The sequence below is a fragment of the Equus asinus genome, chromosome 17 (genome assembly GCF_041296235.1).
Source record: "Equus asinus isolate D_3611 breed Donkey chromosome 17, EquAss-T2T_v2, whole genome shotgun sequence".
Lineage (NCBI taxonomy): Eukaryota > Metazoa > Chordata > Mammalia > Perissodactyla > Equidae > Equus > Equus asinus.
The window spans coordinates 51,325,784-51,393,697 of NC_091806.1; the positions used below are offsets into that span (position 1 = coordinate 51,325,784).

Here is a 67,914-nt window from a genome sequence, read left to right on the forward strand (position 1 = left end):
TATTAGCAATTGCCATGACTTTGGATCTCGCTTGGTATGAGGTGAGAGCCAGTGCAGTGTTCTGAGCAGAGAGGGGGACATGACCTGTCTTCCAACAGGATTGCTCTGGCTGCCACACTGAGAGTGCCAAGGGGAGTGGCTCTGTTAAGCCAGCAGGAGGTGAGGTTGTGGTGGGGGTGGTGAGATTCCACCTGCCCTGGAAGGTGGGGCCAAATGGACTTGGTAGAGGGAGCAGGGGGCAGGGGTAAGCTAACCCTTTTGGCCTGAGCAGCTGGGTGGGTGGAGTCACCATCACCTGTGATGGGGGAGACTTCGCCGAGGAGAAGTGATGGACTGAATGTTTGTGGACCCCAAATTCACATGTTGAAGTCCTAGTGACTGCTGTGACGGTATTAGGAGGTAACTAAGTCACGAGGGTGGAGCCCTTGTGATAACTTCTTATAAAAGAGACCCCACAGAGCTCCCTAGCCCCTTCCACCTTGTGAGGACACAGGGACGGCCTGCAACCAGGAAGAGGGTCTCGCCAGAACCTGTGCACACTGGTGCCCTGATCTTGGGCTTCCATCCTCCACAACTGTGAGAAATAAACCTCTGTTGTTATGAGCCACCCAGTCTGTGGTGCTTTATCTCAGCCCAACTGACTAAGACAGGAGGTCTGGGGTCGGAGCCTGAGGTCTCTTCTCGAAGAGTTAGGTTGCAGATCCCACCAGCCTCCTGCACCGAGCAGGCACTTGAGGGGTGAAGTCTGGCCATTGGACATAACATGAGTCACTGGCACGTACACTTACAGCCAAGCATCCACTGGACCCTGCAGAGAGAGATGAGGTCAAGAAGAGCCCTGAGCTCACGCCCCCAAACATCTCTGGACTGGGGAGGGCAGGAGGAGCCGGCCAAGGAGACTGAGAAGCAGCTGTCTGCCCGCGAGGGAGGAGGGCAGGCCCTGCACTGGGTCAGGAGAGCTCATCCCAAGCCTGACAGCCATGATAGCCTTGTGGCTGGTCCTGGGGGCCTCCCGCAGACCTGCACATGCCACACCCCCTCGCCTGCCTTCTTCCCTGCTGTTTTCTCCTTGCCACTGACCCTGCTGTGGCCTGTAGCCTCCCACTAGCACGTCAGCAGGGACTTTTGCCTTTCCAGGCTGGGCACTACCGACCAGAAGGTGATGAGGGCACAGCCTGAGCTCTGCGTTCTGGGGCTAGAAGAGCTGGGGTTTCAGCAGCCCTGGTCCTGAGGAGGGGGGCCTAGCCCACGCCTGGGGGGCTCCAGCCCTTCCCTGACGCTGAGGCAGCCTGGTACCTGTACCCATGGCCCTGAGGTGGATCTCCAGCTCCTTTTGGCCACGGGGAAGGGGGCTCTGGTGGGCAGTCTGCAGCGACTACACGCCCTGCCCAGCAGCCTTTGGCGGCGTGAGGGGAGAAGGTGTGCAGGTGGGGTGGTATGCTGCCACTGCACGCTCACCATCAGCAGCCTTGGGTGGGAGGGCGCCTTGGGGCGGGGCTTGAGGGAGGGAGGGGTTCTGATGGGGGTCCGCGGCCACTGAACGCCTCCCAATCCTTGCAGCCTTCCATGGGAACTTGTGCGGGTGGGGGCCGCTGGCGGAACGCAGGAGCATAAGGGGGCCGATGGGGGCTCGCGCGAGGGTCTCCGGGGGAGAGATGGGGACGGGGGCACGGGACGGGACGGGACAGGGGGGTGGGGGGCTCGCGGGGGTACGGGCGGGCCGGCGCCCGGCTCCAGGCTGTCATTTGTCGTTATATTTAGCGTCGGCGCTGGCCAGCCCGCCGTTGGGGGCAGGGCTGCGGGCGCTATAAGCGGCCCGGGGCGCCCACCCTCGAAGCGGAGTCTGCGCGAGGCGGAGACGGCGCTGGAACCCATGGACACGTCGTACCCCCGCGAGGACCCCCGGGCCCCCCGTAAGGCGGACGGCGCCGCGCACACGGCCCTTGCGCTGGGGGCGCCGCGCTCCCCGCCTCGGGACCACCTGATCTGGTCGGTGTTCAGCACCCTCTACCTGAACCTGTGCTGCCTCGGCTTCCTGGCGCTGGCCTACTCCATCAAGGTGGGCGGGCGGGGTGCTTTCTGGGGGGCTTTGTCGAGGGGGCCTAGAGCGTTTGAGGGGGCTGCTTGTAAGCTGGGGGCAGGGGAAGGGTCTCTATGGGGTTTGGTGGTCACTGGGGGGCTGCTTTATCAAGTAGAGGGAGGAGGAGGTCTCCAAGGGGAGCTGCTTATCAAGGGGCTACTCCCTGGGGACGGCGGGCTCTGCGCTCTGCAGCTCATGAGGGCGTCCCAGGCGGGGTGCTGCTCACAAAAACGAAGGGGCTGTCCTCAAGGGAATCTAGTCCATCCAGAAGAGTAGAGTCGATGGGGGGTTACCCAAGGGGGCCTCTTTCATCAAATGGGGGCTTTTCACATGCTGGGGGTCTTGTGAACAAAGCCCCCTACCTTCAGCTTCTGGGGGGGTCTCAGCACCCCAAAGGACTCCCCACTTGGAGGGTCCTTGCAGGCTGAGGCTGGCCTGGGATGGCCACTGGGTCCATAGCTGGAGTGGGAGGAGACAGGGGCCCCTTCCAGCTCCCCTTAGGCTGAGGTCCCCTAGGACACAAGGGCCCTTGGAGGGCCAAGCCCCAGTGTCTGGTTGGGGGCTGTGAAGGGAGTGAGTCAAGCCCAGGGCAATGTCCCCTCAGGCCACATCCCTCCATCCAGAGTTTGGGTCCAGCATGGTGTGGACCCAGTGGTTTCCTGGGGTGCGGGAGGCAGGCCCCTCGCCCCAAGCACAGATAGAGACCTGGCCCTGCCACTGGTTTGCAGGCCCGAGACCAGAAAGTGGCTGGAGACTTGGAGGCAGCCCGGCGTTTCGGCTCCAAGGCCAAGTGCTACAACATCCTGGCCGCGATGTGGGCGCTGGTGCCGCCGCTGCTGCTCCTGGCACTGGTGGTGACTGGCGCCTTGCACCTGTCCCGGCTGGCCAAGGACTCTGCTGCCTTCTTCAGCACCAAGTTCGACGACTCAGACTATGACTGACGGGCTGGGCCCTGCCCCACGTTCTGACCCAGGGCCACCGCCCCCCAGGGTGCCGCCCCGGGAGCTCCACCCTGACCCCACCACAGGGCCTGCTGCCCACTGCCCTGGCCTGGGCACCCTGAAGATCCCCTTTGGATCCCAGGGGCTCCGCTCTAACCTTAATGGCCCTGGTCCCCTCACTCCCTGCCCCGCCCAGGCCCCCCGCCCCACTCAGTCCCAGCCTCGGCTCCTGATTAAAAGTGCCTGGTTCCAGAAAGTGCCTCCTGGGCCTTGTTCCTGCTGGGGTGGGGGAGGGCGTCTGCCTGAGGGGGGCTACCCTAGGGACCACCGCAGCCAAATCTGCTTGGACTGGCCCCCACATCGATGGTGGGACATCCCCTTCCGTCCCCTTGGCTGTGTGCCGACTCTCCCCTTTGCTCAGGCTCTGGGTGGCCTGTGGCTTCTGGGGCGGAGGCGCCTGAGTATTTTAGAGTCAAGTTTGGGGACTTGGGCTGTTGCTCTCTGCTGCCTGCTGGGCCTTGTGGTTTGGTGGCCTGTCCTCCAGAACGGGTGTGGTGTGTCTCCCTGATCCCGTGTGTGCACCATCCCAAAGGCTGTGTGCACCCGTGTTTGTGCATGTGTGTGCACACAAGTGGGAGCCCCTGGCCACTGAGATTTCTCGCCTCGTCCTGTGTGCTCCTGTCTGGGTCGGGTGTGTGCTGACCTCCTCTTTTGGGTCGCTCTGTCTGTCCCGGTGACTCCTGCATTCCTTTAATTCTGAGAAGTCTCAGTTCTGCAGTGGGTTCCCTCCCCCCTGGATCAGGGGCTGGACACAGACACACGAGCACACATGCACGGTCACATCGTCATCCATGCACACATATGCCATACACACATGCACATGATCACCAAGCCACACAGACACACAACTGTGAAGAGAGGGGAAACTGGGGACTGAGGACATTTTCTGAGTGTCCTTGGTGCTGGGTGTGTGTCTTTGTATTATTCACTTCCCTTGTGCAGCCCCCTACCAGAACAAGCAGAGCATGGCAAAGTTGGGGGGGTAGGTTGCTAAACAGATGCACACAGCCTGTGTGGCTGGGGTGAGGCCCTGGGACTTGCTGTGGCCAGGTCAATGATAGGGTAGCTAACTGCAGGGCCTTAACCACAGGGCAGCTCAGGATTTGGAGCACTCCACCCAGGGTCCCTTTCCAGCCCACTGTGCCTGGGCTGAGGATGGGGGCCTCTGTCTAGCTGCTGTACTTGAAGCCTCCAGAGTACTCCCTCCTGTGACAGCCAACCACCAGCCCAGCTGTCCCTAGGGTGCCAGCAGAGATGGTGTCCTGGCCATATGCCAGCCGGGTGCTGGGCCCAACTGGACAAAGGACAAGGGCAGTGTGCCAGTGCCTGGACCAGGATGGAGACAGCATGCTGACCCTGAATGCTAGGCTGGGCCCAAGAAGGGATGAAGCCGTGCTGGGCGCACATTCTGGGAGCGGGGTGAGCCTGTGTGTGGCTGGGTCCATTTCCGCAGGCATGGGATGGTCTGCCAATCCCCACATTTGGTGAGGGGAGCGGAGATTGTCTGTCCCATGCCCCGGTGCTGAGGACCAAGCGTGTGGTCACGTCAGGTGTGGGGGCAAGTCACGGGCAGCCCTCACTGCCCAGGCTGTCTCCTGGGCATGCACTGCGACCTTGCCCCGCCCCTCAGAGGGCCACCCTGCTATGCATCCAGGTGGCTGCTCACGGGTGGCATGGCCAGGCAGCAAGAACCAGGCTATATCAGTCCTGTGGGCGCAGGGCCACCTGCCACCCATCTTGAGGCCTGCATCCACGTCTGGTCCAGGGCTGCAAGAGTAAGTGTCTGCTCCACAGGGACAGGTCCCAGCTGCCGTGCTTGGCTTTCGCAGACCAGCCTGGGCCTTTCCTCCACAGCCATGAGTTGAGGGAGAGCCTGTGGGCGCCTGGGCGAGCCCCACCAGGATGCTGGCTACATTCCCCGAGGCCACAGGCCCTCAGGGAGCCTGCAGTGACAGGCATGCTGGTTGGCAACGTGGCCACATTCCCTCGTAGGCCAAGCTGTCCCCCATGCTGCTTGCTGCAGCAACACAGCCCTGGGATCCCCACTGCCTGCACCCACCTCCTTCCTCTCTCCCGCTTTGTCCATCACAGTTCCTCTGCCTGTCATCTGCTTCTCGCAAAACAGGGAGAACGATGTGCGGTTGGCGGGAGTAGAGGGCGGGAAGTGGAATGTTTGCCTGCTCCACGGGAGGGAAGAAGGAGCACACCAGCTCCTGAGAGCAGACGGAGCTTTTCCCAGCAGCAAACTTTAATTCCTCAGGCTGACTTGGCGCAGCTGGCACAGCCCTCACCAAGATCTCGGCAGCAGATGCCATGTCACCTCACTCTCGGGCCACCCCCAGGACCCAAGTTTGACATGCCAACTGAAGGGCCAGCTGAGGCCCCAGGAGGAGACCTGGGCAGGGCCTCCAGCCATAGGCAGCCTGCCCAAGACACACGGGCCCAGGCCCGTGGCCTTTAACCCATGCACACTTCGCTGCGTCCTTCTGGTTGGTCAGAGGGAAGATGCAGGGTCTTGCTCCACACCCTACTCCCCTCCCTTCCCGCTGAGGAAAGGCATGTGATGGAGCCATCCAAACTGACAGAAGTGGCCCAGAGGCCAGAGGATCCAAGGACTGAGGATGCTGAGTCCCCACAATAGCCCAAGAGCACCTGGACCCAGCCATGCCTGATGCTCAACAGTGCAACACAGAAGTCCCTTTGTGGTGAAGTTGCAACTGAGTCCTGAATAATTCCACAGGGACGGAGTCCCCTTCCCCACTCCCTGGTCCCGCTATCCTCCACATCAAGGCCTCCACATCGGGCCCTGCACCTGCCTCTGCCTTCTCAGCAGAGCTGTGGGCTTCTCCCCACCCTGTCCTGTAGCGTCCTGGGGAAGGGGCACCGAGGGATGGCAGGCACCGATGTGGCTGGTGTGGGAGGTCGTGGGGAAGCCACCCAACCAGGGGGTTTAAAGGACTGGGAGGGGCTCAGGCTAGAGGAAGACAGTCATGAACTTTGGGCTGGAGAATCTAGACTTTCCCTGGAGCCCGTGCGCCTGGCTGCCGGGTGGAGGGTGGGTGGCAGGGGGGCGGCAGGCCAGGAGGGCATTGAAGAGGGGCACCCGCAGAGGGAGTGGCCAGAGGAGAGGACCCCAGAACACCCCTGAAGCCGACAGCCCTGGTCATTCTGGGGCAGCACCAGGACAGCTTTGAGTGAGCGACTTGGTGGGGCTGGAGGGCCCAAGGGTGTCCCAGAGAAGGTCCTGCGGGCTCTGGGGCTGGAGTCTAATGTCTTCAAAACACTCTCCGAGCAAACTCTTGGAGCAGAACCTGCTGCTCCTGCTTCCTACGAGAGTGACCTCTGTATCCGGCCAGCTGACCAGGGAAAGGAGACCTGGTTTCCTACAGGGAGAGGGAACATCCTAGGGGAGGGCACACGCCCAGGGACCACCCTGGGGGCCACATGTCCCAGACCCCTGGGCGAGTCTGGGGGTAGTTGCCTACCTGGGGGCAAGGGGAGCCGAGCCAGTGATGGCCACAGCTCAACCTCCAGCGGGGAGGCCCCAGGCGCTGTGGGGGCCATGACCTCAACTGTCACAGAGTCCCCGGAGAAGGAGAAGTCAAGCTTGTTCCCCTGGTAGGAGACGCCAGAGACGGACACTCCAGAGATGCCCGCTGGACACAGTGGGTTGAAAGTCACCCCGGCCCTGGTGATCCTGGGGGCGGGGAAGTTCTGTGAGGAGGGCGGGTGGGGGCAGGTGACTACCCTCTGCCAGCCACTGCACTCACCTGAACCCCGTAAACCCAAAGAGTGCCGCCTGCAGGAAGCCCCCCATGCCCGTCAGGAAGTTCACCGCGCCCGACCCGTCTGCATTCTCCGTCCAGACCTGCGGGGCAGGCAGTCAGTGCCGAGACCCCCGGACACTGGCCCTCCGGAGCCGTCATCGCTGCTTCCAGAAGCACCCAAAGTCAGGTGGGAATCGCCAGGGTGGTGACCCTGCTGTGCCCTGAGGCTGGGCTCTGCCTCCTCCCACCCAGGGGCCCAGGAGGAGGCAGGCATGGTCAGCTTTCCGGTGGCCAGGCTGACCTTGAAGGGCTCGGTGATGTTGGCAAAGCTCCTCTCCAGGAGGTCACGGGCCCGCCTGGCATCCTTCAGCTCCAGCCAGCCCACGGCAAACATGCTCTGGGGTCAGAGGTCAGAGGACATGCTGAGGGGAGGCCCACTGTGTGTGGAGGGAAGACTGACTGAGGCCAGTGCGGCAGAGGGCAGGGCTGGGGCCACATGAGGACCACCACCCACACCCCACAGTCTCCTTACCCAGGTCATGGCAGGGCCCTGGGGGGACGTCACAGCCTCATAAATCTCCAGGTTCGTCCTGCGAACACAAGGGCTCAGGGGGAAGGGGACGGGGTACCCCAGCAGCACGACGTCCGCCTGCTTCACCTCCTCTCCTGGGGGGGCAGGCACTGCTGGTGGGGGAGGAATGGGGAGGGTGGGGAGAGGGGGCAACACAGGTCCTGAGGGCGGGGAGACAGGGCCATGAAGGAGCTCGAGTCCACTCACCCAGCTGATACCCATCAAACTCAGGGTGGAAGTTCTGCTCTGGGTCAAAGGGCACCTTGATCTTATCAGCTACCACCAGCCACCGGTTGGGGACTGGCTTACCCAGGTCCTGGGCCAGGGCAGCAGCAAAACGCAGGCTAGGAGAGCAGGTAGGGAGAGAGGGCTGCAGCCCAGTGCTCCTGACTGGCCTCCTGCATGGTGGAGGTGGGGCGGGTCCTTGGGTCTGACCTGTTCTGGACCAGGACGTTGGTGTACACAGAGTTGTTGACTCCTGAGTGGTATTCGTCGGGAGGCATGACTCCTAGCCAAGTGAGTGCAAGATGGTGCTCAGTCTGGGTCTCAGGGACCTGCCCCTGATGCCAGCAGCCAGGATGAGGCTGGCAACACCTGGGGCAGGAATCACAGGTTGAATCTGGCAGCATCCACCTGCTCCCTTCTTGTTACCATCAGCCTTCCCCTCATCATCCACTCCCCATGACCATCTGTCCTCCCCCCATCATCCACCCCCCATGACCATTCATCCTCCCCCCATTATCCACACCCCCCATGACCATCGGCCCTCCCCCCATGATCTACACTCTGGATGACCATCTGCTCCCCCACATTTGCCCTCACCCGTGCACACCTTCTCTCCTCCCATGCCCATCCTCCCTCATCCCATGGCCACTGCTCCCCCATAAACATCCTCCCTCTGCCCATGACCACTCTCTCCTCTATGAGCATCTGCCCCTATGCCCATCTCTCTTACCTTCATGACCATCTTCCCTCCCCCCAGTTCCTTGCCCCCTTTTGACCACCTACCCCCCATGCCCTCACCCCTCAGGTGGTAATTCTCCTCCTCTGGGCTCCACTCCACACGGCTACACCAAAACTCAGCCACAGCACTGATCACGTCCCAGCCACCAGCCTCTTGGAAGAGCTGCAGGTCCTGGGGGAGGAAGAGGGTGGGACAGAGGCCACAGCCCCTGTGACGCTAGTTCCCACTGGGTCACTGCATTTCTTGCCAATGCCCACACTTCCGAGTGCCCAGAAATGAAGGCCTGGCTCCAAGATGCTTCACAGGACTGGCCCCAGGCAGGAAGTCACAGCGGGGTAGGGGAGCATGGCCACACCGGGGTGGATGGTCACACCTGGCAGGCACACTGACACCTCACCTGGGTGATGTGGTAATACAGTTGGAAGGCCAACACTACTGCCCCATTGACGTGGACCTCCTGGGCCCCGTAAATGTCCTCAGGGCAGACCTCCAGGCCAGAGCCCGCGCTCTCCCAGGCAAACTTGGCTCCCTGAGGGGTTGGGGGGTTGAAGTGGACTCAACTCTGTTCTTGGGGGGGTCAGGGGTAGCCCACCCACTTCCCCATGTTCTCAGCCTTCAGCTGGGGAGGGCAGACACAGGAGGGGGAGCCATCTGTTCTGGGGGCCCTTGTCATGGCCTGCTGGCTCTGACAGCCCACTGCATGTCCCCATCATGGGCCAGGTGGCTTCTGCCCAGTTTCCACTGTGTGCTGACTCCTGGGGCAGGGCAGTGAGGGGACCCCATCTGGGTCCCAGGCAGACTGTTGCTCCCACCTCTAGGTTGCAGACAAGGGGATGCTGCTGAGCTCCCTTAAGAACCCACGACGTTCCAGCCCCACCCAGAGAGGGGGCCTGGGGTGAGGGGTGCAGGCCCAGGAGGGGTGTGGGGATATCAGGCCCTTCGGGGGCCCTGTCGGTTGGGTGCCCAGGTCCCCCTCACCTCGTAGCCTAGGTTCCAGGCGTTGTCCAGGGCCCCACCCAGCGTCCGGATGCGGTACTCCAGGAGGGCCCTGGCGGCCTCTGGGTGGAACAGGAGGATATTCGGGAACATCCACAGATCCTGAGACACAGCCGAAGGGTCCCTGTTCTGGGGTCTTTCATGTCCTCCTCTCTCCCTGCCTGCCCACCTTCTGCCCTGCGGGCATCAGAGCCAGCACCACTTCAGGCTGCCTCCTCCCAGCTTCCTGCTCTGCTGCCCACCCAGGTCTGTCTCAGGCTCCCCCACCTGCCCAGCCAGATGCCTCATCCTCAGTCCAGAGCTTCACCTCCCCAGCAGGCTCAGGACCCCCAGGGGCTCAGGCCAGAATCTGGGCAGAGGCAGCCTGGTGGGAGCCTGCTCCGCTGCTCTCTAGCTGCCTGACTTGGAGTGAAGGACGCAGCCCCTCTGGCCTCACCTGTGCAGTGGGCCACAGGACGGGCTTTGAGAGTCATCTGGTGACTCGGGAGCAGCACCCTGGCCCCCGCCACGCCCAGCGGTCACTGCGTCCCAGTTTTTTCTGCCCCCACTTCTATCCGAGGCCTCACCCTCCTCCACCCATAGGCCATTCAGCAACCTCAGGGGTCTTTCCAAAACACACGTCTGTCCATGTCACTCCCCAGTTAAAGTCTCTGTGGCTCCCTCAGCACCCCCTAAACTGTACTTGCCCTGGCCAGGTGCCATGTGCTCTCTCAGCTCTGGGCCTTTGTACCTTCTGGAACCCACACCTGAATCACTATTTGCCACCAAACTTGTACATATCCATCAGCTGAGACGCCTTCCCTTCTGCCATGGCCCCAGTGCTTCTTCAACCACAGCCCCCATTGCAGGGAGGGCAGAGGCAGCAGCCGTGCCTGTGCCCTTAGTTACAGGGGCCTCCACACCTACATGCCGCCCAGCCTGTGCCACTGTTGGGGTGGACGGTTGCACACCTGGTCCCAGAAGACGTGGCCCCAGTAGCATTCCTCACGGCTCCCGTTGGAGAGGCCCCCAGGGCTGAGACCGTGGCAGACGTATCCTGGGGCCCCGGGCTGGGGCAGGGTGCTGAGCAGGTAGTAGAGGGCCCCACGCAGGGCCTGGCGCAGGGGCAGGGGCCCGACCACATCTAGGCCACAGCCTGCCCAGAGCTGGGCCCAGGCCTGGGCATGAACGGTGTACAGAGCACCCCTGCCCTGCAGCTGCTGGGCCTCGGTGAGGCAGGCCTGGGCCTCAGCCTGGCTGCCGCCCACCACAGTCAGGAACTCCCAGGTCCTGTCCATCTCGCCTTCCCCCAGTGTCAGCGCCGGGGGCACTGGTGTCCACAGCATGTGCACCTCCTGCAGCAGCCCCCCAGGCTGCTCAGGGGTGAGCGTGTGGCCATACATGTACCTGCAAGAGGGCAGCCGTGTCTGAGCAACGAGCTCCCTCCTTGGGTCACCCAGCCTGCTCCGGGACCCTCCTCACCGGGCTCCCTGGAAGTCAAGACCCAGGTGCAGGTCCAGGTCCGGGCTTTCTGGGGACATGGCTGCCCGCAGCACTACCGTGATGGGCCAGCTCCCCGCAGCCACACGGGTGACGGACACGCTGAAGGCCAGGACGTGAGGCAGCGTGCGGTGGGCATAGATGCGCTGGGAGGCCCGGAAGCTGGGGCCCTCCAGGGTGTGCAGGAAGGAGCCTGGCGTGGGGGGGCAGAGGGGAAGACAGGTCATCCACATCCCGCATCCCCCTCTTAGGGTTGAGGACCGTTACAAAGCTGCTGGCCTTTCTGGGCTGAGAGAGGAGCTGCCTCTCCCCTCAGTGCCCCCAGTGCCCTGTCTCAGGTACGGCTACACAGGAAGCCCCAGGCTCCTGCCCCTCCAGGGCCCGCCTGGCTGGAGGCCTTGCAAGGCCACCTCTCGGGGCCTCCTTTCTTTTGCCAGTCGGGCATCCTGAGTTAGGAGGTGCAGGGATGGGACTGCTGTGGTCCCCCCTCACCTGGAACAGTGGCTTAGGGGCAAGGATAGACGTTGGCTACCTGTGTTAGTGTCCAGGACAAAGGTCGTGGTCAGCTGCTCTCCTGCCCCTGCAGGGGCCTCCAGCCGGACGTTGAGGGGACTGGGGAGAATGGCCCGGTGCGTGTCTACCCCAGCCCCATTGTACACGCCACTCACGTGGAGTACATCATGATACACACGTGTGCCCAGGTATGCATTGGTCACAGTGGCCAAGAGCCGGGGGTCACTGGGCAGAGAATGGGCAGTGAATACGGTGGGGTCCTCGCCAGCATCCTCCATGGAGAGGCTTGCTCAGCACAGTAGCCTAGAAAAGGGAGTGGTCAGGGGCCCCCACAATTGGCTAGGCCTCCCTGTCTCTAAGCCCTCAGAGCCCCCTTGGAACTTGGCTGAAGCCCCCCACAGATGGTGGGAGTGTGGACCCACCTAGGCAGTCCCGATTTTCCAGAGCCCCCACTTTCAAGCCACCTCAGGAAACACCTCCACCCTCAGAGATGCTGGACCCCCTAACACTGATCTCCCGGGACCCAACGGAGGCCCCAACTCCAGCCCTAGGACCTCAATCCTAACCTTTCGGCTCCCCCCCACCACCGCCCACACCCCCACCAACCTCACCCCCACGAACCCCAGCCTGTTGGTGGGAAGTGAGGAGGCCTCAGCCCAGAGGAGGTTCGTCCTCAAGGTCAAGGGCCGGGTTGGGGGTGCGGGTGGGGTGTGCACAAGCGCGCTTGGGGCGGGGGCTGTGGAGGCCAGAGTCCCGCTGGCCGGGGGAGGAGCCGGGCTCCGGGGGCAGGCTGTGGGGCGCGGGCCGCCGGCCGCGTCTCTGGGGCTCACCGCGACCCTGCCGTGTCCCTTGGCTCCAGCCGGGGCGGCGCTGCCCGTCCAGGGCCGGAGGGGGTAAGTAGCCTGTGGTGCCTTGTCGCCGGAATGCCTCGCCGTCCCCACCGCCCCCAACCCCGGCGGCGCAGGGCGGGACCAGCAGGACAGGCGGGGCAACTGGACCGCCACCCCTGGGGCGGGCCAACTGGACCCTCCCACCTCCGGGGCGGGGTAACTGGACTCCCCCACCTCTAGGGCGGGCCAACTGGACTCCCCATCCCCAGGGCGGGGCGGGGGAGCTGGGCCAGAAGCCTCTCAGGCCGGAGGCGGGGTCACCGGCCCGTGGGACAGGCTGCAAGCCCCCACCGCCTCACCAGCGAGGCTGCGTGGGTTCGTCTGCGGACCTGGTGCGTCTGCTGCACCAATCGGACTCGCAAGGACCTGCAGTGAGGAGCTCAGCGCCGATTTTGACCACGAAGAAGTTCAAGGGTGGATCTGAGGGGTCCGGGGCCCCCTCCTGTCTCGGCTCCTCCCTCTCTGTGAGCTCCAGTGCCCCTCTTTAGGAGAGATGGCGCTGGCGGTCCACCTCCTGGAGACGCCTCTTTCCCTTTGTTCCGACCCCAGCCTCTTCTGGCCTCCCCTCCATCTCCCCACCTGCCCGCCTGCCCTCCTGGACGCTCTGGGCTCGGCCCCGGGCCTGTCTGGTCCTTGTCGCTGGCGCCCTAGTCTGAACCAAATGTCTGTGCTCTGACCTCTTAGTCCAGCCAGAAACACTTAAGTTCAACATGTCCCCTGGAACCAGCACTTCCTGCAACCTCCCCAGCACAGGCGACGGCGACTGCATCCTCCAGCTGCTCAGACCGCCCCCCAACCCAACACCCACATGGATCCGTGAGTCCTGTTGGCCCCACCTTCCAGGGCACGCCAGCTCTCACTGTCCCGCTGTGACCTCTGAGACCAAGCCCGTGCGGCGAAGTGCATGCTCCCTGCTCCTGCTCTGCCCTCTGCAGGCCTTGTTAGCCTGCAGCCACGGCCCACTTCCGCGGTTGTTCCCGCCGTGCTCAGAAGCCCGTAGTGGCACCCACCTCACCCCAGCCCAGGCCGGCTGGCATGCAGCCCCGCCCCCTCTCCACTGCAGCCCCCACTTCCTTGCTGCTTCTGCAGCGCTGGAGCATGCTCCCTGTTATGGACCCCCAAAATCCATCCGTTGAAATTTAATCTCCAATGTGATGGTAGTTGGAGGTGGGCCTTTGGGAGGTAATTAGGTAAAGAGCTGTCAAGATGGGAATTAGCGCCCTTATAAGAAGAGACCACAGGGCTTGCTCTCTCCCAGGACGGCCCAGTGAGAGGACAGCCCTCTGCAGCCAGACCCTGCACCTTGACCTTGGGCTCCCAGCCTCCAGGACCATGCGAATAAAGGTCTGCTGTTGGTAACCCCCGTCTGAGGAGTTTTGTTATAGCAGCCCAGCTGACTGAGACCCCTACACACCCTCGCCCTGCTGGACCATTGCCTGGGAGGTTTTCCCTAGATGTCCTCGGGGCTTGATCCCTCACTTGCTCCCATTTTCAATGCTCTGTGCTCAAATTTCCCAGACACCGTCAACATAACAGGAAGCCCTGGGCTCCGTTCTCTCCCGCCCCTGGGTCCCCTTCACTCTCCCCCACAGCTCTGCTGGCCCTCTCTGCACATGCTTACTGTCTGTCCTCCTGCCTCAAATGCCAGCTCCAAGAGGGCAGGAATTTTGTCTGTTTGTGGGGTGAATGACTGGATTTGAAATTGGATTCTAGAAGGGAATTTCCCCTGGGAAGTGAAAGGGCTGATTCCCAGGTTCCATCCTACTTGGACTGGGGTCTCAGGAGCTGGCCGGGCCCAGCAGTGAACATGTGAGGATTTGGGGGCTGTCCACCGCGGCTCTGTGCTTCAGAGCTTCCTTCCTGCGTCAGGCTGTTCCCCTGAGCCTCAGATTCCCGTTCTGTGAAGTGGGACGACAGGTGCGTTGGGGACTGAAGGAAAGACTGTGAGCACCTGTTAGGACCCCTGGCCAAGTGCAACAGAAACCAACAGAAGAGAATCCAAAGCAGAATTTATTATCAGTGCATGGGGCGGCTGCCCACATCTGTGCCATCACAGCTCCCAGCCAGAACCGTGAGCTACGGCTCCATCTCCGCCCTCCCCTGGTCTCAGTCTCTGCAGACCTTAGACAGGGAGTGGACAACTCTGGGCTTGGACCACACAGCCTCAGGGATGGCTTCACTCCGACAGCCAAGGCCCAAATTCCTGGGGAGGGACAGTGACCTGCCTACCTGTGGTCAACGGTCAGCCCCTGCTTGATCTCCTGTGGCCACGGGCAGAGTGTAGGGCTGTGGGGGCCCATCCCACAGATGGGGATGGCATCAGTGAGGGGGTCACCAACATATAGCAGGTGCCCAGCTACTCAGTTCTCTTAGCATCATCCTTGTTCGCGGTGGGGGGGGGGGGGGGGGGCGGCGTCTGCATGGAGGATGGCTGGAGGGTCCCAAGAGAGGAAGGTGGGTGGAACCGCGATGGGGATTAGGGGAGGAGTCCCTGGGTGCAGAGGACAGAGACATGACCTGTCCCCCGGGTGCTGGGGGAAGGGCATGTGCCAGGGCTTGTTTGTCTGGATCTCCTCCCTGCCTGTCCAGGGCCCCCCAGGCTCAAAAGGGTTGCCCAGAGCTGAGAGCAGCTGAGAGCAGACCCCCTTGGAATGGGGAGGGCCACAGGGCTGACTAGAGCACCCCTGCCCTGCTCTGGCCGTCAGGGCCTCAGAGGGCACTGCTGAATCCCTCGGGAGGCTCGAGGTGGCTGTCCAGTGCTGGGTGTGTGATGAGCAGACCTGGCTTTGCTGTCTTCACAGCCCGCAGCTCCTGCAGTGACTGCTCACTCAGCTCCACGGAGGTCAGACTGCAGCCACGTGCACAGGACAGAAGGGGCGTTGGTTGGGGAGGAGGAGGCCAGGGCTGGGGGGACACAGTGACAGGGGAGCGATGGGGGCAGTGATGGGGCACACAGAGACAGAAGGTGGCCAGTCAGGGAGAGTAAGAGGGAGTTGGGCTCACTGGCCCAGACTGTCGCCGTGGGCACTGACAACAGACGGACCTTTGGTCCTGCAGAGCAGTCGAGACCAAGGGCTGGGCTGGGGCTTTGGAGGGTGGGTCTTCAGGGGCTGGGTTTGGGTGCCGTTACTTGAGAGGGCCCTGCTACTCCAGAGGTGCTCCTCTGCAAGGTCCATGGCAAGCCCCCAGGCACCCACCCCACCCGGGGTTGAGAGGCTGTGTGCCCACACCCCTCCCGCCGCTGCCTCCACCTGAGGGTCTGCAGATGGCATCTGGGCTGCTGCAGGACTGCACACAGGTAAGTCACCATGGATTCCGGCAGCTGGCAGCCGCTGAGGTCCAGGGTGGTCAGTGTCAGGCTCTGCCAGAGCAGGCCCACCAGGTACTGGAGCTCTTCCTGGAGGCTGGGTTGCTGCACCCTGGGGGGCGGCGTGACCTCAGCAGCTGCTATGGGGGCCCTGCTGCCTCCCTCAGTCCCTCCCAGGCGGGGCCTCACCTGAGCGTCTGTACCCGGCACTGGGGCCAGGCCAGGCCCTCGCTCAGCACACGCAGGCCTGCCTCGCTGAGCCCATTGTGGAGGAGCCCCAGCTCAGCCAGGGCGGGGGCCTCCCTCAGGGCCTGGGAGAGGTCTCGGCAGACCGCATCAGTGAGCTTGCAGCGGAACAGCCTGTGGTCAAGAAGCACATGGGTCTGTCTGCAGGCCCCTGGCCACCTTGCCGCACCCCAGCTGCGCATGCTGCCCGTGCCCGGGGGCTGAGGTTCCGGAGATGTGTTAGCTCCAGAACGTCCCCTGCCCTTTGTCAGCGCATGTGTCCCTGGGGAGCCATGACCATGTGTGCACCCGTGGGGCCACAACCACTTTCCCTCAGGACACTGTTCCCTACAGCTTTGTGACGCGCCCACGCAGACTCTACTCTCAGCATGTTTGACTGCACACAGTCGTGCATCCTGTTGGGAGGGTCATTGCTTACTTAGGGGGCTGGTCCCTAACACTGGGTGGCTGTGTAGCTTCTCCTTTTCTTGTCATCATAAATAACACTGCAAGGAACATCTTACATTTAGTTTGGCGGTAGAATTGATGGGCCAAACATGACTGCCTTTCTGGCTCCCTACGATTATCTCCAGGTGGCTGGAAACGCCTCCCGTATCAAGTTACATTATCACATCACCATTGACATATGAATATGTCCGTCCCCATTTCACCCATCAGTACTAGTTCCTATAATTTTTCTTACTTTCTGCTTAGTCGCTGATAATCAGAGAGTCACTATGTACTAAGTATTGTACCTGCGTTGCCTCATTAATTCTCACACCCCCCCTCTGAGTCGAATCTACTGGCTCCGTTTACAGGGGAGGAAGCAGTGGCTCAGACGGCCTGACTGCACAAGGGCACAGAGACAGGCAACCCGGCCTCAGGGCCTGTGCCCCCAACACCTTCCTCCATTGCTTCTAAGCATCTGGAGGGACCCCCAGCAGTTTCCAACAGCACCTAGCAGCCTTCTTCTGGAAGGAAAATACATTCTGGTCTTCTTTATTCGTCCCCTAGAAGGCTTAGCTGCACCTCGATTTCCACCCAAACTGGGGCCAAACCCTCCTTGCTAACTACACCTGAGCTGGTGACGGGTCTCCTGCTCCCGGCTCCTCTTCCCCTGCTCTGCGTGGGCAGAGCCTGTCAACCCCAGCACGGGCCTCCAGAGACCACAGACTCTCAGCTGTCCCCCAGCCATCCCCAGACAGGGCCACCCTTCTGCCTCTGCCAAGGGGTCTTGCTCTGCATCCCTTCCCGGGGTGGGGATGGGGGGGGGGTTTGGGGCATGGTCACTCACGTCAGCCTGTGCAGACCACAGTGTGGGTCCATCATGGCCTCGCAGAGTGGATGCAGAGGGGAGGCCTGGGGTTTTGTCTTGGTGGCTTGAGAACTGCTAGGGGAGAGAGAAAAGTGAAGTCCACTCAGCCCCCTTCCAGTCCCTCCCTCCTAAAAAGGACTTCTTCCTGTGGTCCTGAGGTGTCAGAGCTGCCTCTGCCCCCACCCCAAGCTGAGCCAGGACCCCTTCACCCCCTTCACCCCAAACCCAGAGTGAAACCACTTGTCTGTGGCCCCTTGCGCCTCCCTGTTGAAGCAATCTACATGAGTCCAATAGGGCAGGTCACCTGCGTTCCAGATGTGGGTCTGTCCTTGCAGCTGCAAGGGCGTCCTCAGCCCCACCCCGTCAACATCCTGACATTCACTCTCTCAACAGATGCTGAGCACCCAGTCAGGCACCAGGTTGGAGCTAAGTGCACAGAAACACGGCACAAGCCTTGCCCTGGGGGGGCTGAGGGGCTGGTGGAGGAGTCAGGCACAGACAGATGTTATCGCATACTGGGTCCATGGGGGCCTTCTGGGGCCAAAGTGTTCCAGGCCAGCTGGGGGAACCTGGGCAGGCTTTGAGGATAGGCAGCAAACAGCCTGGGGGGAGGGGATAGCACAGGGCCAGGGCACAGCTCGCAGGGTGTATTCCAGAATGTATTATGAGAACGCATAATGGGGGGGGTGGTCCTGGGCCACAGTCACGTGCCATGCTAGGAGGTTTGTCTTGGATGTGGATGGCTGGGGGTAGGCATGGGGAGAACACCCTGGGGGAAGAGGTTGGATGCTCTGAGGCTGCCTTGTGAGAGGTGGGCAAACCCAGCTCTGAAGTCCTGCCTCTTGTCTGGGGGAGCAGGCCTCAGGTCTGGACACACTCCCCTGCCCAGATGGACACTGGGTGCACTGGTGTGCGCTGGCACACATGCCCCACACAGCAGCCTGAGGAAGAGGGCGGCCCTGCCCTGGAGACTTACGAGCCGCCACCCAGGCTGCCCTGCAGCCGCTTCATCAGGCTCTTCTTCTTCTTCTCCTGTGCAGTGGCCAGTCTGCAGCTAACCAGCCGCAGGGCCTGCCCGGCCGGGCAGCAGCGGACGCAGTAGCTCAGGACGGCCAGGTCCATGCGGCTGAAGCACACTCGCTCCAGCACCAGCTCAGGGAGGCCGCGCAGGGCCTGGCGCACAAAGGCGTCCTCCTGCGTCTCGTACAGGCAGTACAGCAGCTCCAGCGGGTGGTTGAGCTCCTCGCCCTCCTCCTCCTCCGGTTCCTCAGTGCCCTCCAGCGCTTCGGGCTTCTCTGACCCCTCTGGCGCCGCCGTGGGACGGCCCTGGCCCAGGTCCTGCACCCACCTCAGGACATCCTGCTTCACGCGCTCTGAAACTACGCAGCCGAAATAGCGCTCGATGTCGCGCATCCGCTCTGCGCTCAGTAGTCCGAAGAGGAAGCGCGTGGTGAGCGCGAGGTGGCAGCGCAGCTCGGCGTCCTCGCGCAGAAGCGCCCCTACGCCGCCAGCCGGCGCCCCGGGAGCCTCCTCGTCCTCCAGCAGGTAGGACAGCGCGGCGAAGAATTCCTGGAAGCTCTGGTCAATGAACTGGTAGGTAACCTCGGCCTCCAGCACGCCTGACAGCTCTTTCTTGTTGAGAAACAGCGTCTGGACTGTGGAGCCGCGAAGCTCCAGTCGTTCCAGGTCCCTCTCGGCGAACTGAGCCCTGCGCCCGAGGACGCCTTCGCGGGCCAGGCGGCACAGCTTGCGCAGCTCGCCCTGCACCCGGGGCCCGGCGGCGGCGGGCGCCGAGCTCAGGACGCTGGTGATGAAAAGCAGGTACACAGACGTGGTGGTCTTGGAGGTACGCGACAGGTCCTGGCCGAGCTCGAGCTGCTGGCGCACAACGGTGCACACGATCCAGCATACGAAGGGCACGAAGCACAGCGCGAACAGCGTCTCATTCTCCTTCACGAAGCGGTAGGCGCGCTCCGCTCTCCACTCGTCCTGGAAGAACTTGTAGAAGTACTTCTTCTTGTCCTTGTCGGAGAAGCCGCGCACCTCGGCGCACTGCGGCGAGCGCAGGCGGCCCTGCAGTCTCCCCGGGGCAGCGGCGCGCGTGGTCACCAGCAGGCGGGCACCGGGCAACAGCGCCTTGCTCAGCAGGCCGCCCAGCACCCGCGCGCTGCCTGCGGCCTCGAAGGGGTCCGTACAGGGCGCGGCCTCGGCGGGCCCCGGCGCCGGCAGTTCATCCGCGCCGTCCAGGATAAAGAGCAGCCGCTCGGACTGCGCCAGCATCTGCCGCACGGGCGCGCTGCGGTCCGGGCACTGGTCTAGGATCAGGTCGGCCAGGCTGCAGGTGCCCGATCGCTCCAGCAGCTCGCGGCAAGGCATGAAGAAGGCGAAGTCCACCTTGCCGTGGTACAGCTTGCCCGCCGCCCAGTCGTACAGGATTTTCTTGGCCGCCATGGTCTTGCCGATGCCCGCCGGGCCCTGCAGCACCACGGTCAGCGGCCGCTGGCCCTCCTCGTCGCGGCCGAACAGGCGGTTGAAGGTGTGGGTGTCCGAGCGCCGAGCGCGCTCCGGCTCCGGCTCCTCCACGGGCCCCAGCGCCTCGGGCTCCGGGGCGGCGCTCTCGGGCGCGATGAGGAGCTTGGTGAAGCGCTTGTTGATCTTCACGGAGCGGGCGTTCCTCTCCTTTATCTTGGCGTGCTGGAGCAGCACGTGCTCTCGGTATTTCTTCTTGTACTCTAGGGACGGGGGGGAGACGGAGACAGAGGGACGGGGATGGGGTAGGCTGTGTCAGCCGACCCTCAGGGACCCAGTGCCCTCCCTGCCTGGCTCAGACCTCAGTTTCCCTCGCCCCCCGGTGGCCTTCCCACGCCCGCTTCTCCCTGGGACCAGCTGTCGGGAACCTCCGAGTGGCGTCGAGGACACTCGTGCTCCAAGCCTGGGGCCAGCGCCTCCCACCGGGAGGGACCTACCAGACACGGAGAGCAGCGCCGAGGAGCTGGGGCCGAGCCCTGGAAGGGAGACCTTCGGTGAGGCCCCGCCGAATGAGCAGGGGCCGGGGCCGCAGTCGGGGGTCGGGGCCACCCTCAACAGAACCCAAGACCCGAGCCCCGGGGCCCGCGAATTTGCGGATGAAGCAGCCCGGGCCGGGGCGCGCCGGGGCTCTTCCGGGGGAGCGGGAAGGGGGGCGGCCTGTGGCCGGGACTCTGTCCAGGCGGGAACTCACGAGGGACAGGGACCCCGGCGACCCCCACCCCACGCTCACGATGCAGCCGCTGCTCCTTGAGCCTCGCTGCCACGTCGCGCACGTCCGCCCTCTTCAGGGTCTTGCGGGCCACGTCCAGCGCAGGCTCCGGCCCGTAGAACTCGGTCAGCTGCTCGGCGAGGTCCACGGCGTCCGCGCCCTCCAGCCGCCCCCGCGGGATGCTGCGGCCGTCCAGCTGCGCGTCGCGCAGCTTGTGGCGGAAGCGCTTCAGCTGCTCCTGGCTCAGGTCCTCGAGCGCCGCCAGGAGCAGCTCTCGGGCGGCAGCGGCGCGGGCCTCCATGCTGGGGCGGGGGCGGCTGGGTCAATATGTCTTCCCCTCTCGCCGTCCTCCTTCCTGTGACCGCAGCCCGCCACTCCGCAGCCCCCCAGGTGCCTCCGGGCCAACGCTCGGCAGCGCTCTGCCGGGAGGGGAGTCCTCCCTCCCAGGACCCTGGTCTGGGGGCTTTGCCTCTGACCAGGTCGCAGCTTGGTGGTGAAGTGGGGTCACCGCAGGGCGGGCACTGGCCTCAGACCCAGGCCTACAGGGCCTTCCTGCTCCTTCCTTCCATACGCCCGGCCAGGCCCGACCCCAGATGAAGTGTCTGCCAGGGCCTGTGCTTTCCCTTTCTGTCTCTCCCCTGGGAGCCTGGAGCAGAGCTGGCCTCAGCTGGAGGCGGACTCCCCACCTGCCCTGGGCTGTGTTCCGGAATGCTCACTGCACCCTTGGTGGGGCCCAGCCTGGGGGCCTTGTCCCAGGGGCTACGTTTGAGCCCTGGTGGGGAAGAGATCCCAGCAGCACCCTCGTGGAGATGGACGCCATAGCTCCTGAGCCTGGGGGCCCTCAATGGAGATGGATGCCCTAGATCCTGAGCCTGGGGGGCAGAGGGGAAAGGATGTAGAGAAAGGTGTGAAGCCCAGGGGTCAGCTGGTGGAGGCTGCAGGGCTGAGACCAGGCAATTCCCAAGTGACCACTCTAAGAGCCACACTCACCTGCAGCAGGAGGCCTCTGGCTTGTTCCTGGAGTCTGGCCCTGAGCTCTAGCACTCAGGGGCAGAGGTGGGAATCAGAAACCCGGTCCTTCCCTAGGCTGACTGGAGCCAAGCCCTGGGGGGCTGTCAAACTCCGTCCATGTGCTGGGCCTGGGGTCTCTAGCTCAGCCAGCACTGCAAAGTCTGTCCAACGGTCACCAAGCTCCCAAGCTCGGGCGCAGTGGTACATGTACAGTCACCCTTTAAGAGCTCTGCTTGGTGACCTTTGATTTCTGACTACCCCTTTATTAATGTTCTCTGAAAACCCGTGGGGTGTGGCAGCTAGGCACGGCTGCGAGCAGGGAACTGTGCAGAGTAAGGCAGGCTGCATGGAGAAGGCAGCTGGCTCAGAGCGAGGCCTTCAGCTTAACATTCTCGAGATAGGCTAAATCCTGAAGGCAGTGGTGAGGAATGGCTTCCTAGGTGCAGGGAGTGCTGAGAGCAAAGGAAGGATTTGCACAGTGTTGCCGTTATAGGGCAAAGAAGGCTGACCCCAGGGGGCCGGGAGACAGTGAGACTGGAAGAGCTCTGTAGCTCCCCACACCTGGCTCCAGCAGGCTGATGGGAAGAGGTCTGGATGTGAGGAGTGTGTGTGACTGACATGGGACCACGCAAGACCATGAACGTGGGTTCTGCTGACAGTGTCTGCCTGTGCGAGGGTGTGTCTGTGTCTGTCTGTGACCATGTCAATACTGTGTTTGTGGTAGGTAAACAATAGTCCCCAAAGGCACTGATCCCAACCCCTGGGACCTCTGAATGTGCCCTCATGTGCCAAAAGGGACTTTGCCAGTGTGACCAAATCCAGGATCTTGAGATGGGGAGATGATCCTGGATCATTCAGGTGGGCCCTAAATGTGATCACGAGTGTCATCAGATGAAGGCAGAGGGAGATTTGGCAACATGACCCTGAAGCAAGACACTAGGCTGCTGGCTTTGAAGGTGGAGGAAGGGGCCTCGAGCCAAGGAGCACAAGGATGCAGCCCTGGAGGCTGGAGGCGGCAGGAAGGACCCTCTCCTAGAGCCCCCAGAGGGAGTACGGCTGAGCCAGCACCTGGACCTTGGCTCAGTGACACTGATTGTTGGCTTCTGACCCCCAGAACGGTAAGAGAATTGATGTGTGTTGCTTTAAGCCACTGAATTTGTGATAACTTGTTACTGGCAGCCCCAGGACACGAGCCCAGTTTCTCTGAGAGAAGCTGTGTGAAGGTGTGTTTCTGAGAGTGTGTCCACAAGAACAGGTGCTTGGGAGCTGTCACTGCCTTTCTGGCTCCATCGCCGTTAGGCCCTGAGTCACCTCTTCTGCCAGGAGCCTTGAGAGCTGCCTTGGGGAGAGAACCTGGGTCCTGGGAGACTCTATTCCGCTACCTCTGAGGAGAAAGAGGCCACAGAGGTGCTCATTCCTCCCTATGGTTTTTTTCTATTTGAGACAAATGGACTCCGCCTCTCCCTGTGGAGGGCTCAGGTTGTCCACGAGGCGGTTGTTTGATCACACCGACATTACCCCATGGTAGCCCCTCGCCCGCTCCTGCTCCCTGAACACTGGCTGGGGCCCTGCCCTCCTAACCCGACCGCCCTCCACACAGGCAGCCTCCTGGGCACAGGACAGGAGGTGAGGGGAGAGCCAGCACGCTTCCTTGGGGGAGGGGGAACTTATTGCTTTTTAAAGGACTTGTGTGAACACGAACACATCTCGCTGGTACTCACTGAGCCCTGAGGGGCAGGGCAGCACATCTGCCCTGTGTGACTGGCCAGGCCCAGAACAGGGATGAGACCCTCACTCCAGACCACGGAGTGGGTAGCATCCAGCAAAAGAGAGAAGTGGTCATGGTCTCCTTGGGGTCTGGGTCCTGGGGACAAGCCCTGAGCAGAGTCTGTCCCCAGCTGCCTGAGGGGGCACTGCTGTGAGCTCTGTGTGGAGTCCCTGCTCCCCTGACTCTCTGGCCCTGACTTAGCTCCTCTGACGTGCTGGGATTCTGCAGAGGGAACTTGGCAAGGTGAAACAACAGCCCAGACTCAAATGCAGAGGTTTCAGAGCTCGACTGTGGGCAGAATCTGGCCCTGCACAGCTTGATGGGCATTGCAGGGCCCCGGCCACAGCCCCACTTCAGAACACCCCAGTGCGCCCCTCACTGATCCCCTTGCTAAGCCCGACTCTAACCCCAAGACGCTCCCATGTGTATTTGCTCCTCCAGGCACAGACAGATATCCCACACAGGCTACTGCTGTATTTCTTCTAAACGCACATGCACTTTCCTCTCTTCAGAGTATAAATTCTTGAAAGCAAGTTCTCTACAACTGCACTGTGTCCCTTTCATTGTTGTTTTAGACAGAAAGTGCCCTGGTCAAGAGCCCAGTCTCTTAAGCCAGACTGTCTGCGATCAAATCCTGGCTCCACCATCCAGTAGCTGGGTGACCTTGGATGAGTAACATAACCTTCTGTGCCCCCATTTCCTTGTCTGCAAAATGGCATGGCGACAGCACTTCAGCGTGGAGGGCGAGAGGAGAGAAGCTGTGATGTGTATGCCAGCACATTCTGGGCATCAGTTATCACCATCATGCATGTTCTGTGATGGTCCCTCACCATGAAGCTGTGTTTTCCGGGGTCACCAAGAATGTCCCCATTTCTAAACTTACTTTGGTTCTGATTCAGCTTCACCTCCCCAGCACTTAGCACTGCTGACCATAAGCTTTTCCTTAAAATGCTCTTTTCCTTTGGTCAAAGGAATCAAGGGGTGCAGGTGCAAGATAGCACTGGGGTCAGGGTACATGGGGTCCAGGAGGGGCTTTGCCTCTGCTCTGCCATAGCCAGCATGGGGAAGGACCTGAGGCCTGTGATTTGGGGATGCCAAGGTCACCCTGTCTCCTAAGATAGACTCTCCTTGAGTGGACTCCATGCCCCATAAACTCTCAGCACCTGCCGATAACAGGAGCCAACATTCCCAGGAATCCTTGCCAGGAAGTGAGCCATGGAATCATGGGGACGAGGAGAGGAGGCTGGGAGCAGAGAGAGGGTATGGCTGGGGATGAAGGCCAGGAGAGGGGGAGGGGAGGGAAGGGAACGAGCAGATGAGAAAAAGAAAGTAAGAGAAGGGAAGGGGTGCAGAGCCCATGTGGCAGGCAACACCTGCTCATCTGGATTTGTGTCGTCTACAAGGTTTAGCCTCTGAGCAGGGCCACTTCCAAAGGTATAAATTGGAAATATTTAACAAATAATTTAGACTGCATTGTGAATTTCCTCCAAGGTCCCTCCCACAAGAGTTTTACTGCCCAACAAAACTTCCTGAAAATCTTTGATTATTTCTTCCTCACTCCCAAGTTCTGCCTTCATGGCAGCTGCTAGCGTGGTCTCCCTGGAGTCTTCCTGACTGTGCCTTCAATGTCACCCACTCTTGCTTTGAGGTTCCCCTCCCTTGGTCCTCCTGCCTTTGAAAAACCTAGTTCCTGAGTACTTTGTGAGCCCTGAGCAGAGTCCTTCTTCCCCTGTTCTAGGCATTCCACTTTACATCCTGATCTCAGAGAAAAACCATTCGAAGACTCCACAACCTTTATCTGGAGGAGTGCATAAGGAGAGGACAAAGGTGGACCTACAGCTGACACACTCCCCTGTATGCCAACAGATTAGATAACTTAGACGAGATGGACAAATCCCTAGAAAGACACAACTACTGAAACTGGCTCAAAAGAAATTAAAAATCTGAATTGATATATAACAAATAAGGAGATTGAATTCATAATCAAAACACTTCCTACAAAGACAAGCCCAGGCCTAGATGGCATCACTGGTGATTCTATCAAACATTTAAAGAAGAATTACTAGCAATCTTTCACACTCTCTTGCAAAAAGTATAAATAGAGGGAATGCTTCCCAGCTCCTTCTATGAGGCCATATTACTCTGATACCAAAACCAGGCAAATATATCACAGAAAAACTAAAGACCAACATCCTTGATAAATATAGACACAAAAAATCCTCAATAAACTACCAGCGCACAAAATCCATTAACATATAAAAAGAATTATAAACTGAGCAGGACTAAATGGGATTTATCCCAGCAGTGCAAGATTGGCTTGACATCCAAAAATCAGTGTAACAGGAGGGTCTTTGCTGTTCCTACCCAGCAGGAGCTGGCCAGGTGTCCTGGGTGGTTCTCATTCCCTTTGCTCCAAATGAGGGTTTTCACTGTAGTGGCTCTGTTCCTATTCTACACTGGGAGTTTTGGAGGCAGATGTCTCATCTCTTAGTCTTTAGAAGTTTGACGTCAAGGTGTCAGCAGTGCTGATTTCTTCTAAGGCTTTTCTGGCCTGTAGATAGTTGTGTTCTTCCAGTGTCTTCACATGGTGTTCCCTCTGGGTAGCCAACATGGATTTTAACAGAGCCTAACCTACCTGGGGGAAGGAGCATATCCAGCCCCAGCCTTTGCTAGTCTTCCTGTCTCACTCTGTGGAAATTAGTAAAGAAACCTCAGCTAAACTGGATGGGGAAGGCCTGCAGGGGGAGCTCACCCCCATCACACATCATCAATTACTCCAAAGGGGAAGAGAGGACCTTGCCTCTCAGATGGGAAGTACAGTGGCTTTACTACTAAAGGAAGATTCTCTCCCCACCCAGCAACAGCCCAGCCAATGAGAGATGCCACAGCCCAGCCAATCAGAAATGCCACAGTTCAGCAAATGAGAAACACTGCAGCTTAGCCAATGAGAAATGCTGCAGCCCAGCCAATGAGAGATGCTGCAGCTCAGCCAATGAGAAAGGCCGCAGCCCAGCCAATCAGAAATGCCACTGCCCCACCAATGAGAAACACTGCAGATCAGCCAGTGAGAAATGCCACAGCTCAGCCAATGAGGAGCTGTTGCCATGCTGAACTGTTACTCTCGCTAACGGACTTTCCTTTAGAAGAGCCCCTCCCTCTCCCCCTTCTCTATAACCGCAGCTCCCCTCATTTGTTCTGTAGATTTGGCTATGGTTTGCCATAGCATGTACATCCTGAATTACAATTCTTTTGGCTATTTTCAAATAAACTCGTTTTGAGGTAAACTAGCAGGCAAATTTGCTTTTTAAGTTGACAACTCAAAGAGGAATTTTGAAAGAAGCAAGGGGAACCCGCCCCCTCCCCCCCCAGCTTACCAATAGAGGAATAAGGATAAGAATTACTTCAGACTTCTCTTCAGAAACCGTGCAAGTAAGAAGACAGTGGAATGAAATATTTAAACTATCAAAAGAAAAAACCCACCAACCTTGAATTTTGTATCCATTGAAATTATACATTCATGCCCTGCATAACGACATGTCAGTCAGTGACAGACAGCATATATGACAGTGGTCCCATGAGATCAGTGCCACAGAACCTAGGTGTGTAGTAGCTGCACCATCTAGGTTTGTGTAAGTGCAGTCCATGCTGTTTGTACAATGACGAAATTGCCTGACGTCACATTCTCAGAACATATCCCCATTGTTAAGTGACTCATGACTGTACTTCAGAAGTGAAGGAGAAATAAAGAATTTCTCATACAAATGAAAATTCAGGGAATTTGTCACCAGTAGACAAGCCCTGCCAGAAATGTTAAGAGAAGTTCTTCAGAGAGAAGAAAAATGATATAGGTCAGAGTTCAGATCTACATAAAGAAATAGCTTTAGTAAATGAATACAAGAAAGTAAAATAAAATATTTTATTTTTCTTATACTTAACTGACCTATCAGTTTGTTCAAAATAATAATAGCCATATGTTGGATGATTACAGCTTGTGGAAATGTGTGATGGCAATGTTATAAGGGATGGGGAGGAAGAGTTGGGAATACTCTGTTATAAGGTACTTGAACTGCCTGTGACGTGGGATAGTATTATTTGAAAGAAGGTTTAGATTCATTGTAAAGGTAGATTGCAAACACTAAGGCAACCACTAAAGCATTTAAAAAGAAGTATTCTTGCTGTGCTAATAGAGGAGACAAATCAGAATCACATAAAACACTCAAAAGCAGAGAAGGCAGAAAAAGAGTGGAAGACCAAAAAAGAAACAAAGACAAAGGCATCCAATAGAAAACTGTTACAAATACTATAAATATTAATCCAACTATATCAATAATCACTTTAAATGTAAATGACTAAAATACACTGATTAAAAGAGAAGGACTATCAGAGGGGATGGAAAACATGACCCAACTCTATGTTGTCCACAAGAAACCCACATTAGATGTAAAGACACAGAGCGGTTAAAAATAATGGGATGGAGAAAGATATGCCATGTTGACACTAGTCAAAAGAAAACTGGATATTTAAGAAGATTGAAACCATATCAAGCATCTTTTCCAACCACAGTGCTATGAAACTAGAAATCAACTACAAGAAAAAGGCTAGGATAGTCAAAAATATGAGGTAGTCAAAACAAGTCAAAAACAGGCACACAGATCAATAGAACAGAATTGAAAGCCCAGAAATAAAATCATACATCTACGGACAGCTAATCTTTGACGAAGGCACCAAGAACATACAATGGAGAAAGGAAAATCTCTTCAACAAATGGTGTTGGGAAAACTGGACAGCCACATGTAAAAGAATGAAAGTAGACCATTATCTTACACCAAACACAAAAATTAACTCAAAATGGAATAAAGACTTGAATCTAAGACCTGAAACCGTAAAACTCTAGAAGAAAACATAGGCAGTACAGTCTTTGAGATCACTCTCTGGCATCTTTTCAAATACCAGGTATACTCAGGCACAGGAAACAAAAGAAAAAATAAGCAAATGGGACTACATCAGACTAAGAAGTTTTGGAAGGCGAAGGAAACCATGAACAAAATGAAAAGACAACCCATCAACTGGGAGAAAATATTTACAAATCATATATCCAACAAGAGGTTAATCTCCAAGATATAAAAAGAAATCATACAACTCAGCAACAAAAAGACAAACGACCTGATCAAAAAATGGGCAGAGGTTGAGGCTGGCCCTGTGGCATAGTGGTTGAGCTTGGCGTGCTCTACTTTGGTGGCTCAGGTTCACAGGTTTGGATCCTGGGTGTGGACCTACACCACTCATCAGCCATGCTGTGGCAGCAACCTACATATAAAGTGGAGGAAGACTGGCACAGATGTTAGCTTGCTAGCTCAAGTCTAATCTTCCTCAGCAAAAAAAAAAAAAAAAAAGAAGAAAGAAAAAAGAAAGAAAAAGGAAAGCAGAGGATATGAACAGACATTTTTCCGAAGATATACAGATGGCCAATAGGCACATGAAAAGATGTTCAACATCAGTAATTATTAGGGAAATGCAAGTCGAAACTACAATGAGATATCACTTCACACCCATCCAAATGGCTATAATTAATAAGATGCAAAATAACAAGTATTGGAGAGGATGTGGAGAAAAAGGAATCCTCACACACTGCTGGTGGGCATGCAAACTGGTGTAGCTACTATGGAAAACAGTATGGAGATTTCTCAAAAAATTACAAATAGAAATACCATATGACTCAGCTATTCCACCACTGGGTATTTATCCAAAGAACTTGAAATCAACAATACTAAATGATCTACGCACCCTTATGTTCATTGCAGCCTTACCCACTATAGCTAAGACACACAAACAACCCAAGCACCCATCGACGGATGATTGGATAAAGAAGATATGGTATATATACATACAATGGAATACTACTCAGCCTTAAAAAAAGACAAAATCGTCCCATTTGCAACAACATGGATGGACCTTGAGAGAATTATGTTAAGCGAAACAAGCCACACAGAGAAAGACAAACCCCGTATGATTTCACTCACGTGTGGAAGATAAACAAATACGTGGACAAAGAGAACAGATTGGTGGTTACCGGGGGAAGAGAGTTGGGGGTTGGGCAAAGGGGTGAAAGGGCACATATGCATGGTGACGGATAAAATCTAGACTCTTGGTAGTGAGCACGATGCAGTCTACACAGAAGCCCATATGTAATAATGTACACCTGAAATGATACAATGTTACAAACCAGCTTGACTTTGATAAAAGAAAATAATAATAATAATAGAGAAAGAAAACTGGCTGGGTGAAGGCGGTCAAAAGTTCAGACTCGCAGTTATGAGATGAGTTGGAGCTGGGGATGTGATGCACAGCACGAGGACTATGGTTGACACTGCTTATGGGATATAGGAAAGCTGCTAGGAGAGTAAATCCTAAGCGTTCTCATCACAACGGAAAAAAAAATCTTTAAAAAATTTTTCTTTTCTTTTCTTTTTGTATCTGTATGAGATGATGGATGTTAACTAAACGTGTTGTGGTGATCACTTCACAATATATGTAAGTCAAATCATTACGCTGTACACTTTAAACTTAACAGTGTTGTATGTCAATTATGTCTCAATAAAACTGGAAAAAAAAGAAAACTGGAGTAGCTTTATTAATTTCAGACAAAGCAGATTTTAGAGCAAGGAAAATCATCAGGGATAAAGAGGGACATACATAATGGTGAAAGGATCAGTTCTCCAGGAAGACATAACAATCCCTATCGTGTATGCACCTAATAACAGGACGTCAAATGCGTGAGGAAGAAACTGATAGAATTGCAAGGAGAAGTAGATGAACACACCGTTATATTTGGAGACTTCACCACCCACCTGTCAGTAACTGGCAGATCCAGCAGACAGGAAATCAGTCAGGACATGGTTGAACTCAGCTCCATCAATCTAATTGACATTTATTGATTACTTCACCCGACATCAGCAGAATACACTTTCCTCTCAAGCTCATATGGAACATTCACCAAGATAGACCACATTCTGGGCCATAAACGCACCTTAACAAATTTGAAAGAATAGAAATCATATAATGTCTGTTCTCAGACCTCAGTGGAATTAAACTAGAAATCAATAACAGAAAGATAGCTAGAAAATTGTAAAATATTTGGAGATTAAACACCATACTTCCAAATAACACAATGATCAAAGAAGAAGTCTATGCGAAATTTTAAAATATTTTTAACTAAGTGAAAATAAAAATACAACTTAGAATTTATGGGATTCGTCTAAAGCAGTGCTAAGAGGGAAATTGGCAGCACTGAATGCATATATTAGAAAAGAAGAATGCTCTAAAATCAATAATATAAGCTTCTACCCTAAGAAACTAGAAAAAGAAAAGCAAATTAGATCCAAAGTAAGCAGAAGAAAAGAAAGAATAAAAATTAGAGCAAAAATCAACGAAACTGAAAGCAGGAAGTTAATAGAGAAAAATCAGAGGATGAAAAGCTAGTTCTTTGAAAAGATCAATAAAGTTCATAAGCCTCTCTCCAGGTGAACCAAGAAAAAAAGAGATAATTTTTTTTTTTTGAGGAAGATTAGCCCTGAGCTAACTTCTGTGCCCATCTTCCTCTACTTTATACATGGGACACCTACCACAGCATGGCTTGCTGAGCAGTGCCATGTCCGCACCTGGAATCAGAACCTGCGAACCCCAGGCTGCTGAAGTGGAACGTGCAAACTTAACCACTGCACCACCAGGCCGGCCCCTACATAATTTTTTAAAAAGAGTACAAATTACTGATATCAGAAATGAAAAAGGGATCATCACTATAGATCCCATGAACATTAAAAGGATATTAAAGGACATTAGAAGGATATGAACAACTCTATGCCCACAAATTTGATAACTTAGATAAAATGGACCAATTCCTTGAAAGACACAATCTACCAAAACTCACACAAGAAGTAGATAATATGAATATGCCTGTATCTATTAAAGAAATTGAATCACCAATTAATAACTTTCCAAAATAGAAAGTACCGGGTCCAGATGTGTTCACTAGTGAATTCTACCAAACATTAAACAAGAAACAATAACAGTTGTCTACAACCTCTTCCAGAAAATTCAAACAGAGGGAACACTTCCTAACTTATACTATGAAGCCAGCATTACCTTAATACCAAACCAGGCAAAGACATAACAAGAAAGGAAAATAACAGACCACAGATACAAAGATACATAGATGCACAGACACAGTACAAAACCTTTCAACAAAATATTAGCAAAATGAATCTGACGTAATTGATGTGTAAAATGAATTACACACCACAACCAAATGAGATTTATCCCAGGTCTGCACGGCTGACTTAACATTAAAAAATCAATTAGTGTAATCCATCACGTCTACCGACTAAGGAAGAAAAAATCACATCAACATATCAATAGATGCAGAAAAAGTATTTGACAAAACCCAGCACCAATTCATGATAAACTCTCAGTAAACTAGGAATAAAGGGGAATTTCCTCAATTTAGTAAAGAATATCTGCAAAAAACCTACCACTAACATCATACTTAATGGTGAGAAACTAGATGCTTCCCTGTTAAGATCAGGAGCAAGACAAGGCTATTCGACAAAAGAAGCCTCAGCCTGTACAATAAGACTAGAAAAGGCAACAAAGGGCAGGCAGATTGGGAAGGAAGAAACAAATGCTTTTTTTCTCACGTGACATGATTGTCTATGTAGAAAATTCCAAAGAACAAAAAACTCCTGGAATAAGCAATTATAGCAAGGTTGTGGAATACAAGCTTAATATACAAAAAAAATTGCTGCTTTTCTATATACCAGCAATGAACAATTGGAATTTGAAATGAAAACATAACATCATTTACACCAGCACCAAAAAAGGTGAAATACTGAAGTATAAATCTAACAAAATATGTGCAAGATCTACATGATCAAACCTACAAAGCTCTGAAGAAATCAAAAATCTAAAAAAATGGAGAGATATTCCACGAATAGAAAGGCCCAATATTATTAAGATTCTTCCCAAATTGATCTATAGGTTCAATGCAATCCCAATAAAAATTCCAGCAAGTTATTTTGTGGATATGGACAAACTTATTCTAAAGTTTACATGGCAAGGTAAAAGACCCCGATATAGCCAACATAATAGTGAATAAGAACAGAGCCAGAGGGATGAGACCACCTGGCTTCAAGACTTCCTAGAAAGGGACGTGAGCAGGACAGTGTGGTATTGGCAAAGACTAGACAAATAGATCAACAGAACAAAATATAGAGCCCAGATATGGACCCACACACATATAGTCCACTCCTCCTTGACAAAGGAATAAAGGCAATTCACTGGAGGATAGTCTTTTCAACAAATGGTGCTAGAACAATCAGACATCTACATGAGGAAAAAAATCTAGACAAAGACTTTCACCTTTCACAAAAATTAACTCAAAATGGATCATAGACCTAAACGTAAAATGCAAAACAATGAAATTTTCAGAAGATACCCTAGGTGACCTTGGGTTTGGCGGTGACATTTTAGATATAACACCAAAAGCATCATCCATGAAAGGAAAAATTGATTTAATTAAAATAAAAAACTTCTGCTCTGCACAGACACTGTTAAGAGAGTGAAAAGACAAGCAGAGATTAGCAGAAAATATTTGCAAAGGATGTATGTGATAAAGGACTGCTCTCTAAAATATACAAAGAACTTTCAAGACTCAACAATAAGAAAATAAACCACCTGCTTAAAAAATGGTCAAAAGTTCTGGACACCTCACTGAAGAAGATATTCAGATGGCAAATAAGCAAATGAAAAGATGCTCAGAATCATATGTCATCACATGCTACAGATTAAAGCAATGGGATTCCACTAAACACCTATTGGAATGACTAAGATCCAGAACACAGACACCACCAAACGCTAGTGAGGATGTGGAGCAACAGGAAGGCTCATTCATTGCTGGCGGGATTGCAGAATGGTACAGCCACTTTGGAAGACAGTTTGGCAGTTTCTAATAAAGCTAAACATAGCCTTACCATACAATCCAGCAAAATTGCTGGAAAATTGCTGATTGCACTCTCGATATTTAACCATAGGAGTTGAAAACTTACATCCACACAAAAACCTGCATATAGATGTTTACAGCAGCTTTATTCATAGTTACTAAAACTTGGAGGGAGGTGTTCTTCAATAGGTGAATGGATAAACAAACTGTGGTACTCCTATACAAAGGAGTGTTAATCAGTGATAAAAAGAAATGAGCTGTCAGGCCATGAAAAGAAGGAAGAATCTTAATTGCATATTGTTAAATGAAAGAAGTCAGTCTGAAAAGGCTACATATTGTATGATTCCAACTATACAACATTCCGGAAAAGGGAAAAGCAAGGAGAGAGTAAAAAGATCAGTGGCTACAGGGTTTCAGGAGGAGGGAGCGATGAGTAGGTGGAGCACAGGAGAGTTTTATGGCAGTGAAACTGCTCTGCTTGAGACTGTAACAGTGGACACGAGACGCTAGACATTTATCTAAACCCACAGATTGTACAATGACAAGAGTGAACCCTAATGTAAATTCTGGACTTTAGTTGATAACCGTGTATCAATATTGGTTCATCTGTTGTAAGAAACGTACCACACTAATGCATGGTATTAATAGTAGGGGCAACTGGGGGGTGGGTGTAGGGGTACAAAAACTCTCTATGCTTTCTGGGAAATTTTTCTGTAAATCTAAAACTGCTCTAAAAAATAAAGTCTATTTTTTAAACACCCCATAATATGATACCACTTTACACCCAGTAGGATGGCTACAATAAAAAGGATGGACAACAACAAGTTTTGATGAGGATGTGGAGAAATTAGAGCTCTCATACACCAATGGTGGGAATGGAAAGTGGTGCAGCCACTTTGGAAAACAGGTTGGCAGTCCCTCAAAATGTTAAACATGGTGTTACCATCTGACTTAGTAATTAACTCTGAGGTATCTGCCCAAGGGAAATGAAAATACAGCATTCACACAAAACCTTCTACACAAATGTGCATAGCAGCATTATTCATAATAGCTGAAAAGTGCAAAAAGCTTAAATGTCAGCTGGTGAATGGATACACAGAATGTGGTTTATCCATACAATGGAATATCATTCAGCCACAAAAAGGAATGAAGCACTGATACATGTTGCAGTATGGAGCAATCTTGAAGACATTACGTTCAGTGAAAGAAGTCAGACCCAGAACAGGCAAAGCCATAGAGATAGAAAGTGATTAGAGGGTGCCAGGGGCTGGGAGGAGAAGCAATGGGGATGACTGTGAAAGGGTAGGGAGCTTCTCTTTGGAGCAATGAAATGTTCTAGAACTGACTGTGGTGATGGCTGTACAATTCTATGAATACGCTAAGAACCATTGAGTTATACAATTTAAATGGGCAGATTTATGGTATATAAACTATACCTCACTAAGGATGTTTTAAAAACATTAATTCCAGTTTTTGACTTCATAAGGGAGTCTTTCATCAGCTGTAATTTGGTGAACACACCCTGTGCTGGGTAAGCTTTCTTCTGTCTGTGTGCCCAACTCCCGCAGCCCTGTGGTAGCCGGGCCATCAGCTCAGTGGCTGTGATGATCCTGACAGCATCTTAAACAAGATGGAAACACTCTGGGCATGAGCAGTGGCAGGGCTCACACGTGGCTCTGAGGGCAGGGACCCAGCTCCCCTTCCCATTGTTAGCCTGGTCTGGGTGACTGTGTTACCACCAGCCTGTGGGACGAGAGAAAAGCGAGGCACAAGGGCCCCCTTCCCTCCAAGGGCAAGACCAGGATTTGCACATGGCCCTAACACTCACCCTCTTGGCCACTTACTCATGGGGCCACACTCACCTCTAAGGGAATCAACCGTGTGTCCAGCCTAAATTCCATGACCAAAGACGCTCCATCACAAGTCTGTTCTCCCAAAAATTTAGGATTCCCAGCCCACCAGTCTCCTTGACCTTGACTGTATTCCAGGGACCACCATGGCTCACATCTAGTGAATTTGCATCAAAATCCGGTTCCCTGGCTTAGGGGAAGGATGACTTCACTTAAAGGTGTGGCCGATGATCAAATTTAGGTCCCAAATCCCCAAGGATCCCCCTACAGAACCCACATTAATCTGAACAGCCTCATGACTCAGGGCCACAGTCACATCCAGAAATCATCAGCTCAGTTCTGTAAGTCTCAAAAAGCAGTGTTAGTCTGTGCATCAGCATCTCCAAAGGGGTGATACGAGGTTCTCCCATCACAGAGCAACATTTTCCTTGAAAAAACTTTCAGTTTTTCTCCCTCTGCCAAAGTTCCATGCTCAGGGCAGTGGCTAAAAATCCCCTCACCCCATCTCCCCTATCCTCTGCCTGAAGTACCCTCAGTAACATGCTCTCCTCCAACCACTTCCTCTGTTCTTCCCTTCCTCCCCTGCCCCAACACTGACACCCATACCACCCCCCTGCTGGCCTGGTCCCTCTTGCCTTTGACTGTTTCTCTTGAGGGGCAGCACCAAAGGTTACCGCCCAAGGGGGGTCGTCTGCTCACTGCAACACTTGCCAATAGTTGAGAGGCAAGGTGGTAGGAGAGAAAGGACTTTACCACAGCTTGCTAGCAAGGGGAAGATGGCTGACTAATGTTGGAAAGAGTCACCTTACAGAACAGAGACTACAGGCCAGTTATATAGGGGCTGGTCTCCAGGTGGTGGAGGCATCTGGTCTTAGTTCCTTGTAGTCCATTGTTTTACTGGATATGCATCAGAGACTGGAGCAATGGTCTATACCCTGATCTTTCAGTTGTCGTTGATGATGACTGTCAGCACTGACTCTCTGCCTGGGGGTCATCACATTCCTAAGGAACTCAAAATAACAAAGTTATCAATTTATAGCAGCTGAGAGGGGCCAGGAAATCTACAGAGCATGTCTGGGTTAGTTAATCCGAGGTCATTCAAAGTTACAATATGGTTTGTTTTCTACAATATGGCTTCCCCTATGTCAACCTTGTGTTGAACTGGTATCAACCACACCTTCAACATCTACCCCTCTCCTTCCAACACAGTTCATGTCCCAGAGCCTCCAAGAGGTCCCGAATGGAACTGATGTGGCAGGCCCTGCCAGTTGCCGACCCAAGACCCATTCTGCCCTTCTTCCTCACCAACAGAACCCACTTTGTGTGGGTTAGTTAAGTGCCTTCCTATAGAGCTTGATTTCCTAGGATGTGACCATGGGACAGGGTCTTGGCCAATGAGAGGGAAGAGGAAGCTGGCTGGGTGAGTTTACATGAAGCCACAGTGTTCCTGGTGAAGAAGATGGATGGAGTTGGTACAGCCTTTTGCTCTCAGTCTCCCTCCCTCTTTGTCCTGCATGGATGTAGACACAGGGCCTGGGGGTCTAGGAATGATGTGCACATGAGGATGGAAACCACTCACTGAGGCTAGAGGAGCAAGGGAAGAGAAGGAGCCTGACTCGTGGTCCCAGGCCTGGGACCAGCCGTGAGCCTGCTTCCAGAGCTTCATGAGGTGGGAACTCCTCCCCTGTGAGTTTCTGTTCCATGCGGCCCACGGCTGTCCTAACTGATGCCTGTAGACTGGACTCTGAGGCATCTCCTGCACTCAGCCCCATTTCTGACACCTCCTGCGAGCAAGGCCGTTTGACACTCTGTCTCCATAAAAACCAGACCAAGCCCTCTGTCCCCTTGTGTTCAAAGTTCCTGCAGGAATGCCCTGTCCAGTCTCCCCCAGAGATCCAGAGAAGGGCTCCTTCCCCAGGAGCCTGCTGGTCAAACGCTTCCCTAATCTACCAAGAGGTCTGGCACAGCCAAAGAAAGAAAGGTTTACACTGGCTTTTAAAATGAGACAAAGAAATATTACTCAGCCTTAAAAAGGAAGGAAATTTATGCTACCATGTGGAGGAACCTTGAGGACATCATGCTGAGTGAAATAAACCAGTCACAAAAGGACAAATCCTGTGTGATTCCGCTTGTTACCAGACACAAACACAGGTTCTTTACCTGCCACATGGGGGCCAAATAAAACTGGAATGCCCAGCTTATGGCAAGGAAAGGGTTCTTATTTCGGGTAACATCAGCCAGGAGAGAAGAGTGAGCACTCAAATTCCTGTTGTCTCCCAGAAAGATGAGAGGCAAGGGGTTTTAAAGGCTGTGAGGAATGGGGCTGCTTGTAGGGAGAGGGGCCTGTGACCTTGCTGGTCGTTGCTTTCCCACCAGCCTGCATTTGGCCTTGTGAGGCTGCTTGCAGGCAGGAGGAGGAGATAAGGAAATCTGCAGGTGGATGTTCTTGGTTGTCTGCCTCCATGGTGGGTGGTGGATTCTGGTGCCAGGAAGCCGAGGAGTTGGGGTCTGAGAAGCTTCAGCTTCTTGATATTCTCTGGACATCAGTTTCCCTGTAAGAAACTTCAAAGGACCTGAAACTAGCCAAAATGTTATCATGAGGCCACATGGGCTCTAACGGTTTGTAGCTTCTTTTTGCCTTGTGAAGTTCAGCAATACAAGGTTTAAAAAACTACTATGTACATGACTGTAACTTGGAGCAGCCGGGGAAGGGGATGAGGGCTTCTGGTTTCAACCCATATATGCTGGGTTCAATGCAGGGGAACCAATATCAGGGCCAGTATCACACTCATATGAGGTCCCTCCAGCAGTTACATTCACAGAGACAGAAAGGATGGCGGGGGCCAGGGGCTGGGGGAGGGCAGGGGGAGTTAATGTTTAATGGGGACAGAGTTTCAGTTTGGGGAGATGGAAAGTTCTGGAGAAGGATGGTGGTGATGGCTGCACAACAATGTGAATGTGCTTAATGCCTCTGAACTGTGCACTTAAAAATGGTTAAGATGGTAAATTTTATGTTACATATATGTTACCACAATTAAAAATAGAAGACAAAGAAAGTCACTGCATCCATAATCCGGTTAATTATTAGCTTAAGTTTCTCCCCAGACAGGTCAGAAGCCATGCCTCTGTTCAGCCAGGAAAAGCCGCTCGCAGGACCTGGGGAGCAGCGTGCTGCGGCCCACCCCGAGAAGAAAGTCCATAAAATCTTATCAGGCTTATCAAGCACTGACCTTTGCCACCCTTGAGAACAGAGGCCTGCTGGGTGCCGCCCCACGCTGCCTCCCTCTCAGATCCTGGCTGGCCAGAACCCTGAAACTCCCTCAAGGCTGAATTAATCATTGCCTGCCGGCAGCTAGCAGGCTGCCTCCACCAGCCCAAGGTGTCCAGACCTTTGGCCACAGCATCACCTGAAGGGAGGGCAGGGCAGCCCCCCACCTTGCCCAGCCCCCAGCTCCTGCTGGTCTCCACTGCGGGGAGGTGTTGCCCTGGGACCTCCTCTGGATGGGGCTTGATGGAGGGTGTGGGTGGGGTTCTCCATCGAAAAGTGGTCTAGACCTGCAGCTTCAGGTATAGACCCCACCCTGTTGCCTCATCAGATGGATGAGAGGGGACACTCACCTTTGCAGGAGGCCCAGGGCCGAGGGGACAGGAGGCCTAGCAGCAGCAAAGAGCCAGGTGGCACCTGAAGCCCTTCCTGGGGAAGGAGGGGCTCTGAGAGGCCCTGCTCTCCTGCAGGGCTTGGGGCTCTCCTGGCTGCTGAGGCCATCTGGGGGGACTAGACACAGAGAAGCACCTGGGGCTTTGCCGCTGTGCTGGGGGGGTCCCTCCTGGGACCTGGCTCATGGCCCCTCCAATCACACATCCAGTGAGGGGCTTTCCCCCCCGCCACCAACCTGTGCTCCAGTGGCCCAACAGCTCTGTACCCACCAAGAATTACACCCTGCCTGTCGCCTGCAGTGAAGGGCAGCCGGTAGGAAAAAGCTATCTGTCCTCCAGACTCCAGACAGTGAAGCTCAGCGTCACACACGTGCCTGGTGGGGGTGAAGGGAATCCTCTCTAGGAGCTGTGGGGGCCCAGCTGACCCCACCATCATGGCGGGGGAGGTTCTCCTTCCCAGGATGGCGGAACAGTGGCTACAGCCACAGTGCCCCAGACAGCTCCCTCAAGACCTCAGCACCAACCCTACAGCATTCCGGGGCCATTCAGCTGTCACGATGGCTGCCGGCCTTGTCCACACCCGTGGACCTCCTTGATCCCATCCCTCCTCCCACATGTCCCAGCTCTGAACTGGTGCCTCCATTGCCTGCCACTCTGATTTCCAGTGTCCACTGACCCAGGCCCCGCCCCCCGTCAGTTCTGGGACTTTTCAGCTCCTGGGTTACTGTCTTCTCAACGCACTCCTGTGTAACTGTTGTGATTTCAGAGTCAACGCAGACCATCTTCCCAACAACTTCTTCTGCTGTCCCCACCTTCTCTCCTGCGATGGTCCCATCTCTGCCCCTCAGCTGCTCCCTCCTCTGTCCCCTTTAGGCCAAATACACAGCACCCACTCCCACAGCCCCAACAACCCTGCTCTCTGCCCCCCACTGCCGTTCACTCCCCCTCGACTGCTTGACCTACCAGGACCTCTGAGCCATGAGTCCCACAACCTTCCACTGTCCCTTGCCCCTCGTGTCCCCCAGCTCATGCTCCACGGCCATCACTGTGGTCACTACAACCACCCCTGGGCCTCCTCTTGCTCCCTGATTCTCTTTTGGCAAAAATCTTACTGACCCCACGTGTGGCCAGTGCCGCTGAGCGCAGCCGGAGACAGACTCTGGACAGACTCACTGTAGTGACCACGCGCCTGAGGGCCCTGGCTCCTTGCCTGCCCATCCTGCACCCCTGTCCTCACCACTGCACCCCCCTGCCCTGAAGCCAGGCTCCAACTGACCTCTGAGATTTCAGCAGTGACGTCCATGCCTCCTGGGCCACCCAGCAGTGGGCAGGCACGCTGCTACCCCTTCTGTCCTGCAAGCACCCACTTCTCTGCTGCCCCTGACGCTCCCAGTGTGTCTGTGGTTTCTGTCTTCTATTTCTTACTCCCAGTCTCTCCTAACTCCGCTCTGGCCGAGTTTCTATCCGCCCCACCGTGGTCACCTTGACCCCCTGAGCTGGCTCCAGTCCTCAGGTGTCTGCCCCTCCTCCTGCCCATCTCTGCCTGTCTCCCTCCCTCAGCTCAGCTTGCTCCCCATACACCTCCTTCAGACTGTGCTTGGGATGCTGCCTCTGCACTGAAGACCCCCGAGTAAGCTTCTGCCCACATTTCCACCTCGCTCCTCACCTCTGCCTCAGCTCCACCCACACATCCTACAGATATCTCAAACGCCCAGCTTTTCTCCTGAAATGCGCTTCATGTCCTGTCTCAGTTGCTGGAGACTCACTCCTTTCAGTTGCTTGGGCCAGAATCCCTGGCTTCTTCTGGGACTTCTCTCAGCCTCCCATGCACCATGTTCTGCTCGACCCCCACCTCGCTGCTCCCCGCCTGGCCCAGCCCCACCCCTGCCTGGCTCCCTGATTCTCCAACAGCCTGCACAGGTGCCCCACAGTCTAACTCAGCCCAGCCACCAGCCGGTCTTGTGAAAACCTCAGTCAGATCACCCTCTTCTCTGCTCAGTGCCCCAGTGCTCCCTCCTCACTCAGAGTGGAACCAGCTGCTGCAAGGATCCAGACCCCAGGGGTCATGGAGTCCTTCTGTCATCTCTGTTCTCTCCTCTGTCTCCCCCTCCCCATTCTGCCCCAGCCACACTGGCAGTCCTGCTCCTTCTGGAACCTGCCTGGTCACTTCCACCTGAGGGCCTTCTCCCTGACGTCCACTCAGCTCTCACCTTTGCATCCTTCCAGCTTTTGCTCCAATATTGCCTCTTCAGTGAGGGATGTGTAGGCCACTTTAAAACTCATGATGCAACCCCACCTGTGGTCCTGATCCCCTTACCAGCCTGTCCCCCGTAGAATGCATCGCCCTCCAGCACGCTACATACCTTAAAGTCGTTGTGTTTATTCTCGTTCATCTCCTTCTGCTGAAAGGCAAACTCCATGAGGGCTGGGATTTTCTTTTGTTCACTGACATGTCCTGAGTGTTTAGGACAGCCTCTAGCATGTAGTAGGTGCACAATCAATATTGTTCGAATGAACAAGGTCAGTAATTTTCAGTAGGTAAAGGAAGGGGCCTAAGAAGTTTTTCCCCCATTGGTGTTATTTTAAATTTTACAAGCAATTGTTGAATACATTATTTTTAAGAAATTCCAAAAATACAAATTTTGCATGAAATAAAATGTAAAAGTGGCCTTTCTCTCTACGCCAGTCACTGTTTTCTGCAGATAATCGCTGTTAATCATTTAGTGCGACACCTCAGAACAATTTTGGTGCAATTACATAGCTAAATAGCTACATATGCATTTATAACGTGAAGACTTTCAAAAAGCATAAGTGGATCATATAAAGCATGTTATTTACTATTTTAATAATTTTATTGAGATATACACACATAAAAATCATAAGTAACAAATCAACAAATAATTGCAAATCAAACACACATGTGTACCGACCGCCAGGGCTGAGGGACGGACCCCAGCACAGCCTGGAGCCCCAGGGCCTGGTGGGCGCACCCACCCCCTTCCCACCACCCCGACTTCTAACACCACCGATTGGCTCTGCCTGTTTTGACCTCTTACACGCGTGGAATCACACAGTATGCGTTCTTTGGGGTCTGGTACTTTCTTCTGATGTGATGATTGTGAGACCCAAGTTGCTGCGTGCTTTTGTCTGTAATCATACTGTAATGTATTTGTCCATTCTACTTTGATGGACATTTCCCCCAGTTTTGGCAACTCTGTTGCTAGAACCAGTCTCGGCCAAATCACCTGAGTTTGTCTGCGTGTTTCTCCTGGCAACACCTTCTTTGCACCAGGAGTGGAGCTGCTGCATCCTGGGTGGGCACAGCTTCAGCCAAAGTGCTCCCACCAGGCTTGGACCAACTCACACTGAGGGCGTCTCCTCGTCAGCACTGGCGGTCAGTCTTTTCAGTTGTAGTGACTCCGGTATGAGTAATGATATCTCATTGTGGTTTTATTTTCCGTTTTACCTGATGACGAGACACATTTAGTGCCTGTTTCCATGTTTATTGGATGCTTGGATGTTTTACTTTGTAAAGTGTCTCTTCAAGGCTCCTGCTTCCCGTCACGTTGTCTGCCTGTCGATTCACAGGAACGATTTCTTTGTCATTAATGCAGATTGTAAATATTTTCTCTTATCCTGGGGTTTGTCTTTTCAGTCTCTTAATGGAGACTTTTGGTAAACGACACTTCTAATTTTAACGCAATACAATTGATCAGCCTTTTCCTTTTGTGTCCTGTTTAAGAAATCTTTCCCTAGCCTGGGTTGTGGAGATATTCTCCTACATTCTTTTCTAGAAGCTTTATTGTTTTACCTCTCCAGTTGAGATCACCGTCCATTGGGAGTTGATTGTTGCATGTGATGTGAGGTAGGCATTAAGATGCCGCATTTTCAGCTCGGACCTGGTGCCCTTCATTGGAAAGACAGTGTCCCCATGGCTCTGCCCACTCCTGGGTTCTTTGTCCTGTGCCATTGACTTGAGCATCTACGTTCATGCCGCTCCATCCAGTTACCACGGCTTCCTGATGAGTCTCCATGTCAGTTCTCCAACTTCACTCTTTTTCTTCAAGATTGTCTGGTGGGCTGGCCCCGTGGCTGAGTGGTTAAGTTCGCGCGCTCTGCTGCAGGCGGCCCAGTGTTTCGTTGGTTCGAATCCTGGGCGCGGACATGGCACTGCTCATCAAACCATGCTGAGGCAGCGTCCCACATGCCACAACTAGAGGGATCCACAACGAAGAATATACAACTATGTACTGGGGGGCTTTGGGGAGAAAAATGAAAAAAATAAAATCTTTAAAAAAAAAAGATTGTCTGGTTATTCTTGTTCTTTACATTTCTGTTTCAATCTTTGAATCAGCTCTTGAATTCCTATGAACCAAAAACCTTGTTGGGATTTCAGGTGGAATTGCACTGAAACTGTAGTCCAATTTGGATAGAATTATCATCGTTACAATAATGTGTCTTTTAGTTCATGAATATGATACATACCTCCAATTATTTAGGGCTACCTTAATTTCTCTTCAGAATGTTCTATGTTTTCTGTGTAGATATCATGCACATCTCACATTTGATTGTTTTTAGGTACAGTGAACTACCTTTACAAGTTAGAGAACAATGGGAGTACATCCGTTCCCAGAGCCAGCCAAGGGCCCACCTTGCAAACAGGCCTTTCTGAGGATGGCAGTCTCACGCCTACTATATTCTGTTCTATACGTTATCATTGTTTTGCTTTGTTTTTTTTAATAGACTTTATTATTTGATTAGGGCATTTTTAAGATCATCGAAAAATTGAACAGAAAGTACAGAGATTTCTGATGTACTCCCTGCCCCTGCACACGCATAGCCTCCCCCATTATCAACATCCTGCACCAGAATGGGACATTTTTACAATTGAACTTGCATTGACATACCATTATTACTCAAACTCTGCAGTTTACATCAGGATTCACTCTTGCTGTTACATATTCTGTGGGTTTGGACAAATGTATAATGACGTGTGTCCACCATTCCAGTATCGTGCAGAGTAGTTTCACTGTCCTAAAAGTCCTCTTTGCTCGGCCTGTTCGTCCCTCCCTCTCCGCTGACCCCTGGCAACCACTGGTCTCTTTATTGTCTCTGTAGTTTTGTCTTTTCCAGAATATCGTGTAGTTGGAATCATACAATATGTGGCCTTTTCAGATTGGCTTCTTTCACTTAATAATATGCATTTAAGTTTCCTCCATGTTTTTTCATAGCTTGATAGCTCATTACTTTTTAGTGCTGAATGATATTCCATTGTCTGGATGGACCACAGTTTATCCATTTGCCTACTGAAGGACATCTTGGTTGCTTCCCAGTTTTGGCAATTTGAATGAAGCCGCTATAAACATCGTGTGTAGGTGTACGTAAGTTTTCAACTCATTTGGGTAAATACCAAGGAGCCCTATTGCTGGATCGCATGGTAAGAGCATGTTTAGTTTTTTGCCTTCCAAAGTGGCTGTATCTTTTTGCATTCCCACCTGCAACAAATGAGAGTTCCTGTCGCTCCACATCCCCACCAGCGTTCGTGCTACCAGTGTTCTGGATTTTGGCCATTCGAATAGGTATGTGGTGCATTTCCCTGATGACACACGCTGTTGAACTTCTCTTTATATGCTCATTTGCCATCTGTATATCTTCTTTGGTAGGGTATTGTTTCACATCTTGGGCCTCATTTTTTTTTTTAAGATTGGCACCTGAGCTGACATCTGTTGCCAATCTTCTTTTTTTTTCCTTCTCCCCAAAGCCCCCCAGTACATAGTTGTATATATTTTAATTGTGGGTCCTTCTGGTTCTGCTCTGTGGGACACCGGCTCAGCATGGCTTAATGAGTGGTGCCACGTCCACGCCCAGGATCTGAACTGGGGAACCCTGGTCAGTGGAAGCTGAGTGTGCGAACTTAACCACTTGGCCACGGGGCCAGCCCCCCAGCCCCCATTATTGAATTGCATTTTTTCCTGATAGCCGGACATGATGTACTTGGTGGAAGGAACTGCTGTGAACAGGCCTTAGCCATGCGGCGGTGAGGTGTGGGGAGGACAGCGTTCCTTGTCCTGTGATCGGGTCTCTTTTAGGGAGCCTGTGCCCCTGGACTGTGACCCTCAGAAGTGTTTCTCAGTTTCTTCCCCCCATTTAGGTGGGTCAGGATGGCTAGAGTGGGCTGGAGCTGGGTAGCTCCCTTTCCCTAAGTCAGACAGGTCAGCTCTTGTTGACTAGTTTCTCCCGAGGGCAGGCCTTGTTATGCACAGACTGCTCTGGTGTATTTTGAAATGGTTCCTCTTCCCCTCCCCTGCCTGAGACGTGAAGGAATCTTTCTCAATATTCACTGTGAGAGCCTGAATGAGTTCCTGGAGGTAAACTCCCTACTGTGTGCGGGCCACCAACGACTGGGCTCCCCAGAGCTTTTGGCTCTTGGACTTGTCCACACTGAGCCTTCAGAAATTCTGCAGTTAGAGTTCAGGGTTTCCTACCCCAGCACTTGTTCCCACAGGGGTTTCTGCTTGTGGCTTTCTGCTCCAGTAAATTGTGATTCACTGAATTTGCCTGTCTGTCTCCCCAGTTTGGGGCGCAATGGTTTGCCTTTGACCTCACTTCTCTTATGGATCCAAGAAGAGTTGTTGATTTTTCAGCTTTTTCCTTGTTGTGAGGATGGAGTGGTGACTTCCACGTTTCTTACATGCTGGGCTAGAAACCGAAGACCATTTCACATTTTTATGCTCTGTAAAATGTCGTTTTTTTGGTCTCATTTTCTAATTGCTTATTAATGGTATGGAAATACAACAGATTTTGTATTTTGCATCCAGTGGCCTTGCTAAATACATCTATTAATTGTAATAGCGTGTCTGTAGATTCTTTCGACATCCTGAACCATATTGTCTTTAAATAATTATAGTTTTATTTTTCTTTTTTCAAATCCTTATAATTTTTATTTCTTCTTCTTGCCTTGTCACACTGGCTAGGAACCTTCAGTATAATGTTGACTTGACTTGGTCATGCCGACATTCTTGCTTCATTCTGATTCTGAGATGGAAAGCTTTCAATGTTCTGCCCCTAGCTATGATATTTTCTCCAATCTTTCTTCCGTCTTCTTCTTCTTTTTTTTTTTTAAATAAAGATAACACTAAGGAAATTCCTTCCATGCCCAGTTTGCTACTTTAAAAAAAATGATGAGTGGATGTTGGTTTTTATCACATGCTTTCTCTGAATCAATTTAGGTAACTACATAATTTTCTCCTTTATCTATTAATGTAATGAATTGCATTGTTTAATTTTTAAAAAAAATTTAAACAAGACTATAAGCCCATGTTGCTGGATTTACTTTGCTAATATTTCTTGAATTTCTTCTGTCTTTGTCCATGATAGGTTTGCCTGTACTTGTCTTTTGTAATCAATGTCCTTATCAGGTTTTATTAACAAGGTTGCATTTGCTTCATAAAAAGAGGTGAGAAACATTCCCTCTTTTTCTATTCTCTGGAAAAGTTTGTGCAAGATTGGTATTATTTCCTTCCTAGATCTTTCACCATTTAATGAAATTCACCAGTGAATCTTCCTGGGGTTTGAGTTTTCTTTGTGTGAAAGTTTAGGTAGAATTTTCTGGTGAAGCCATCTGAGACTTAATTTTTTCTTTGTGAGGAGTTTTTTTTTTTTTTTTAATTGGCACCTGAGTTAACAACTGTTGCCAATCTCTTTTTTTTTTCCTGCTTTTTCTCCCCAAATCCCCCCAGTACATAGTTGTATATTTTAGTTGTGGGTCCTTCTAGTTGTGGCATGTGGGATGCTGCCTCAGCGTGGCCTGATGAGTGGTGCCATGTCCATGCCCAGTGTGGGGAGGTTTTAAATTACGGGTTCAATCTTTTTAGTAGGACCATTTAGATATAGAACTATCTAGATTTTCTATTATTTCTCATGACATAATATTTTTTTAAACTTGCATTTTTATTCTTGGAAATTTGCCCAATTTCATTTAAATTTTCAAATATATTGGCATAAAGTTGTTCTCAATATTCTCTTTTCAATTTTTTACTATCTGTAGGATCTGTATTAATGCCTCATTTTCATTCTTCTTTTTAAATTGAGGGCTATAATGGGAAATGAGGTATTTCTAGAGACACAAAGGGAAAAGCCCAAAAGTTTCTGGGATGCTCCTCTTCTCTCCCTCATCCTTTTCCCTCAGAGGAAGAGAGGAGTTTGCACCTCAGATGGGAAGTGCGACTGCTTTACTACTGAAGGAAGAGTTCTCTCCCCACCCAGCAACAGCCCAGCCAATGAGAAATGCTTCAGTCCAGCCAATCAGAAGTGCCACAGCTCAGCTAATCAGAAGTGCTACAGCTCAGCCAATGAGAAGCTGTTGCCTCCCTGAACTGTCACTCTCCTTCCATGGACTTTCCTTTAGAACAGCCTCCCTCCCCCCACCTTTTCTCTATAAAAGCAGCTCCCCTCCTTTATTCTCTGGGTTTGCCTGTGGTTCACCATAGCATGCACATCCTGGATTGCAATTCTTTTGGCTATTCCCGCATAAACTCATTTTGAGATAAAATAGGCAAATTTCTTTCTTTTTTTTTTTGGTGAGGAAGATTGTTCCTGAGCTAACATCTGTGCCAATCTTCCTCTATTTTTTGTATGTGGGATGCCACTACAGCATGGCTTGATGAGTGGTGTGTAGGTCCACACTCAGAATTCGAACCTGTGAACCCTGGGCTGCTGAAGTGGAGCATGTGAACTTAACCACTACACCACCAGGCTGACCCTGCAAATTTGCTTTTTTCAGCTGACAATTATAAGGAATTGGCTCACATAATTATGGAGGCTGAGAAGTCCTAAGATCTGCAGTCAGCAAGCTGGAGTCCTAGGAGACCTGATAGTCTAAGTTCCAGTTGTAAAGCCTGTAGGCTCCAAACCTAAGAAGAGCTGACGTTTCAGTTCAAGTCTGAAGGCGGGAAATACTCATGTCCCAGCTCATTCAGTCAGGCAAGAGGAGTGCCCTCTTGATCGTGGGCAGGTCAACATTTTGTTCTATTCAGGCCTCCAGCTGATTGCACAAGGCCCACCCACGTTGTGGTGAAGCAATCTGCTTCACTCAGTCCACTGACTCAGCTGTTAATCTCATCCAGAAACACCCTCACAGATACACCCAGAAAAACGTTTGAACAAAAATCTGAGCATCAAGGCTCAGCCAAGCTGACACATAAAATTAATCACCACATCAACAAAACTGTCATAGTTGTGAAAATGCTATGACTATCAACTAGCACCAGAGTTTCTCTGTGGGCATGTTCCATATGAAGAGGACCTGGGTGGAAGCTGAGCTTCAGAGGAGGGGAGCACAGAGCAGGTAGGGTGAGGAAGGGGGCAGCCGTCCCCCTCCGCAGGATCTCTACCCATGAGCCCTAGAGTTTCAGTAATTCCTACTAAACCTAAGAAATACTTAGTGGAAGTGTGGGGTTTTGCGGTTATTTTGGTGAGGAAGATTCCCTCTGAGCTAACATCTGTTGTCAATCTTCCCCTTTTTGCTTGAGGAAGGTTAGCCCTGAGATAACATCTGTGCCAACCTTCCTTTATTTTGTATACGGGATGCCACCATGATATGGCTTCACAAGTGGTGTAGGTCCATGCCTGGGATCTGAACCCATGAACCTGGGCCACTGAAGCAGAGCATGCTAGACTTAGCCACTAGGCCACAGGGCCAGCCCCAGTGGAAGTGTGTTTTTGTAGATAAAAGGAAGGGGCTGAGTTTTGCAACCTGGGTGAGATTTTAGTGTTTCTGGAAGTGACTACTTAGTTGTGAATGAAATAGTGTGAAGCATCAAGTTTTTATATGACCTGAAAATGGTTCTCGAACTTGACTGTGCACCAGAATTCCCTGGGGGACTTGTAGTGGACGACTGGGACCACCCCAGAGTTTCTAATTGAGTTCTAACATGTTCCCAGGTGATGTTGATGCTGCTGGTTCAGGGATCACACTTTGAGAAACACTGATTTATGTGATAAAAATAGATTTCCAATGAAATAAAAATAATATGAAAATATTTTCAAGCCTGTGCATTTTTTCTGGGTCCCTGATGCTAAGAACCTCTGCTGCAGAGGGCTGTGCCCACTGTCTCTCTGTGAGGGCCTCTCTACTTTCTCCAGCAGCTTCTGTAGTTCCAAGTGTGGACACAGGGTGGTGCCATGTGCCCACAGTGTCCACCCCAGACCTTCCAGGTGGCCTTGTAGCTTTGTGAGGGAGGGTGGGCAAGGTGGCTGGTCTGCACCGTCCACCCCCAGGGGCAGCAGGGACAGGCCCAGGGCAAGATGGATAGGTATGTGCTGAGTGTGGTTGGATGAAGGAGGTGAGGGCAAGGATTCAGGCAACGGGAACACTTGTGTCCACTGGAGCCCTTGAGAACTCTTCCTGATGCCACCCTCATGGAGGCCCAGCCAGGCCTGAGCCCTGGCCCTGCTCTGTCTCCACACCTTGGTTTCTCCAGCTGTTATAGGTGCCTTGTCTCCACCCTGCACCCTCAGGGCCTTTCACTGCCTTGTTTAATGTGACCCCCGCTTGGTTCCACCCCTTTCTCCATGGGTCACATTATTTCCTTCCAGGACAAGGCAGATCCTGGTGGAAGAGACGAGCCTGGAACACAGGGCTGTGCTCTGTGGGGGCTTAACGTGGCCATGGGGCAATGAAGGGAGAGGCAGTGCCAGGCACCTCACCTCACAGCCTCTGTGTGTGTGGGGGCTGCCGGGATCTGCGTAGGGGTTGGTTGAAAAACTGATTCTGGGGACTAAAAGCCCAGTTAGGGTGAGGCCTGCAGCTTCCTGCTGTAGGGAGCAGGATCCCCCAGACACTACGTGAAAGGGGAGCAAGGAGGGTGGGTTTGTGTTTGGAAAGGTTGGAAGGCCTTCGGGCAACGTATGAGAATGGTCTGAAGGCTGACACTGGTGTGGCCATCCAAGCTTGAGGAGAGGCCTGCGCTGACCCTCTCCCCTGGAGGGTGGCCCCAGCTACCCTGTCTTGGCTCTCATTGGGGCCCCATCCTCAGTGCTTGGAAGCTGGGGGACTTGCTTGGGGGCCTGGAGCACAGTACGCACTCTCCTGCACCCCACCCGCTCTGCCTAGCCCCTTAACCCCACCCAAGCCAGGGAGGGTGGAGAAGGCTCCCCTCAGAGCTGGTCCTGGGCGGGGACGGCAGCAGGTCTTATCTGTGAAAGAAGAAACACCATTCGCTGGGTGACTGGTCCTCTGATCCCCAGCCTTATCCCCACCTGGACCCCAAAGCTATAATTAAAGGTTCAGCGGAAGGGATTATTCCACAGGAGGGGTAGAGCCCCAGAGGGCCTAAGGCTGGCATTGGGACCCAGGCGCTGGAGATAACATTCAGGACACACCCCTCCTCTGGCCTCCCACGACCTGGCTCCTCGCTGGGAAACCAAGTCACAGGAAGATGGTCTGGCCTGGGCCCCCGGAGGTGGGGCGGGGAGCCCAGAAATAAGTGTGGTTTCCAGGGCAGAACAAAAGTGAAATTATGTTCCTCATGGAATGTAGTCACATCATCAGTTCACCATTTCTACACAAATGACTGGGTCTGATGATCCCTAGTGAGGATGTTGGCACAGCTGAGTCTGGGGGTCTGGGGACGGATGTGGTCAGATGTCCTGCTGCTTCTTGGCTCCTGGGATTACACCCACATGGATCTGCTCTGGAGAGAGCTGGAGAGCGCGCTCTGGGCTGGGCCTCCATCACTGCCAACGATAGTCTCTCAGGCTATTCTGATGTGGAGTATGATCCCTGCAGTTTTGTCACGTCTGACTCCACACGGATCCCTCAAGTCTCACCCAGTGCCCGGCGTAAAATGGAAATTCTACCTGTCCACCCACCCAGCCACTTGTCCCTCCTTCACCCCACCCCTGCCTCCATCCATCCAACATTGATTCAACATCTGCTAAGCAGACGCTGCTCCAAGTCCCAAAGATTCCGTGGTGAACACCACAGTCCTTGCTCTCATGAGGTTTATATTCCAGCTACAGAAGGAGACAATCAGTGAGATCTATCTGAGGAGACATCATTTGAATAGGGTCTGAATGACCTGAAAATGTGAGGGGAAGGCTGTCCAGGCAAAGGCACCAGCAAGGGTGTGTTTCTGGGACAAGGCAGGAGCCCATGCTAGGGTGCAGGGGAGCAGGTGAGGGCCAAGGCAGGCAGTGGTCAGACCACTCAGGCCTTGGAGGCCATGAGAAGGAGGTGAGTGGAGCCTCTTGGAGGACGCTGAGCAGAGGCAGTGATGAGACTTGATTGTTCTAGAAGGACTGTCCTGGCTGCTGTGTGGAGCAGCTGTGGTGGACACATTCGAGGTTGGACTGGGGATGGCATGGTGATGTTGGTGGACTGGATGTGGAGTGCGAGCTCTAGAGGGAGATGAAGGCTAATGCTCCAGCATCTGGCCTGAGCAGCTGGGAGAGGAAGGGTAAGGGGGCTTGATCACAGGTCCTCAGGACATTCTACGTGTCCTGATTGAGAAGGAGCAGCTGAGGTGTCAAGGCCAGATGAGATCTGGGGAGGGTGGATGGGGAGACTGCAGAGTCTGGGGCTGTCTGAGGTCAGGCAGGGTCTGGTCAAGGTGGGAGGAAAACCAGGCGCCAAGGAGAGAGAGGCTGGAGAAGACGCTGGGGCCTGGGCCTTGACCTTGGCATCTCGGCGCACAAGGCACAGGCCACTGCTCTCCCGCAAGTCAGGGACTGGGGTTGGGCAGTCGGTCTCATCTGGTTGCTTCCACTCTCTCAGGGACATCAGCAGCAGAGTCCTCAAGGCAGGCTGGGATGCGGGGTGGTGGTGGTGGTGGGTGGTCTTTGCAGAGAGAGAAGGTGTGAAACAGCCTCTTGGAGAGCAGGAAAACAAATTTGCTAGTCAATGTTTTTGTAGGAAGGGGTGAGTGACTCATTGTCTGTAGGACAGAGAGGCAGGGAGGCTCTGCGCTCACACGTGGCCGGCGGCTGGCGGGCAGCACAGACTCAGCACTAGGCCTGGTGCGTTACCTACCTGCGGGCCTGGAGGTAGGGGTCTGAGGCCCACCCACTGCTGGCACTCAGGAAAGTGTCTGCTGAACTTCCTCCCACTTCTGTTCCTCCATGGCACAACTGAAGGTCGCCCCCCACGCAGAGGAGTGGAGGCTGTTAGTGACAAAGAGGATGCTCAGACACGCTATGTGCTGTGCCCCGGTGGAGCAGCATCCACAAACACCTGGCTGTTCCATCAGTTAAGAAAGAGAAGACTGGGTGGCCCAGCCAGGAGTTCCCAAGTCAGAGAATTGTGAAGCTGCTCTGCATGGTACTGCCAGCCGACACCCCAGATATGGAAGGTTTACTCTGAAATTATGTCACTTTTCCCCTCTTGCATTCTCAAACCTGATGTCCCTGGTCCTGCTCCTTTGTTGAGTTCCTCTTTTACAAGGAAGTGAAAGCCTCTTCTGGAGTGGGCCAAACCTCCCCGCACTGCAATGGGCTCGAGGCCCTCGCGCACCACAGCAAGGGGACAGGCCGCTGGTCTGAGGCCGGCTTTCTCTGGGTCCAAGCAGGTGTCCTTTCTGCCAAGCCCTGTGATGGGAGGGAACAGCTGCAGCTCCCCCTCGAGCTATAAAAAGCCCCAACAGCCAAGTGAGCAAAGGACACGCCTAGCGGACACACGGAACCTGGCTGCACTCAGGCAAGCACTCGCCCGACAAGCATGCTGAGGTTGGCCCCTGCCGTCAGACTGCTGCAAGCCCCCCTGAGGGGCTGGGTGGCTCCCAGGGCACACATCTCCGCCAAGCCAGCCAGAACACCCACTTCTCCTGCGGTAAGTACCTCCAAGGCAGCAGGGAGCCTGACCAGGGGCGGGGGAGTGGGCAGTTGTGGGGTGTTCTCAGGATGAGGTGGGTTTCAGGGCAGGACACAGCAGGCCAGGCTGGTCAAAGGGAGAGGAGACATTCTCTCAGGCCTACAGTTTCTAGAGGGGATCTTGGTACCGGGTCTCAGTCCTATGGCTGGGACTGTGTCCCAACTCCAAGAAAGGGGTCCTTGCAGCCACTGCCTGCAGGCCAGGCTCTGGAAGCAGCCAGCAGCCAGTCAGAGGGCGGGGGTCTCTGTCTGCAGAACCCACTAGCCTTCCGGCAAACGAGTGGTGCTAACGGCTGAGCTCGGAGAGTGCTCAACACGTATTCCAGCCTCACCACCATTAAAGGGGATAGTGGGCTGCTCCAAGGGTCAGTAGAGCACAGGAGAAGACGCAAGCCTCTTACTCCGGAGTTCAGGAGAGCACGCAGCTCTCTCTGCTTTAAGCATAAACAAACCAAGGTCTAGAAGGTCATCAGCCCAAGGTCATAAAGCTAGATCACGCGAGGACCTGAACCCAGCCTAAGGTCCCTGTCCCAGGCCAGTGCAGTCCTCTCAAAACTCTGGGAGTGAAGTCACAAGGAAGGCTTGGTCTCCAGGCTTGTATTTGACTCAGCTTTAGGAAGAGTGGGGAGGGGGGACTGGACCCAGGCTGCTTCAGGAGGAGACTGAGTGAAGGTGAAATACAGCCGGTGCTTCAGAACCTGGCTCCGGAAGCTCAGCCACTGAGATCACAGGGTTCCAGCAGGATGGCCTTTGTGCGCACACACACTCACTCTCACAGCAGGGGAATCCCACCTCCATTCGAGCTTCTGAACAGGACCGTTTAGAGAAAGGGTCCTGAATTTGTTTCCAGCGAGTTAAAATCTCAGTTGTCTCTGCTGCCCCACACAGTACAATATGCACAGGTCGCAGGTAACCAGGAGGGTGCACTTCACGCCTGGCAGGAAGGAGCTCAAGGTCAAGTGACGTTGGGCTTTGGCCTTCCGGAAGGCTCTTATGCAGGGGGTGGGGCTGTGATAAGAGGCCCCGCCCCACGGGCTGGAGGGCAAGGCTGCTCTTCCTGGTCTCTGCAGAGGCCGTGCTCCCTGACTGCAGTTGGCACTGCAGCTTTCTCCACCTGACACTGCAGACCCAGCCCACAGGCTACACCAAGGGTCCAACAGGAGCAGGGGGGCAGTCCGGCTCTAACTCGCCTGCTGCTGTGGTTAGGCCCCGGGGACAGTGGGGAGGTAGACAGCCCCCTTCATGCCCCAAGACTGACCCCTGTAACTGGCCCTAGTGGACTCATGTGTGCTCTCCTCGACCCAGGAGCAGGCCATCGGGCTCTCTGTGATGTTCCTCAGCTTCCTGATCCCTGCAGGCTGGGTCTTATACCACCTGGAGAATTACAAGCGCAGCTCTGCAGAATGAAGGCTCCAGCACAGGATAAAGGATCATATTAAACCCTTCCCTCTTCCTAACATCCACGTGGTGATGGCTTCTTGTGTACGTGCACCCCTCCCTGTACACCCAGCATTGGGCTCTCTGAGGGCTGCTTGTGTCAGCACGGGGGCACTCGGGTCATAGAAGCTGTTGGCTGGGTGGCAATGGGGTGGACACGTCTCTCTGGGTGACAATAAAGACAGGACTTGACTCCTCGGCTGCAGTGCCTAGGGCCCTCCGAGCCTTGCTCTGCCCCAGTCCGTGTGTGTGAGGGATGCTCTTTTCTCAGAGCAGAGGGAGAGCAGGGCCAAGGCCAGACCCCACCGAGCCCTCCTTAGGTTCCATCTCCTGCCTTTCCATGTCCTCAGGCACAGGCCTGCCCTGGAAGCTAAGCATAAGGAAACCACCATAGAAACAACAAAGCAAAGGTGTTTATTCCAGGAACATTCTCCAATCACACTGGAAAAGAGGTTCACACAGGGGGATGCATAGAGCAGCCTTGGAGTGGGGTCCTCCACACCTTCCCTTCCTCGGGGTACCCACACTCTTGCCTGCCTCATCCTGAGACACAGCGACCCTCGCCACTGCAGGCTACAGGAGGTACCCACACAGAAGGCTTCTCCCTCTGGCCAGGCCCCCCATCAATGACAGTCCTGTTTTTACAGCAAGAACAGTCCCTACTCAAAACAGAATCCCAACCCCCACCCCCAATTAAATGCAGATCTTATTTGCCAGGTTCACCAGCCACAGAACAGCTGCCCAGAGACAGGCCAGGCGGGGGCACTAGGTGAGGATGTCATGGGCCTGGTGCTCCACCAGCATCTCCATGCTCTTCACGTCGGTGCACCAGAACTCCAGGCGGTCCTTCATTCCCTTGATCTGGGGGCAAACCAGGACCACACGGGTATTAAGACAAAGTGCCTGATGGGGGCAGTTCTAAATTTCCAGCTAGTTCTTGAGGGCAGCACTAATACAAAGGACATCAGAGCTGGAGGAGTGGGGTGTGAGACAGGATTATCCCAGTCAATTCTTATCGCAAGGACATTCAAAAAATTGCATGAAAGAAAACAGGCGAGAATAGAGGAAATCCACAAGATTAAATTTCCAGCCAATATGAACAAGATGGATTTGAGCTCAAATCACAGAACAAGGAACATGTTTGATCAGGGTACCAATTTTAAGATTAAAATGCATCATCAGCACAACCAGCACTGTTGTCAAAATAATCTTTTAAATGCAGGGTTCAAATCCCAGGCTTGCATTAAATTAGAGTCTCTGAAAGACCCTTAGTCCCTATAGCAGTAACTCATTCTCTGAAATCTCTCATCTAGTAACGCTTTCTTCCTAAATGGCCTCCATTCAAATGAAACTAAAACACCCCACCCCCAAGGGTAGCCTCTGCACTTCAGTCACGTCACCTGCTGCAGATCCAGCACGCGGGGCTGTACCCAGGTCATGTGAACGCGCTTATCCACTTCATCAATGCTGCCTTTCACCAGCCCCACGGACAGCGCCTTCATCACCAGCAACTCCACCTGCAGAGAGGGCTCGTGTGGGACAACCTGACGCCAACAGGCACACACCTGTGGACCCCCTGGTCTGGCACAGGAGGAAACAGGACGCTGTTTCTTTCTGTGGTTTTGAATGTGGGGAGCAGTGTGCTGACATGAGCAGCCCTGACCCCTCTGGTAGCAGCTGTGCTGCTGTAACATCAAGTCCGAGGACAACTATACCTCGTTCACGCTGATTTTGGCACTTTTGGCAATTTCTTCAAAAGTGAGTTGTCTGTGATTGGCAGGTCGTGTGAAAGTCATCTAAAAAAAATTTTCATTTATTACTTTTCCAAATAAAAATTGTCAGAGAACTGATTGATAAGGACATTTCTGTCAATACTTGCTTTGAAAACATAAATCTTATCAGTATCCCACATCCTAAAATTCTCTTAATGTTAGTTATCTATCTTAAGAGCAAGCTCTCAATGCTCAGATGAGAAGGTGAAGGAAGCTTTACAGCAGTTTTCTGCAAGAGCCACTCTTCACTTCTTGACCAAGCGGCTGGGATGCTGTGGCCAACCAGAAGGTCCCTTTTCTCAGGAAGCTTACATTCTGGTGGGGAAGCCAGAAGAGCACGCAGACAGAGAGCAGTACGTGCAACAAAGTGGCCACTGCCTTAGCTCTGACCGTCAGGGAACATCTCTCTGAGGAGGGGTCATCCAAGCTGAGACCCAAACACAAACTTCAAGAAGCAAGTGGTGGCAGAGGGACAGGATGTAGGTGGAGGGGGCAGGCCCTAGGTGAGGCTCAGAGAGTGAGCCTGGGCTCACCTGCAGGGTCTGCAGTCACAAAATGATTCCCGATGCCTGCTTACCTCCATGAGACACAACAACTGAATTTTCCTCAGAAGCTGCGCTTCATTGGCCGCTAAGTCAGGCTGTAAAGTAGAAAGACATTAGTCACCTAACCTGGGCTTTGAAATTCTTTCTACAACAGTAGATCGAACACAGAAATGTGGCAGGTCCAAACATTTCACGTGGTAGATCACTGAGGCTCATTTGTCACTTCAACGGATTTGAACCTTCCTCTTCTTAGGGAACCATTAGCAGAGTGCCTAGCTGAAAGGCCATTTTCCAAGAAAGGAATTTACAAGGTAAGATTGGTACTAATGTCACAAACAGGGGCAGGACCACAGGGCACAGGCGTTTGGGGAAGATTCTTGGCATGAGGAAAGGGAGGGAAGGGCACAGCCTGTGCCAGAGCGGGTCTGGATGCACAACCTGCTCAGGCAGCTGGATGTAAGTGGGGCCTCTGAGAAACACACACCTTAAGTTCCAGGGACTTGTTCCACACCGAAAGAGCAAGTTATTAATTTACAACGAGAAATAGCATTGTCATGAGAACCAGAAGCACACCCTCTGCAAACTCCTGGCAGGTGCATCAAATCGTTATCTGCTGAGCACAGAATCAAACCAAGGAGGGTGGATTACTTGATTCAAACGTTCAGTGACTCACGCCCTGGCACAGGGAGCCCCTGCCCAGGCACTGGACAGGCCGAGCTCTTCAGAAAGGGCCTGCTCCCCAGAATGGGCTCTTGTTGCCTAGACACATACTGCTGGCATGCGCCTCTGAAGGTCTTTCTTTTCTTTAAATTTCTATGGCTAGCCATCTTTCTTTCCAATTTGCATTTTTTTCTTTGAGATATCAACACACAGACAACAGTCAGATTTGGCTGGATCTGCTTTCTGCCTCTTCACAGTCCATTTACATCTCCTCTGCTCTGTTACGTGTGAATTACAAGTTTATTTCGAATGTTGAGAAAATCGAAAGTTTCAGAAAAGTACGGAAACAACACAATCATAATTCCTATCACTGTTAACATTTCAGTAATATTTGCTTCTAATAATTTCATTTTAAAAAGAATAAACTTACTGTAAAAGCTCACATCCTTGTTAAGCACCTCTTCTCCCTAATTCCACTTCCCTGAGGCTCCTACTCTCACCTGCACCCCCTCTCCTAGCGCCCTCTCCTGCACCGACCCCTCTAGTGCACTGCAGCCCCCTCTCCTGCACTGACCCCTCCCCTGTACTGACCCCTTTCCCCTACCCTGACTGCTCCTTCCTCCCTCCCTCACCCCTTCCTCTCTCCCACTCTCATCATTCATTCACTTCAGACTCACATGCCCTATTTCAGTCCAGCAACGTGTTAAAGCTTCCTTTTCCTCGCTGAATATGCTGTTCCATACTCTTCACTTGGCTAATTCTATTGATCGCTGAGGTCACACACATAGCCATTACTTCCTTTGGGAATTCTCTGCCCAGCACAGATGAAGCTCCCCTATCATATTCTCTCCATTGTAGCACAGAACACTTCTACAGTTATTGAGTTACTACTGTAACTAATTAGCCATCTAACTACCTGTTCTATGAGAGGAACACTGGCCTGTCTCAGTGCCCTCCCTCCCAAGGGCCTGGCGTGTATAGGCGAGGTGCTCGGTAAACATTTGTTGAATAAATGAACAGACACATGGATGGAGAGCCAGGAGTACTGTGGGAGCGCTCAGCCGTCCCTGTCCGAGACTGACCTGCTGACCCCAGGCAGTCTTCAGAGTCTGGAATCTCTCTACGTTGCCACTGTTAAAGGCATACAGGGTGTCAATCAGCCACTGCCGGTCGGTGCTCCTAAGCGATTCCAGCACGGGGTGCATGAGCTGTGAGGACGGAGGTGGTTAGCTGGCCAAAAATCACAGTCTCCCCGCTGTTCAGGAATCTGTGCCCAGGGTCCACTTACGAGTTCTCCAAAGTTAAAAACTCCCTCGCCAAGAAGTCCTGCTAGTCCCAGCGTGAAAGCTCTCTCCTGCTGCTCGGACACTGCGGCAACAACACACCTCCAGTTACACCCCAGTCACGGGAATCAGTCCTGTCTGGCTTTAAAAATCTCACATAAAAAAGTACAGAAACCATTCTCCGTTATGATTATGTTACAAAGCCCTAATGTTAGTCATCTCTTCTAAAGCACTGGGTTGACTTAAATTATACCTGGAACCACATCTATGGGTTTTGCGGGAAAGACGTTCATTCACTTATTTTTTTCCCTACAGGTATGTGAACCTATTTGTATCTTCAGCCTATCTACTACCTGGAGTAAAATGTTCCTTATCTCCTGCCTGTTATGGGAAGCAGCACCACCTTACTGGTCGCAGAGTCATCACGTTTAACCCCTCCTAGACGAATCAACCTATTTTCTGTTCCCATACAGCAATTTCCTTATTCTCTTGATCACATTATTTGCTTTTTCCAATATATTTTTCTTGAGATGAAGCAATTAAAACTGCATTAACATTTTTAGGAGTTGCTTGTCTCCTTAGCTTCAACAATATACTATGAAAAACATCTAAAATATGCTGAAATAGGCTAAAATTTCTTTTCTAAACACACATTCCTTGCATTCTTCCCAAAACTCACTGGTCATGTTTCTGTCCACCCTCAAATTCTTGAAAGATTTTTGTAATTTATTCCCCTTGGTCCAGCATTTCAGTTTTCAGAACAAGCATCTCAGGTTCAGGGGTTCTACCGTGCCCTTCCTCCTGCAAGGGTTAAGATACTTGCATCACTGTGATTCTTACAAACACCTCTGACCCAGGTAACACTAAGGACTTGGAGAAGGAATAGTAAGGGCCATGAGGAACAGCCTTGTTTTCACCTGAATTAAATACTGACGATGAATACAGCAGAGAAACTAGAGCTTAAACTCCTCCCACCCTCTAGCCATGTGGGCTTTCTCCCAAAAGGGATGAAGGCACCTGAGTAACTGCTGAGACCTGCTGCCTCAAGTGCCTCTAGTTGTTAGGTCTTGAGAGTGAGCTCCTTGTGCGACTCGGACTGAATAGCCTGTGTTACCTGGCAGATCCTTGATGTCGACACAGCCCAGAAACCGCAGAGCATCTTTGTAGTAGGATGCGTGGTTTCCAATCGTTTGATAGTATTTGCTAGAGAGATCGTAGAAACGACTGTGAACTGATGTCACACCAGGGAGGTTGTTGAGCATTTCTTCAACATCTTCAATCGTTTCCTATATGTCAGAAGCAAAATCACCTTTCTTTTTAATTTAAAACATCTTTAAAGTAATATATAACAAGATGAAAAGCATAAGCCACAAAGACTGATAAATTTGACTACATCAAGATGGAAAACTTCAGTTTATCCTAAACACAGAAAACTGGGCAAAAGAAAACATACTAACAGGCAATTTACAGAAGTGGAGACATAAATAGAGTGGTCAATGAACCACCAGTAATCAAGGAATGCAAATTAAACCCCCTACGAGATATTGTTTCATCTCCGTTAGATCAGACAGATCAGGCAAGAATCAGACTGTCAGAAAATACCAAGTGTTGAAGACATGGAGCTTCAGGAGTGCCGTGTGGAGCTCCGGGAGCTTGAGCCACATCTGAGAAACATCTGGCAATGTCTGGCAAAGGTGAAGAGCATGAGCTTTACACTGTAGTCTCCCCCCCGGGTGTATACCCTGGTGAGATTCTGCCTATATACACAGGAGCCAGGCACAGAGAGGCTGACAACAGTATTGTTTGTAACAGAAAAAAGCAACCTGAATCCTTTCAGTAGGAGCCCGGACACACAGGCTGTGAAGCATTTATACAGTGAAGGACCACATCATAGTAAAAATGAACTGGTCACAACATCAACACGATGACTCTCAAGGCTAGCATTGAGCCAGTGATTCAGAACAATGCCATGTGTCATTTAGAGGTACACATCACTGTCTGGAGAAGCATAAGGACACACGTGAGCATGAGAAACGCCAGAGGTGAGCGAGGGAGTGTTGCTGGGGGAGGAACGTGGTCCGAGGGGCCTAGCAGCTCCATCTGTGCTGTGTGGCTTCATTCCTAAGCTGGCTTGGGCCCATGGATGCCCGTTACAGCATTCTTCATAGTATTTTATAGCTTTCAGTAAGGCTTAAATATTTCAAAACAAAATGCAGTAAGTATGCACGCGCGCTATGACTGGGAAGCAATAAGAAGCCATAAGAAGTATTTTCTTAGGCCAACGAGTATATGAACACTTACCCTCAATATTTTCTTTAATATTAGTTACCAAAACCAAAATAAACACATGCAGTCTGGCTGAACAAGGTGGACTGCCCACATAAGGTGGTCTAACTGCCACCCACACCCACGCCTGTCCCCAAACTATACCAGAATGAAAACAAGAAAGGCATAAACCACACAGGAGACATCAAGAATGATCAGGAGGCAGCAAGAGGGTGGAGGAGCAGCACAGGCCCTGTCAGTGGTGAGGAGGCTGACCCAGGTCAGCGAGAACCCACTGGTGTGTGCACTCCTGCTGGATGGACGTGCTGTGGTCACATGAGTCATACTCTTTTGTTTATGGGTAACAGGCATTGCATCAGCAACTTGCTCTTAAATAGTTTTGGAAAAAAAACCCCAAAACAACAAGTAGACACACACAGAGAACGATAGGGCAAAATGTTGAAGTACTGACAATGGGACTCTGAGGTAAGGACAGCAGAGTTCTCTGTGCTATTATTGCAACTTCTCTGTAATTTGAAATTACTTTTAAATAAATAGTTAAAGAGGAAAAACAGGATGTTCCCCTAAAAGTTTTAAACAGCTTTTACCAAAGATAAATCGATACCATGGTGCTCTCACCTTTGTGACCTGGAGGTCCCCGATGTTTAATTTTAGAGCTCCAATTGCGGTTTTACACAGGATCACTGCCTCCTCGCTACTTTTCACCTACAGTCACCAGAAACAAGAAAGCTCAGAAGTGTGGGCGTCAGACCAGCAAGGCACCTGTACCTGACTCAACTCATACAACTAGAGACACACAGGTCTCTAGAGGTGTGGACAGGGAGCACAGACAAACTGTAAGTCACACATGTTCTAAAGGCCTGGCTCAAACTTCCCATTTACCTTCTCACGAGTCTTTTCCAGAAAAGTAAGAGCCACATTAGGATCTAGAAGAGAAAGAAGAACTAAGTGAGAAGAACCACCAACACACTGGTTTCCACCAACCAGGACACTTTCAGGTAGGACAATCTTTGGGTTTAGACCATAAAATATAATAAAAACATAATTTAGAATCTGATATTTTTTAATCAAAATACAAAAGTTCAATTAACTTATATTTCAAGACCATTTTAATTACATTTGAATGTGCTCCTTTATGAAACAAGGTCAGACTCACCAGTCATCTGTCTAACTACATGAAGAATGATTTCGACCAGGGACAAAGGATTCACCCTGAAATAAAAACCAAGGGTCTTTGAGAGTCAGGAAGTACCAAGGTTTTCATTTTCAAAGCCAAAAACTGACAAGAGAGTCTCACCTGTGTTCAAATTCACTGATGAAGTTTTCATAAAGCTGTGGAACCAAAACATGGAGAGTAATTATATGGCATCTTTCATTCTGCAAAATCAAGACTCCAAACACCACCATGCAGCCATCACATAGGGGCCCTGCATAATGGCTTGCTGAGGGATAAGAGACCCATATTTGGACTTACTAAGTTCACATAAGTGATCACCAGTGGATTACTGAGGAAGCTAGAGTTTTCGTCTGGCTTTGGGAATTAGAACCCTGCCCTCTAAGAATCTCCTGAAGACCAATGACTATATTCTTCCTCCAAAGTATTCTAAGTGAAATAGACTATCAGTTTGAAAGGTTCGCTAACCTAACAGTTTTTAGAAGGCTGCAGGATACTTACGTCCCATTAACAAATTTCTTAGCCATTCGGCAAATACTGGAGCACTTATTCACTCTTTGCTAGGTACTATAAACACAGAATGTGTAAGACAAAAGCTGGGCTTTTGTAGAGAAAACAGACTTGTAAACAAATAAATGACAATACTGTGAGTTTAAGAGCAAAGAAGAGAAAGCACACACGTGATCACCCCAAGGGAGAGGTTTCAAGAAGGTCACTCCAGAAACAGTGATAATTGAGTTTTAAGGAAGGAAGAGCAGTTAGAGAGGTGGACAAATTTGGAGTGAGAGAGGGCCAGTTGGCAGAACATTTCAGACAGGAACAAACATGTGCAAAAGCACTGAAGAAAAAACTGCATTCTGTTTTAGGAGCACGTCTGAAGGACACACAGTGGGAGGCACTGGGGCTTGGTCTCTGTCCTAAAGTCAAGGCTGAACTGGTGGAGACACATGACCACACTTCTATTTTAGAAACATGACTGGGGGCAGAGTGGACAGCAAGGGGAAAGACTGAAGGAGAGAGACCAGTTGAGGTTACTTCATCAAGACAGGAGAGTGAAGGAGATATGGTAGCCAGGATGGACCAAGAGTCTGAGAGAGATGTGCTGGTAAGTTAAACCAGACTTGATCAGATGTGAGCAGGTCACAGAGAAGGGGTGCTAACAATGACCTCTGAGCTTATTCTGGGTAATGGGGCAAAGCAAGGAGAGGGAACCTCCAGATGTCAACTTTGGATAAGGAGAGTCTCAAATTCCTCTGGGATGTGAACAGAGAAAGATGGAAATGTCCCTGTGAAAGAAAATGTGGTGTGTACATACATACAAGGGAATATTATTCAGCCATAAACAAAGAAGGAAATCCTGCCATTTGTGACAACATGGATGGACCTGGAGAGCATTACACTAAGTGAAATAAGTCAGACAGAGAAAGACAAATACCATATGATCTCACTTATACGTGGAATCTAAAAAAACTGAACTCATACAAACAGAAAACAGATTGGTGGTTGCCAGAAGTGGGGGGTGAGGGGGGAAAATGGGTGAAGGTGGTCAAAAGGTACAAACTTCCAATTACAAACTATCTAAGTCCTGGGGATGTAATATACAGCATGGTGACTATAGCTAACAATACTACTGTATATCTGAAAGTTGCTAAGAGAGCAGATCTTAAAAGTTCTCATTACAAGAAAAAATTCTAACTATGTATGGTGACAGATGTTAACTAAACTTATTGTAATCAATTCACATATATACACATATCAAATCACTATGTTGTACACCTTAAACTAATACAATGTTATATGTCAATTATTTCTCAATAAAATTGGGGTAAAAAAAATCCCTGTAGCAGCCAGTTAGATATTTAAATCTGGCACCCAGCAAAGAGCCATCTAATTAAAACAGCTTTTTTATCACAAAGGAATATTTCAAAGATATCTTCCTCATTAAGAAAGGATGTTTCAACTTTTCTGATACCTATTATATTTTATGGAATTACCTAAAGAAAAAAACCCTTCTAAAGAAAAAAAGTCCACTAAGTCTAGAAGCTCAGAATTACTTCTGGTGACTGCAAATTCATGAATACTATCTATCTGAAAGTTATGTGGGCTGGTTCCCAACAATTTTTAAAGGTTTATTTTGTCCATGAAAATAGTAAACTTAAATGTACTGACTTGAATAAGCATCATGTTACCACGAGGTTGAGGCAATATTCTGCTATGTATACAAAGTGATTCAAAGACAAGAATGCAAAGGAGAGAGATGAACAGTTACGAATTATCCACCGTTATGATTAGGACCTTAGGGAACAAACATTAAGACAGCTCTAACTTATCATTTTCCACATAAGCCAGAAGACAGAATGCGCAGCAAAATCTCCAGTCTTACAGACGATTACTAGTTCCTTTGAGTAGTAAGATGTCAAATTGATGGGTATAAACCACAAGAAAATCTTAGGAGGCCAGGGGGTGTGGTAGTAAGGTGGTTAGCTTCATTGTGAGCACACATGAAATAATGTATCCAGGGTACATAATTCAAGCTATCGTCATGAACTAGCTTTCAGTCCCAATGCACGTATAAATCTCTGATTCATTCAGAATCCAGCAGACAGATATCAAAGAGAAAGACGTCAGGAAAGATTTCAAAGAACAGGCTACCACTGAGAAAATTCATGGGGGTTTGTTGGGGGATCTGGGAAAAGCTGTGGCAGACAGTGTGTTTTTTTCTGTTGACAAAATTCTAAAAGTGCTCTATTACAGAGGCACATGACTTATGCAGCATTCCCCCTCCAAACCTCCCCACCCCAAGTGAGGCGCAAATGGTGCTCTATCACCCACACTACCCAGGACAGAGTATCAGGCAAACAAGCAGAGTCAGTGCAGGTGAGGGAAGAGGAGTGATGGCAGTTATCTAAAAGATGCCTATGGTATTCTTCCTGTATATCCTACCTCCTCCCCTAACTGGTCCTGGACTTTCAACTTCTGAATAACAGTTTTCCAAAAGTACAGAACTAAAAAGAAAAAAAGTCTATGAATAATAAGATATTGGGGAAAACAATAAGTATTTTAGCCTGGATTTTAGAAGAAGCTAGAATTTCTCTGGATCCTCTTCTGCCACTTATTAGCTATGCTCTGTGGCAAGTTACTTAATCTCTTGGTGTCTGCTTCTACATCAAACAATAGGGTGACACTAGTACTTATCTCTCAATGTTGTTATGTGGAATAAATGAGTAAATACGTACAGCACCTGACAAAGTGATTGTTGAACAGCTGTAATGTATTATTACTATAAAGCCCACCTATTATTTTAAGAAGTCCTCGAACACATTTATATAATCTGACCTAGTATAGCAAATCATTTACCTTAATGAGACCATCTCCTTGGGCAAAGCACGGGTCCTGCACAAAATCAAGCACCTGAAGTGTCAGCTGATGCCACAACCTGAAAAACAAAAGGCCCTTAAGACCTACGAACTAATATCCAGTCACAGACACCTTCGGCCTTGATGGTGCCAGCCAACAACAAATGCTAACCAGTCTCTATTGTGTAAGAGGAAGAATAAAAGCAGATGCTAATAAACCTGAGTTCTTTTCCTGGTTCTGCTACTCAATGGTTATGTCATTTTGAGATCACTTAACCTAAGATTCAGTTTCCTCAGCAATAAATGGAGAACATCTTCCTAGACTACCTCAAAAGGTTATTGTTAGGTTCAACTGGAAACAAGAACTCTGGAATCATACACATCAAAGTTGAAATCCTGGCCTTTCTACTTATTAGCTGAGTATCTCAGGGAAGGAGCTTAAACTGAGCTTTAGTTTCCTCATCTGTGAAAGGGACGAATGAAGGTTTAAATGAGCTAGTACATAGAACCTCTAAAAGACACAGCACATTCGAAACCAAAGGCTAATTTTTAAGAATGCAAGTTAAATGCTTTGAGAAATACAACGTGCTACCCAACACAGCAACTGTTTGCCAAACACTAAGAATTTTCCCTCCAAAACTGCTAATAGCAGAAGGATGCTGAACATTACCAAAACACATATTGAAAATCTACATGAAAAGCACAACACCTAACGATAGGTTGTTAACAGGGAGGTTTTTACAAGAGGTGTATTTTCCTATGGAACATTGCTAGCCCACTACCAGTAATTTATTCTATTCATTTAAAAAGAGGTTGGTGCTCAGCAACAGACAATTTACTTGCTCTCAGGTTCATCCCGTTTCTAAACAAATCCAAACTCTGAGATCTCTCCAGGGGCACAAAGTCCAACATGGAATGCAACGGAACGTAGGAACCATGGGAGAGGGGAATGTGGTTGCACTCCAGCGTGTAACCAGTTGCAGAATCAACAGGAAAAAGAACAAAACTGCACTGGCCCCCGGTTTACCGGCTCCAGGTCGCTGAGAAAGATAACTGTAGATACGGTCACACTATGACAAGCCAAGTACAAGACACCAGAATCTATTATCCAAAATGGATGGCAGCCTGACCCCGAAAGGGCGTCTGCTTGTTTGACCGGAATCACAAACTCAAAGCACAGGCCAGCTTGTGGGTCTGAACCCCAGACCCCAAAACCCTGCTGACGGCTCCGCTCCTCAGGCCTCACGGGCTGTCACCCCTCCTCGCCCTCGGCCCTGTACCTCCAGGGTCCTCAGCCACGTCCCGGCCTCTCCTGTCCCCACGCCCCCGACACGGTCTGAGCGCCCTCAGTCCGTCAGGTCGCGTCCCTCCCCCGTCGTCCCTCCACCTCGCCCTCCTCTCCCCGGGGCCCCTCGGCCCGGAGCTCACTTCTTCGTGTAGAGCTCCTCCAGACGGTGCCACACGGCGGCCTGGCCGGGCCCGGAGCTCTGGCTCTGCTGTAAGAAGCCGGGCACGTCCTTCATGACTGCAGGAAGACTCCGGGACAGCGGCACCACACAGACGTCAGCGCCGCAGGGATGGCTGCCGGAAGTGCCCACTCACTTCCGGCGCCGCGTGGCGCGGGGCAGGCCGGGAGCGCCGTCCGCGGCCTCGGGCCCCGGCTGGTTGTCAGGGTAACCGCATCTCTGTGCTTTGACGAAATTCTCTGCCGGGTCTGTACCGGATTTCCCGCGCAGCTGGCTGTGCCTTTGAGGCGTTGGAGAGGATGGGCGCCTGGGGTCAGCTGGCCATCGACTGGCTGTGTGGCCTTGGCCTTTGTGACCCGCTTTTCAAGCTTAAGCGGGCATTATACTAATAGCACCTTCTGGTAGCGTCTTGCCAGGACTAAGTGTAAATGTGATGCCTGTCCATCGTAAGTGCTCAGAAAGTATTAGTTATCATCACGATCACCATCCCGATTGAAAAAAAGTGGGAGTGCAGGACAGAAATGCAAGGTCCCAGTTTGGTTTCTGGGGCGAGAGACGGCAGCTCAGGCGACTATGGAACCAATCTGCTCCCTGCGCGCGGGAGCGAGGCGCGGGGCGGGGGCGGGGCAAGCGTAATGGGGGCGGGGCGAGGGCGCGAGGCGAGGGCTTGCGGGGGCGGGGCAAGCTTGATGGGGCGGGGCGAGGGCTTGCGGGGGCGGGGGCGCGCGGGGTTGGGACAAGGGTGATGGGGCGGAGCAAGCGTGATGGAGGCGGGGCGAGGGCGCGCGGGGCGGGGGCAAGCGTGATGAGGCGGGACGAAGGCGTGGCGCGGACTCACCGGGTCGTGGCAAGGGCCAGCGTGACCTGGGTGTAGCGAAGGCGCGCGGAGCCGGGCAAGCGCGCGGGGCGGGCGTCTGAGCGTCGGGGGTGCGCTCGCCTACGGCCCCCGGAGGAGCATGGCGCTGTGTCCTCGGCGTGTGGTTGCCGCGCTCAAGCTCCTGGGCCCGGGAGGTGAACGGGCCTGGGCCCGGCAGCCTCGGTTCGTCCCGGGTGGTCTCCGCGGGGCCGGGGCGGGGGGCCAAGCGCGGAGACGCACGGCCTTGGCGCCGCGCCGGCCGGTGCCCACAACCCGGAGGCGCGGGCTCCCGCGGGCGGTACGGCCGGAGCCCGAGCTGGCTGGTCGGAGGGGTGGCTCAGGTTCCCAGGCTGCGGCGCCGGGGGATCGTGATTTTCCTCGCGGGCGTTTTGGGCGCGTGCCAGCCGTGCTCGCCTGTTCGTTCCTGGCCCGCCACCTTTTTAATTGGATTGTTTTCGGTACTTCGCCTTCTTACGTAACAATTTGTCTTGGGGTTACTCCGTTTGAAAACGTGAGTGCTTTTTCAGTCTTTTATTTTGACCTGTGGAATTCCCTTGTAGTGATGCTTCATAAAGTAACCGTTCTCT

At 52.2% G+C, this 67,914-nt stretch overlaps 5 protein-coding genes and 2 long non-coding RNA genes across 50 annotated transcripts in view; 4 read left to right on the forward strand and 3 right to left on the reverse strand.

The window, feature by feature from the left end:
- The first annotated feature begins 858 nt into the window (after positions 1-858).
- On the forward strand, positions 859-3,277 carry IFITM5 (interferon induced transmembrane protein 5). 5 transcript variants are annotated; one of them, XM_044750552.2, is made up of 3 exons: positions 859-1,159; positions 1,762-2,059; positions 2,809-3,277. In XM_044750552.2, exons 2-3 carry the CDS (start codon positions 1,874-1,876, stop codon positions 3,019-3,021), a joined length of 399 nt encoding a protein of 132 aa, XP_044606487.1. In that variant the 5' UTR covers positions 859-1,159; positions 1,762-1,873; the 3' UTR covers positions 3,022-3,277. The 5 variants fall into 5 exon arrangements, with proteins under 5 accessions (XP_044606487.1, XP_044606485.1, XP_044606486.1 ...); XM_044750550.2 differs by having other exon boundaries at positions 902-1,419; XM_044750551.2 differs by having other exon boundaries at positions 1,131-1,427.
- Positions 3,278-5,296: 2,019 nt separating this feature from the next.
- On the reverse strand, positions 5,297-12,399 carry PGGHG (protein-glucosylgalactosylhydroxylysine glucosidase). Of its 28 annotated transcripts, none has more exons than XM_014861136.3 (14): positions 12,202-12,399; positions 11,391-11,674; positions 10,841-11,051; positions 10,330-10,765; positions 9,362-9,481; positions 8,781-8,912; positions 8,443-8,554; positions 7,855-7,927; positions 7,627-7,763; positions 7,381-7,514; positions 7,150-7,245; positions 6,852-6,949; positions 6,567-6,778; positions 5,297-6,464 (listed from the first exon to the last, which is right to left on the reverse strand). In XM_014861136.3, exons 2-14 carry the CDS (start codon positions 11,647-11,649, stop codon positions 6,409-6,411), a joined length of 2,076 nt encoding a protein of 691 aa, XP_014716622.2. In that variant the 5' UTR covers positions 11,650-11,674; positions 12,202-12,399; the 3' UTR covers positions 5,297-6,408. The 28 variants fall into 28 exon arrangements, 16 of the variants coding, with proteins under 16 accessions (XP_014716622.2, XP_070344651.1, XP_044606474.2 ...); XM_070488550.1 differs by having other exon boundaries at positions 7,381-7,529; positions 12,202-12,340; XM_044750539.2 differs by having other exon boundaries at positions 7,381-7,532; positions 12,202-12,340.
- Positions 12,130-13,618, forward strand: LOC123278127 (uncharacterized). The gene is made up of 3 exons (XR_006515408.2): positions 12,130-12,264; positions 12,946-13,077; positions 13,520-13,618. It is a non-coding gene; the product is annotated as an uncharacterized lncRNA (long non-coding RNA).
- A 634-nt stretch (positions 13,619-14,252) lies between these two features.
- Positions 14,253-21,554, reverse strand: NLRP6 (NLR family pyrin domain containing 6). Of its 4 annotated transcripts, none has more exons than XM_070488564.1 (8): positions 21,337-21,554; positions 20,368-20,648; positions 20,075-20,113; positions 18,085-19,840; positions 17,088-17,180; positions 15,758-15,928; positions 15,513-15,680; positions 14,253-15,109 (listed from the first exon to the last, which is right to left on the reverse strand). In XM_070488564.1, the coding sequence occupies exons 2-8, from the start codon at positions 20,645-20,647 to the stop codon at positions 14,971-14,973; spliced, it is 2,646 nt and encodes an 881-aa protein (XP_070344665.1). In that variant the 5' UTR covers position 20,648; positions 21,337-21,554; the 3' UTR covers positions 14,253-14,970. The 4 variants fall into 4 exon arrangements, with proteins under 4 accessions (XP_070344665.1, XP_070344664.1, XP_070344663.1 ...); XM_070488563.1 differs by having other exon boundaries at positions 14,254-15,109; positions 17,088-17,183; positions 20,368-21,218; positions 21,337-21,534; XM_070488562.1 differs by having other exon boundaries at positions 14,254-15,109; positions 17,088-17,183; positions 21,337-21,477.
- A 30,714-nt stretch (positions 21,555-52,268) lies between these two features.
- Positions 52,269-58,747, forward strand: LOC106843880 (uncharacterized). Its single transcript, XR_001401315.3, has 3 exons — positions 52,269-52,451; positions 53,798-53,974; positions 58,505-58,747. It is a non-coding gene; the product is annotated as an uncharacterized lncRNA (long non-coding RNA).
- Positions 54,323-66,630, reverse strand: PSMD13 (proteasome 26S subunit, non-ATPase 13). The gene is made up of 13 exons (XM_014861083.3): positions 66,434-66,630; positions 65,007-65,085; positions 61,773-61,807; positions 61,632-61,687; positions 61,358-61,401; positions 61,094-61,180; positions 59,304-59,475; positions 58,195-58,274; positions 57,989-58,114; positions 56,279-56,341; positions 55,645-55,725; positions 55,330-55,446; positions 54,323-54,790 (listed from the first exon to the last, which is right to left on the reverse strand). The coding sequence occupies exons 1-13, from the start codon at positions 66,526-66,528 to the stop codon at positions 54,695-54,697; spliced, it is 1,131 nt and encodes a 376-aa protein (XP_014716569.1). The 5' UTR covers positions 66,529-66,630; the 3' UTR covers positions 54,323-54,694.
- Positions 66,631-66,777: 147 nt separating this feature from the next.
- Positions 66,778-67,914, forward strand: part of SIRT3 (sirtuin 3) — a 21,510-nt gene continuing 20,373 nt past the window's right edge. For 2 of the 10 annotated variants that reach the window (XM_044750443.2, XM_070488570.1), the window contains exon 1: positions 66,778-66,917. Coding sequence is in view for 2 of the 10 variants with exons in the window: in XM_014861095.3 (XP_014716581.2) it covers positions 67,428-67,510 (83 nt within the window). In the remaining 8 variants the exon portion in view is untranslated. Of the gene's footprint in view, positions 66,918-67,234; positions 67,839-67,914 lie in introns of those variants that run through there. The other 8 variants (XM_044750444.2, XM_070488568.1, XM_044750447.2 and 5 more) reach the window with 5 other exon arrangements.

Bases quoted from the DNA above. Each gene is read 5' to 3' on its own strand.
- IFITM5 (XM_044750548.2), top strand. The intron at 2,060-2,808 runs GTGGGCGGGCGG...ACTGGTTTGCAG, and splicing joins CGCTGGCCTACTCCATCAAG to GCCCGAGACCAGAAAGTGGC.
- PGGHG (XM_044750537.2), bottom strand. From the start codon at position 11,649: ATGGAGGATGCTGGCGAGGACCCCACCGTATTCACTGCCCATTCTCTG. The intron at 6,779-6,851 runs GTGAGTGCAGTG...CCCCGCCCCCAG, and splicing joins TTTGGGTTTACGGGGTTCAG to GATCACCAGGGCCGGGGTGA. The intron at 6,465-6,566 runs GTAGGCAACTAC...CTCTCCCTGTAG, and splicing joins TCGGCTCCCCTTGCCCCCAG to GAAACCAGGTCTCCTTTCCC.
- NLRP6 (XM_070488563.1), bottom strand. From the start codon at position 20,647: ATGGAGGCCCGCGCCGCTGCCGCCCGAGAGCTGCTCCTGGCGGCGCTC. The intron at 20,114-20,367 runs GTGAGCGTGGGG...TCTCCCTTCCAG, and splicing joins CAAGGAGCAGCGGCTGCATC to GGCTCGGCCCCAGCTCCTCG. The intron at 15,110-15,512 runs GTGGAGGCAGCG...ACGTGGCTGCAG, and splicing joins TGCCATCTGCAGACCCTCAG to TCTGACCTCCGTGGAGCTGA.
- PSMD13 (XM_014861083.3), bottom strand. From the start codon at position 66,528: ATGAAGGACGTGCCCGGCTTCTTACAGCAGAGCCAGAGCTCCGGGCCC. The intron at 61,808-65,006 runs GTAAATGATTTG...TTGGTTCCACAG, and splicing joins AAGGAGATGGTCTCATTAAG to CTTTATGAAAACTTCATCAG. The intron at 61,688-61,772 runs GTGAGACTCTCT...TTTTTATTTCAG, and splicing joins ATCAGTGAATTTGAACACAG to GGTGAATCCTTTGTCCCTGG.